The 70,187-nt window shown below is 41.4% G+C and overlaps 7 protein-coding genes and 1 pseudogene across 7 annotated transcripts; all 8 read right to left on the bottom strand.

Moving 5' to 3' along the window:
* Positions 1–4,468: 4,468 nt before the first annotated feature.
* LOC128607054 (extracellular calcium-sensing receptor-like) lies at positions 4,469–8,567 on the bottom strand. Its single transcript, XM_053623673.1, has 6 exons — positions 8,043–8,567; positions 7,427–7,727; positions 6,366–7,196; positions 5,911–6,138; positions 5,553–5,676; positions 4,469–5,447 (listed from the first exon to the last, which is right to left on the bottom strand). The coding sequence occupies exons 1-6, from the start codon at positions 8,288–8,290 to the stop codon at positions 4,534–4,536; spliced, it is 2,646 nt and encodes an 881-aa protein (XP_053479648.1). The 5' UTR covers positions 8,291–8,567; the 3' UTR covers positions 4,469–4,533.
* A 1,207-nt stretch (positions 8,568–9,774) lies between these two features.
* Positions 9,775–13,554, bottom strand: LOC128606332 (extracellular calcium-sensing receptor-like). Its single transcript, XM_053622368.1, has 6 exons — positions 13,310–13,554; positions 12,870–13,161; positions 11,808–12,638; positions 11,353–11,580; positions 10,995–11,118; positions 9,775–10,891 (listed from the first exon to the last, which is right to left on the bottom strand). Exons 1-6 carry the CDS (start codon positions 13,552–13,554, stop codon positions 9,978–9,980), a joined length of 2,634 nt encoding a protein of 877 aa, XP_053478343.1. The 3' UTR covers positions 9,775–9,977.
* A 5,791-nt stretch (positions 13,555–19,345) lies between these two features.
* LOC128607053 (extracellular calcium-sensing receptor-like) lies at positions 19,346–24,921 on the bottom strand. Its single transcript, XM_053623671.1, has 6 exons — positions 24,797–24,921; positions 24,364–24,658; positions 23,483–24,259; positions 22,782–23,006; positions 22,501–22,624; positions 19,346–21,723 (listed from the first exon to the last, which is right to left on the bottom strand). Exons 1-6 carry the CDS (start codon positions 24,901–24,903, stop codon positions 20,810–20,812), a joined length of 2,442 nt encoding a protein of 813 aa, XP_053479646.1. The 5' UTR covers positions 24,904–24,921; the 3' UTR covers positions 19,346–20,809.
* A 933-nt stretch (positions 24,922–25,854) lies between these two features.
* Positions 25,855–30,249, bottom strand: LOC128606331 (extracellular calcium-sensing receptor-like). Its single transcript, XM_053622367.1, has 6 exons — positions 30,128–30,249; positions 29,585–29,885; positions 28,602–29,387; positions 28,169–28,393; positions 27,798–27,921; positions 25,855–26,961 (listed from the first exon to the last, which is right to left on the bottom strand). Exons 1-6 carry the CDS (start codon positions 30,232–30,234, stop codon positions 26,048–26,050), a joined length of 2,457 nt encoding a protein of 818 aa, XP_053478342.1. The 5' UTR covers positions 30,235–30,249; the 3' UTR covers positions 25,855–26,047.
* A 5,546-nt stretch (positions 30,250–35,795) lies between these two features.
* On the bottom strand, positions 35,796–38,659 carry LOC128606286 (extracellular calcium-sensing receptor-like; annotated as a pseudogene).
* Positions 38,660–38,800: 141 nt separating this feature from the next.
* Positions 38,801–45,610, bottom strand: LOC128606285 (extracellular calcium-sensing receptor-like). The gene is made up of 6 exons (XM_053622323.1): positions 45,596–45,610; positions 44,543–44,596; positions 42,908–43,693; positions 42,475–42,699; positions 42,104–42,227; positions 38,801–41,267 (listed from the first exon to the last, which is right to left on the bottom strand). The coding sequence occupies exons 1-6, from the start codon at positions 45,608–45,610 to the stop codon at positions 40,354–40,356; spliced, it is 2,118 nt and encodes a 705-aa protein (XP_053478298.1). The 3' UTR covers positions 38,801–40,353.
* Positions 45,611–46,894: 1,284 nt separating this feature from the next.
* Positions 46,895–52,902, bottom strand: LOC128606284 (extracellular calcium-sensing receptor-like). The gene is made up of 5 exons (XM_053622321.1): positions 52,372–52,902; positions 51,386–52,171; positions 49,740–49,964; positions 48,107–48,230; positions 46,895–47,808 (listed from the first exon to the last, which is right to left on the bottom strand). The coding sequence occupies exons 1-5, from the start codon at positions 52,669–52,671 to the stop codon at positions 46,895–46,897; spliced, it is 2,349 nt and encodes a 782-aa protein (XP_053478296.1). The 5' UTR covers positions 52,672–52,902.
* A 3,468-nt stretch (positions 52,903–56,370) lies between these two features.
* Positions 56,371–66,269, bottom strand: LOC128607052 (extracellular calcium-sensing receptor-like). Its single transcript, XM_053623670.1, has 7 exons — positions 65,948–66,269; positions 60,068–60,167; positions 59,595–59,898; positions 58,547–59,332; positions 58,057–58,281; positions 57,713–57,836; positions 56,371–57,284 (listed from the first exon to the last, which is right to left on the bottom strand). Exons 1-7 carry the CDS (start codon positions 66,165–66,167, stop codon positions 56,371–56,373), a joined length of 2,673 nt encoding a protein of 890 aa, XP_053479645.1. The 5' UTR covers positions 66,168–66,269.
* Positions 66,270–70,187: the final 3,918 nt, after the last annotated feature.

The raw sequence follows: 70,187 nt of genomic DNA, 5'->3' as shown, positions 1-70,187 counted from the left end.
TTCACAAACGGTGGTTTATTGGTGCAAGGGTGAAGTGTGTGGGTTGTGAGGGGATGAGTGCGGGGCTTGTGGAGGCGTGACTGCCGGTGTAGCCTACTCGTGGCGGGGGCGGGATTCCCGAGACGGGGGCGAGGGTTTTCCTGGGCCGGCGTCCTCCGTAGGTGGGACTCTCACCACCCGGCGATCTCGTCCGCGCTTGCACCTTTTGTGGGGAGAGAGAGAGAGAGAGAGAGATTAGCATGGGGCGTGAGGTTACCGTCGTGCTCGGTGATTGCGAGTCGCTATGTCGCTGGAAAACACGCACAGAGTCCGTCTTGTCGCTACGGTCTTCTCTTCTCTCGTACGGCCGGAAGCGCGCCCTTTTATCCTCCTCCGCCGTCGCCTGAGTGGTGGAATTTCTCCGTTGGGTCCGCCAATCGCTGGCCGGCGTCGCCTCAGTCCCACCCCGCCGCGGCGGTCCTTCCGGCTGGCGGAATGTTCGGCACGAAGCTGCCCACGTCGTGCCGGTGCGGCAGTTGGAGAAGGAGCGATTTCCTTCTTGTGTGCGCCGGCTCTCTGCCCGTCGCGACAGTACTCCCCCCTCAGCTCCGAGCCTACTGCCGCTCGGTGGTGGGCCCAGAGGGTGTCTCGTCGTGAGAGCCCATCCGCGTTACCATGCTGGGCCCCCCGCCCGGTGCTTAACCTGAAAGGAGAAGTCTTGTAAGGCGAGGAACCAGCGGGTTACCCGGGCGTTGGTGTCCTTCGCCTTGGCCATCCACTGCAGGGGGGCGTGGTCCGTTATGAGGACGAAGTGCCTGCCTGCCAGGTAGTATCTCAGCTCCTCGATGGCCCATTTTATCGCCAGTGCCTCCCGCTCGACCGCCGCATACTTCCTCTCGGCCGGGGACAGCTTCCGGCTGATGTAGAGGACCGGGTGTTCTTCCCCGTCGAAGGTCTGGGAGAGGACGGCGCCCAGCCCGGTCTCGGATGCATCAGTATGCACGGTGAACGGGAGGTCAAAGTCCGGGTTGCGGAGTACCGGCGCGCTGGTGAGGGCCCCTTTTAGGGCCTGGAAGGCCCTTTCTGCGTCGGCTGTCCACCTGACCTGGTCTGGCTGGCCCTTCTTTGTAAGGTCTGAGAGGGGAGAGGTTACAGCAGAAAAATTAGGCACGAACCTGCGGTAGTAGCCCGCCAATCCCAAGAAGGCACGTACCTGCTTTTTCGATGTCGGATGCGGGTAGCCCTTCACAGCCTCGATCTTCTTTAGTTGGGGCTTCAGCATTCCCCGTCCGATGCGGTATCCCAGGTACTGGGCTTCCGTCAGCCCTAGGTGGCACTTCTTTGGGTTGGCGGTCAGGCCGGCCGCCCGGAGTGCTTTCAGGACCTCCCTGAGGTGGAACAGGTGGTCGGCCCAGGTGGAGGAGTGGATGACCACGTCGTCCAGGTAGGCCGCTGCAAACTGCCGGTGGGGCCGCAGGAGGATGTCCATTAGCCGCAGGAATGTGGCGGGCGCCCCGTGCAGCCCAAAGGGGAGAACCCGATACTGCCAGTGGCCGGTGGCCGTGCTAAAGGCCGTCTTGGGCCTTGCCTCCGGTGCGAGCGCCACTTGCCAGTAGCCTTTGGTGAGGTCCAGGGTCGATATGAATCGGGCTCTCCCCAGCCTCTCGACCAGGTCGTCCACTCTGGGGAGGGGGTAGCTGTCGAACTCTGACACCTGGTTCAGCCTCCGGAAGTCGTTGCATAGCCTCATGCTCCCATCCGGCTTCGGCACGACGACGATGGGGCTGGACCAGGGGCTGCTGGACTCCTCGATGACGTGGTCCCCCAGCATGCGACTGACTTCCTCCAGAGACTGGCCAGGACTCCTGGTGGTACCGAGAGCCGAGCCCCGGAGATTGCGGCGACGTACAAAGGGGACCCCGGCCCGGCCGGCCTACCTGGCCCAGGATGACGGAGAGGCCACCACGGAAGGTAAGACCCCCCAAGCTACTAACCCTCTGTCGTCTGTCTTTCCCCAGGTGAACCGAGAGGGGAAGTTCGGCCGGGAGCAGAAGGAGGACGACCGGCTGAAGCACTGCTGGGCTCAGGTACGGGTGATAGAGGGGGTCGACCAGAGTCCAGACCTGAGGCTCCCCACATCGTACTTCCTCGTCCGAGGGGGGCTCCTCTACCAACGGGCCTGCCGCTGCGGGGAGCAGGTGGACCTACTGGTGGTGCCCCGACCCAAGACGGCCGTCTTATTGCACCTAACCCACACCCATCCACTCGGCGGCCACCTGGGGGCCTGAAATACCCTGGAGAAGCTGCGGGACTGCTTCGTGTGGCCCGGGATGGATGCGGAGGTCCGGGCCTTTTGCCAACAGTGCCCGCAGTGCCAGCGCACGGCCCCGCGGAGGTCCCCGCCGGCGCCCCTGATCCCCCTGCCCATTATCGGCGTCCCGTTTGAGCGAGTGGGCATGGATCTCGTGGGGCCCCTACCCAAGTCTGCCCGGGGCCATGAATACATCCTGGTCCTCGTCGACTACGCCACGCGGTACCCCGAGGCGGTGCCGCTCCGCAAGGCCACCTCGCAAAACATCGCCAGGGAGCTGGTACTCCTCTTCAGTCGAGTGGGGATCCCCAAGGACGTTCTGACCGACCAAGGTACACCTTTTGTCTCGAAGCTAATGGCGGATTTGTGTCGTCTGTTGCAGGTGAAGCACCTCCGGACGTCGGTGTACCACCCCCAAACCGACGGGCTGGTCGAGAGGCTCAATCAGACCCTCAAGCGGATGCTGCGCCGGGTGGTGGACGAGGAGGGAAGGAACTGGGACCTCCTCCTCCCCTACGTACTTTTCGCCGTTCGGGAGTGCCCCCAGGCGTCCACGGGCTTCACGCCCTTCGAGCTCCTGTTCGGGCGGCGCCCGCGGGGATTGTTGGACGTGGCCCGCGAAGCCTGGGAGGAGCAACCATCCCCCTTCCGCTCCGTCGTCGAGTACGTGCAGGACATGCAAGCAAGGATTGACAGGGTGGGCCCCATCGTCCGGGAGCACATGCACGCGGCGCAGGAGGAGCAGAAGAAGGTATACAACCGCCCCGCACAGCCCCGGGAAGTCCAGCCGGGGGACCGGGTCCTCCTGTTAGTGCCCAGCAGCGCCTGCAAGTTCCTCGCCCGGTGGCAAGGTCCATATACCGTCCTCGAGCGCCGGGGCCCGGTCAACTACCGCCTGCAGCAGCCTGGTAAGCGGACGGACGAGAAGCTATACCATGTAAACCTGCTGAAAAAATGGGTGGAACCAGCCCCGGTGGTGTCGGCGTTCTGGCGATAAAATGGGCCATCGAGGAGCTGAGATACTACTTGGCAGGCAGGCACTTCGTCCTCATAACGGACCACGCCCCCCTGCAGTGGATGGCCAAGGCGAAGGACACCAACGCCCGGGTAACCCGCTGGTTCCTCGCCTTACAAGACTTCTCCTTTCAGGTTAAGCACCGGGTGGGGGGCCCAGCATGGTAACGCGGATGGGCTCTCACGACGAGACACCCTCTGGGCCCACCACCGAGCGGCAGTAGGCTCGGAGCTGAGGGGGGGGTACTGTCGCGACGGGCAGAGAGCCGGCGCACACAAGAAGGAAATCGCTCCTTCTCCAACTGCCGCACCGGCACGACGTGGGCAGCTTCGTGCTGAACATTCCGCCAGCCGGAAGGACCGCCGCGGCGGGGTGGGACTGAGGCGACGCCGGCCAGCGATTGGCGGACCCAACGGAGAAATTCCACCACTCAGGCGATGGCGGAGGAGGATAAAAGGGCGCTCTTCCGGCCGTACGAGAGAAGAGAAGACCGTAGCGACAAGACGGACTCCGTGCGTGTTTTCCAGCGACATAGCGACTCGCAATCACCGAGCACGACGGTAACCTCACGCCCCACGCTAATCTCTCTCTCTCACTCTCTCTCGTTTTTTTTTTTTTACGTTTGTGGTAGGCGAGTCTGTACTATGCCCGCATCCTCCACCAGTGTGAGGAATTAGCCCGGGGAAGGGCGGCGTACAGACCCACAGGAGGCAGAAGAACGTTCACAAACGGTGGTTTATTGGTGCAAGGGTGAAGTGAGTGGGTTGTGAGGGGATGAGTGCGGGGCTTGTGGAGGCGTGACTGCCGGTGTAGCCTACTCGTACAACCTACAGCTTTATATATTTTTTTTTTTATCTTTGCTATGTCTGAATGTGAAAAACATCCTATGCTCCCCTTTTTGTTTGAATTATATTTTCTAAGAGAATAACCACAAGATGTTAGGTATGAACTATACTATTTAATTGTCCAAAATTAAGGTCTCACTAAAGTAGGAAATCAAGGGACAAAATAAAACAATCGTTTTCTGATTTATGTATTTATTATTTTATTCTTCTTTTTGGCAGATCTGGGTCTCCAGAGACCATCAAGATCATGGATGAAAAACCATTATCCAGAATAAATCTTACACAATATGCAACATATAATGATTCATGAATCTTTACATAAGACATATTATTATGCAGGCAATTGAATAATGTACAGTTATTCTACAATTAATATTTTGTAGCTATTTATTTTGTGGTGCACGACCCATGATGACCTTTTTGGTATTCCGCTCAGGGTGCAACAGTATAATGTAGCACTTTGGAGTAAATATGGCTACCAGCAGCCCAAAACTAGATGCCAAAATAGCAAAGACCTCGACAGCCACAGAATACTTCCCTGGAGAGCTGACGTATGCAGGCACAAAGGTGATCCACACAGCACAGAATATCAGCATGCTGAAGGTGATGAATTTGGCCTCATTAAAGTTATCTGGAAGGTTCCTTGCTAAGAAGGCCAGAAGAAAGCTTACAGCAGCCAGCAGGCCAATGTAGCCTAATAGAGTTGCAAACCCCATCACAGAACCCACAGCACATTCATAAACTATTTTTGAGCTGATGTAGCGAGTGTTTTTGTGGGGTGTGGGAGATGCTGTAGCCAGCCAGACTGTACATATAACCACTTGGAGGCCTGTGAGGACCAGCACTGTACCTCGCTGTTGGGCCACCCCAAACCACTTCATAGCATTTTGGCCTTCTGGCTGAGAGGCCTTAAACACAGCCACAACCACCATGGTTTTGACCAGGATGCTGGAGACGCTCAATACGAAGCTAATCCCAAATGCCACATGCCTCAGTTGGCATGTCCACAGCCGAGGCTGGCCAATGAACAGCAACACACACAGGAAACACAGTTTGAGTGACAGGAGCAGCAGGAAACTCAGCTCAGAGTTGTTGGCCCGGACCACAGGGGTGTGTCGGTGAAGCACAAACACAATCAGAACCCCAGTGCAGAAGCATGTGCCGAACAGGGAAGCTGTTGTTAAGGAGATGCCCAGTGGCTCTTCATAGGACAGGAACTCCACCTCCTTTGGGACACAGTGGTCCTTCTCTGGGCTGGACCAGTACTCGTCAGGGCACGCAGTGCATTCATTAGAATCTGTGTGAGTGAAAAAGAGGGAAAATAAAAAAAACAAAAACAAAATGACAGCACACATTTTAATGGTATGCTCTACCATTTATAAAACATAAAGGTCATGTTCACCTGTTGTGTTGCTGATCTCTCCATCAGCACAGGGCAGACAGTCAAAGCAGCAGATGGGCATGCCTTTCTTTCTGGCTCTTCTGGTGCCCAGGGGGCAGCTTTCACTGCACACCGACCTTGGTGGCTAAGGGATGGATAGTCCAGATTTAGTTCAGCAATGCAATAATTCTGCTGTATGTTTATTGTACATTTTCTATTGGTGAAATTACCATGCATGACATGAGTTCAGAATGCACTGACTAGAAAGAATAAATGAATAAAGATACATAAAAATTGATAGTATTGCAAATGTAATTTAAAATATAACCCTTTTTTTTCACATTATATGCTCCCTGTTATTTATGAGTATGTGATTTACTTTCTTTGTCTCAAAGTTCCAGAACAGAGCATTTTCATTCAGTGTAAGGACATGGTCTGTCTGTGCAGCTTCATCCACCACACCAACTGTGTGGAGCCTGATCGACCCATCCGGGTTTGGCTGCCAGTTTATAATATCATAGATCGCCAAAGGATTGCCATTCATATCAAAGGATACACGGTCCCCAAAGCCAGTGGTGAAATTCACTCTCTGTAGATAATGGACAACCTGTACCAGTGATTAGAAGAGACATGACAGGCAGATAGAACAGGTGTTAATCATGATTTTGACTGACAAGAACATTATATTTACTATATAAACTTCTGAATATAATACTATTCCTGATTTTGGCTTGTAAAATCATTAAACTAAATATGTTTGTATTTGTTCTCACTGCAATGCATGTGGCATTTGTGCAATGCTTCATTAAGCATGTATGTATTTCTCAGTTTCACCTGCCAAGGCTGCAGGGTAGATATTCTGGCACAGCTGTGACCATTAAAGGGCCCTTTGCCATCCTGACACTGTGTCAGGTCATGCAGGGCATGAGCTAATGCATAAACTGCTTTATATACATTATAAGAAGCCCTTAGTTCAGATGTATCACTGTATGCTGTATTTGTGCTGCTCAGATCTTCATCCCCTGTGCACAACATTATTTTATCTTTCCCAGCAGTCTGCATGCCAGCTGAGTCAAACCTGCATCCGAACATCTCCTCCCAGAAGATCCGCACCATGTTGTTTGCGGGTTGCATGTCAGGGCGTAAGTTTAGCAGGAAGTCCCGAAGCCCTGCAATCTCTCCACGACGGATGGCAAGGCCTAGAGTTCCTCCAAGGAATGGTAGCAGGCGTGATGTGAAAAAGACAGTCAAAGTAGCCCAGGCCTCACTAGCAATCCATTGCTTTTCAGTGACATTTTTCAAAACCACTTCATCCATTAGTGGAAACAAGTAGGCCCCAGTAGAAATTACCACCACCACCTTGGCTGTGGACGTTTTGATAACTCTGACAATACGCTCCACATCTCTGCGGTTGTTGTCCCTTGGCAGCATCTCAGAGTAAGCCACACAGCCACCCAGCTGTTCCTGAACATCCTGGTGGAAGGAGTGGGCAGCATAGATACCATAGTCATCATTGCTGTACACCAGTCCCACCCAGGTCCAACCGAAGTGTTTCAGGATTTGGATGATGGCACGCACCTGGAAGGCGTCACTGGGGATCGTCCTGAAAAAGGAGGGGAACTGATGCCGGTCAGTGAGACAGGAACAAGTGGCATAGTAGCTTACCTGATGGAAAGTGAGAGAAAAGAGATAGAGTAAGAGAAAAAGAATATGCAAAATAAAGGAGGACATAAAATGACAGAACATGTGAGATATGGCATTCAGAAATTAATCTATTGCCACATAAATAGTACAAATATAATAATATCATAGATGCTACAGATTTACAGATATAAACTCAAGCTACATTTCTCCTCAGTTGTTAGAAACAAACTGAACTTTCCCTGAATCTTTACCATGGGCACTTTAAACAACCCCAGCACACTAGAGATAGCAATAGAGTGAGTGGAACCCGGGTCCCCCACTATCCCAATCACCGGGGGAGAACCAGTGCAGTTGGAGGCAACCAAGCTGGAGGCAACTTCATCAGTTCCACTGATCAGGGCTGTGGCTGCCCGAAATGCCACAGCAAGCTTCACACAATTGTCATACAGATGGTAGCCCAGTGTGATGTTAGGAAGCAGGTTGGGATTTCTATTAATCTCATCAATAGCAAAAACCATAGTCATTGCCTGCTGGAAGCTTGCCATGCCAAACCTGTGGTGATATCATAGACAAAGAGATAGATCATATTATTGAAGATATAATAATGCGTTTATTGAATCAATTGTGTAATCATGCTGTACTATGTTTTTGTGTACAAACAAAGTATGCTTTTTATAAATATACACATTAAGTTCATGCACGTGCACACCAGTTCATGCAATAATTTTTGGCAACAGATCAGTAATTTCAAACATATTATCATCTCAATGAATTAATTCACTTAATAAATTAAATCTTCTGTTAACCATGGTGTCTGTTCCCTGTTTCTGCTTTTTCTCATTATTACACATTGCTGAACCCACTCACTTTTCACAATAGGGCTGTTCTGGCTCACTTGTGAAGCTCAACTCTGGAAACACAGTAAGAAAGTGGACCTCAAATAGGCCTCCCAGAATAAGGTCTCCATCTCGGTGCATCCCATTTAGCCTGAAGTGACCCCGGAGCTGACAGTATCCTGAGTCTAAGTCCAATCCAGTAGCTAAAGATGTGTGGTAGAAGAGGGCCAATGCTGAGCTCCAGGCTATACACATATACAGATATTTACCAGGCCACATCTTTCTCTCCCTGTGCTTCTCTCTCTTCTTCTTTTTCTGTGGTAAATATGTGGTTGAGTTTTTTTCATAGCTGGTGAGGTCACATGGGCCTCTGTGGACAAAATGACAACATGTTTATATGGTTATATGTAAGTGATGTAATGGTTGATTCTTATAATTCTTTTATGGTATTTACTTTTCCTAGCATATGAAGATACATATACTGTATGTTAGTGTATTTTATTGTCCTTTAGCAATCTCAGGAGTTTATCAACATGGATTGCGTTTGGTTAATTGTCCTTTTGCTACAAGTGATTTTGGCAGTTGTTATTGGTAAGGTATTTGAATATTCCATTATTATTTTTGTATATATATATATATATATATATATATATATATATATATATATATAGATAGATAGATAGATAGATAGATAGACAGATAGAGAGATAGATATAGCTCGTTAGACTGGAGTCTGGCTCTCCTCCAACCCAGCTCATATTTCTGCTTTTCTGTTTTCTCAGTTTGGATGAATCAAAATGGCCCACTGATATGAAATCCAAAGCATCACGATACTGATGCTTATCACTCAGACATGACCAGGTCACATAGTGACTCACCTGAAATTCAAACAGTGAAAAAACATTACTTAAATAGTATATTTTATTATTTAATTTTACTAATGCAAAACTTAGAGTGGTTGTAAAATTATGTATGCTTTATGCATGCTTCCAGCTCGCAATTTCCACTCTCTGAAATGTCATTAAGAAATGGCAGTTAAGGGGATTTGTGGAAGTCAAGACAAGATCTGTAAGACCAAAAAAACCTCTCAGATAAAACTGCCTGTATGCTGGGCCCCAAATGGCAGCAAGGAGGTCAGTTTATCAAGTTTGTCTTGCCTATACTAATCCATTTCTGGATTGCCTGAACCATTGCCAGTTTATGACTTTAAATCTCTCATTGGCCTTTGGATTTGTCTGTTTTGTCATTTGTATTAATAAAAGTATACTTGAATAATCCAAGCCTTGCTGTGACTGACACAGAATAGAAGCCATATTTTCTGTGCATGTGTGAATATCACTCAACAATCAACATTGCATTGGCTTTGCTTTGACTTAAACAAGGTGATCTATCTTTCTTGACCCAAATTCTGATTACTTACTGACTATTTTAACAAAAATAATTATACATTAAATCTTGTATTTATATTTTGCATAAAAGTTACATTTTAGTGAATATTTTACAGTTAAATATTCAGCTGCTCCACTGGACAACCAGTACAGTCCAATAAAGGGGTTGCAATATACAGCTTTATAATTTTTTTTTTTTTTTTATCTTTGCTATGTCTGAATGTGAAAAACATCCTATGCTCCCCTTTTTGTTTGAATTATATTTTCTAAGAGAATAACCACAAGATGTTAGGTATGAACTATACTATTTAATTGTCCAAAATTAAGGTCTCACTAAAGTAGGAAATCAAGGGACAAAATAAAACAATCATTTTCTGATTTATGTATTTATTATTTTATTCTTCTTTTTGGCAGATCTGGGTCTCCAGAGACCATCAAGATCATGGATGAAAAACCATTATCCAGTATAAATCTTACACAATATGCAACATATAATGATTCATGAATCTTTACATAAGACATATTATTATGCAGGCAATTGAATAATGTACAGTTATTCTACAATTAATATTTTGTAGCTATTTATTTTGTGGTGCACGACCCATGATGACCTTTTTGGTATTCCGCTCAGGGTGCAAGAGTATAATGTAGCACTTTGGAGTAAATATGGCTACCAGCAGCCCAAAACTAGATGCCAAAATAGCAAAGACCTCGACAGCCACAGAATACTTCCCTGGAGAGCTGACGTATGCAGGCACAAAGGTGATCCACACAGCACAGAATATCAGCATGCTGAAGGTGATGAATTTGGCCTCATTAAAGTTATCTGGAAGGTTCCTTGCTAAGAAGGCCAGAAGAAAGCTTACAGCAGCCAGCAGGCCAATGTAGCCTAATAGAGTTGCAAACCCTATCACAGAACCCACAGCACATTCATAAACTATTTTTGAGCTGATGTAGCGAGTGTTTTTGTGGGGTGTGGGAGATGCTGTCGCCAGCCAGACAGTACATATAACCACTTGGAGGCCTGTGAGGACCAGCACTGTACCTCGTTGTTGGGCCACCCCAAACCACTTCATAGCATTTAGGCCTTCTGGCCGAGAGGCCTTAAACACAGCCACAACTACCATGGTTTTGACCAGGATGCTGGAGACGCTCAATACGAAGCTAATCCCAAATGCCACATGCCTCAGTTGGCATGTCCACAGCCGAGGCTGGCCAATGAACAGCAACACACACAGGAAACACAGTTTGAGTGACAGGAGCAGCAGGAAACTCAGCTCAGAGTTGTTGGCCCGGACCACAGGGGTGTGTCGGTGATGCACAAACACAATCAGAACCCCAGTGCAGAAGCATGTGCCGAACAGGGAAGCTGTTGTTAAGGAGATGCCCAGTGGCTCTTCATAGGACAGGAACTCCACCTCCTTTGGGACACAGTGGTCCTTCTCTGGGCTAGACCAGAACTCATCAGGGCACGCAGTGCATTCATTAGAATCTGTGTGAGTGAAAAAAAGGGAAAATAAAAAACAAAAACAAAATAACAGCACACATTTTAATGGTATGCTCTACCATTTATAAAACATAAAGGTCATGTTCACCTGTTGTGTTGCTGATCTCTCCATCAGCACAGGGCAGACAGTCAAAGCAGCAGATGGGCATGCCTTTCTTTCTGGCTCTTCTGGTGCCCAGGGGGCAGCTTTCACTGCACACCGACCTTGGTGGCTAAGGGATGGACAGTCCAGATTCAGTTCAGCAATGCAATAATTCTGCTGTATGTTTATTGTACATTTACTATTGGTGAAATTACCATGCATGACACGAGTTCAGAATGCACTGACTAGAAAGAATAAATGAATAAAGATAAATAAAAATTGATAGTATTGCAAATGTAATTTAAAATATAACCCTTTTTTTTCACATTACATGCTCCCTGTTATTTATGAGTATGTGATTTACTTTCTTTGTCTCAAAGTTCCAGAACAGAGCATTTTCATTCAGTGTAAGGACGTGGTCTGTCTGTGCAGCTTCATCCACCACACCAACTGTGTGGAGCCTGATCGACCCATCCGGGTATGGCTGCCAGTTTATAATATCATAGATCGCCAAAGGATTGCCATTCATATCAAAGGATACACGGTCCCCAAAGCCAGTGATGAAATTCACTCTCTGTAGATAATGGACAACCTGTACCAGTGGTTAGAAGAGACATGACAAGCAGATAGAACAGGTGTTAATCATGATTTTGACTGACAAGGACATTATATTTACTACATAAACTGCTCAATATAATACAATTCCTGATTTTGGCTTGTAAAATCATTAAACTAAATATGTTTGTATTTGTTCTCACTGCAATGCATGTGGCATTTGTGCAATGCTTCATTAAGCATGTATGTATTTCTCAGTTTCACCTGCCAAGGCTGCAGGGTAGATATTCTGGCACAGCTGTGACCATTAAAGGGCCCTTTGCCATCCTGACACTGTGTCAGGTCATGCAGGGCATGAGCTAGTGCATAAACTGCTTTATATACATTATAAGAAGCCCTTAGTTCAGATGTATCATTGTATGCTGTATTTCTGCTGCTGAGATCTTCATCCCCTGTGCACAACATTCTCTCATTTTCCAAAGCAGTCTGCATGCCATCTGAATCAAACCTGCATCTGAACATCTCCTCCCAGAAGGCCTGGACCATGTTGTTTGTGGGTTGCATGTCAGGGCGCAAATGTAGCAGGAAGTCCTGAAGCCCTGCAATCTCTCCACGACGGATGGCAAGGCCTAGAGTTCCTCCAAGGAATGGTAGCAGGCGTGATGTGAGAAAGACAGTCGAAGTAGCCCAGGCCTCGCTAGCAATCCACTGTTTTTCAGTGACATTTTTCAGAAACACTTCATGCATTAATGGCATCAAGTAGGCATCAGTAGAAATTACCACCACCACCTTGGCCATTGACGTTTTGATCACTCTGACAATACGCTCCACATCTATACGGTTGTTGTCCCTTGGCAGCATCTCAGAGTAAGCCACACAGCCACCCAGCTGTTCCTGAACATCCTGGTGGAAGGAGTGGGCAGCATAGATACCATAGTCATCATTGCTGTACACCAGGCCCACCCATGTCCAACCGAAGTGTTTCAGGATTTGGATGATGGCACGCACCTGGAAGGCGTCACTGGGGATCGTCCTGAAAAAGGAGGGGAACTGATGCCGGTCAGTGAGACAGGAACAAGTGGCATAGTAGCTTACCTGATGGAAAGTGATACAGAAAAGGAGAATTAGTAAGGGATAGGGAATGCACAAAAGAAAGGCAGATATAAAATGACAGACCATGGAAAATATGTCATTCTGAATGTAGAAGGACTTATAGTAATCATTCGAATAAATCCATTGACACATTTTAGTACAAAGTTAATTAAATAGATATAAACTCAAGCTACATTTTTTTCTCAATTTCTTTGAAGACATCTTAACTTTTACCATGGGCACTCGAAACAACCCCAGGACACTAGAGATAGCAATAGAGTGAGTGGAACCCGGGTCCCCCACTATCCCAATCACCGGGGGAGAACCAGTGCAGTTCAGGCCTGAGGCAATTTCATCAGTTCCACTGATCAGGGCTGTGGCTGCCCGAAATGCCACAGCAAGCTTCACACAATTGTCATACAGATGGTAGCCCAATGTGATGTTAGGAAGCAGGTTCGGATTTCTATTGATCTCATCAATAGCAAAAACCATAGTCATTGCCTGCTGGAAGTTTGCCATGTCAAACCTGTGTCAATATCATAAACAAAGAGATAGAAAATGTGAGTGAAGAAGTAAAAATGGTTGTATTAAATAAATTGTGTAATTCTGCTGTGCTTTTTTTTTCTCTGAGTGCAAGAGGGTGCACTGACAATTGCTTTGTCAAACCCACTCACTGTTCACAATAGGGTTGCTCCGGCTCACTTGTGAAGCTCAATTCTGGAAACACTGTAACAAAGTGGACTGCAAATAGGCCTCCCAAAATAAGGTCTCCATCTCGGTGCATCCCATTTAGCTTGAAGTTGCCCCGGAGGTGACAGTATCCTGAGTCTAGGTCCAAGCCAGTGGCTGAAGATGTGAAGGAGACAGCCAATGATGAGCTCCAGGCTATGCACAGATACAGATGTGACACAGAGCACATCTTTCTTTCACCCTGCTTCTCTCTCTCCTCCTCTTTCTGTGGCAAATATGTGGTAGAGTTTTATATAGCTGGTAAGGTCACGTGGGCCTCTGTGGAAATTATGGATATATGCTTATATGTAATATATGTATTGGTTGATTATTATAATTTTTATACTATTCACTATTCCTACTTAAGATACTTTATGCTAGTGACCTTAAGTGTAACCTCAGGAAAGCCACATCCATTGCTCATTGGGTTGCTCTTTGTTATTTGTCCACTTGCTAACAGGAATTTTGATCATTGTTATTGGTAACATATTTATTACACTATTTTTGATTACTACTTTTTTAAATATTTGAGTTGTTTTATAAGTACTATGCTGTTTCTATAGTGTACTTTATGTAACACCTTCAGAAGAATTATAATAGAGTCATATTGTATTATAACTTTTGTTTGTTTAATTATTTTTGCCAGGGCAGTGTTAATATTCTTCTATGTTGGAATGTTCCAGAATTTGTCAGAAGATGAATTCTTCTAAATTACTGTTTTTTCACTATCCATTATTCTGTGTGAACATATTTACATTCTCTATGTTAATTACCCATAAAAATCAAGCAGGGTCTATCACTTTACAGATACAAGATAAGATAACACACACCAGATTTACTATATTATGTTGCAAATCACCATCCACCACAAAACATTGTTAATATGAGTTATCTAGACCATCATTTCCCAACCTTTTTTCAGTCATGGCACTCTTTGAAATTTGAAAAAAAAATTGTGGCACTCTACACAAACACTAATGCTAGACAGCGTTAAGCCTGGTTTATACTCAACGCATCTGAAATAGCGCGAAGAAGAGTGCGGCAAAAATGACGTCATCGCAGAGTGGGCGGTCGAGCACGTTGAGTGTGCGAGGCCTTATTTCTCGTAGCTGTTTGCACAGCATTTTTTGTAACTTGCTGCACGGTGCCGCATGCGGAAATGAATGACTTCGAGGCGACTCTTGCTGAAAGGTACGATTGTACAGGCATTTATATGATCCACCCATGCGGGACCAAAATGGCACAAAATTCTTGGAAAGGTTTTTAAAAATAGTGGTTTAGATTTGCTTTGTACATACTGTTGAAAGAATAATGGCATAGTCACCTGTGAGCCTCATCCAAGACCATAAAATAGCAACTGTTTACAGGCTAGAGAGGTCGAATGGGGCAGATGAGGCCAAAGATAGAGACTGGTGACGTCATTTTTATATATTATATATATATATATATATATATATATATATATATATATATATATATATATATATATATATATATATATATATATATATATATTAATATATATATATATATATATATATATATATATGTATATTAATATTAATATTAATATATATGTATATATTAATATTAATATATATATATATATATATATATATATATATATATATATATATATATATAAAAATCAATAAACCCTTAAATTTAGTTATATATTTGACGAGTAAACAGTGCAGGGGGACCAGCACATGGTCCCCTTTTCTACCTGTCATGTGCCTTGTGACATAGAATGTGTATGTATATCACGTCGAAACTGTGATAATGTTGTGCCACACATCTTTTTGCCTCCTGCAGATGGCAATATTGAACCTGTCTTTATTAATATTGTGGATTCCAACACTTCAATTCAGTTCAATTTCAATTCAATTCAATTTTATTTGTATAGTGCTTTTTACAATAGACATTGTCTCAAAGCAGCTTTACAGAAATATCAACACGGTATACAGATATTAAAAGTGCGAATTTATCCCAACTGAGCTGTCACGTATCGTGACGGAGCGGAGATAGGACGGATGCAAGTGCGGTATGAACAGTTGTTTATTTTAAAAGAGAGACAGGCAGACAAATCCAAAACAGGCGAAGGTCAGGCGATCAGCAAACAGGCATACACAGGGTTAAACATGAATAAAGGTCGTGGTCACGGAAAACAGGGTCGATAAACAAAACGAGAAACATGAACTATGACGAGAAACTGGGAGCGGATAACCCAGCGTGAACTAACTCTAAACATGGACCAGGACCATGACCATGACCATGACCATGACTACTATACGAACTAAGCTAACTCTACGATAATCTTCCGCGTTGTGTACTGGGAGGCGCGCGGTATATATGTGGACATGATCAGCGTCTAAACTGCTAGCAGCTGAGGGCAATACAGACACACGTGAAATCCCAGCCAATGACAGAACAGGGAGGAGACATGACAGAAACATAAACAAAACACACGTGTCCAGATGTCACTACTGTCAACAATGGAAAAGCAGGTGCTCGCGCATTCGCGCTTAGAGCACGCTGCTTCAAGGGGAAATCATGACATGAGCAAGCCGGTGGCGACGGTGGCAAGGAAAGACTCTCTAAGATGTTAAGAGGAAGAAACCTTGAGAGGGACCAGACTCAGAAGGGAACCCATCCTCATCTGGGTAACAACAGATAGTGTGAAAATTTTCATTATGGATTCATATGAAGTCTGTTTGTCCTTAGAAGTAGCCGTAGTCCCAGCAATCTGGAATTGGAGTAGATGAGAACTCCATCCAGAGGTAGGAGATCCGAAACGGATCTGGTATGTCCGGAGAGCAGAAAGGATCAGGATCTCTAGTATCTCCATAAAATTGTGTGTGGCTTGACAGAAGGAGAGAGGGAGAGAAAAGATTATTAGGACTGTGCTTAGCATAACAGAAAATCTAGTCAGGGTAGGCTTGAGTAAACAAATATGTTTTAAGCCTAGACTTAAACACTGAGACTGTGTCTGAGTCCCGAACACTAATTGGAAGACTGTTCCATAACTGTGGGGCTCTATAAGAGAAAGCTCTTCCCCCTTCTGTAGCCTTCGCTATTCGAGGTACCGTCAAATAGCCTGCATCTTTTGATCTAAGTAGGCATGATGGATCATAGAAAACCAAAAAGTCGCTTAGATACTGTGGTGCGAGACCATTTAGTGCTTTATAGGTTAATAATAGTATTTGATAATCAATGCGAGATTTCACTGGGAGGCAATGCAGTGTTGATAAGATCGGGGTGATGTGGTCATATTTTCTGGTTCTAGTTAGGACTCTAGCAGCTGCATTCTGGACTAACTGGAGCTTGTTCCTACTGGAACATCCAGACAGTAAGGCATTACAGTAATCTAGTCTAGAGGTGATGAAAGCATGAACTAATATTTCTGCATCATGTAGTGACAATATATTTCTTATCTTAGAAATATTCCTGAGATGAAGAAGGCTCTCCTAGTAAGACTGGAGTCAATAATCACACTAAGGTCTTTTACTGCTGCACATGATGAAACAGAAAGACCATCCAGAGTAACTATGTGATCAGAAAGCTTACTTCTAGCTACACGTGGTCCTAGTACAAGTACTTCTGTCTTATCAGAATTAAGTAAAAGGAAGTTAGTTAGCATCCAACGACTAATGTCCTTTACACATTCCTCAACTTTATTAAGCTGCTGTCTGTCCTCTGGCTTCACTGAAACATACAACTGTGTATCATCAACATAACAGTGGAAGCTAATTCCATGTTTACGAATAATTTGACTAAAGGTAGCATATATAAAGTAAAAAAGGTATTATATATATATAGTAAAAAGCAGTGGGCCTAAAACAGAACCTTGTGGAACACCAAATTTAACCTCGGTATGCGTGGAGAAGTCTCCATTTACATCTACGAACTGATAATGATCGGTCAAATAAGACCTGAGCCAGGAGAGGACTGTTCCCTTAATGCCAACAACATTTTCTAATCTATCTATCATTTTCTAATCTATCTAATCTATCTAAGTATGATCTATAATATCAAAAGCTGCACTAAGGTCAAGTAACACAAGCAGCGAGACACAACCCTGATCAGAGGCCAGTAGTAGGTCGTTTACTACTTTAACTAACGCTGTCTCTGTGCTATGATGAGGTTTAAATCCTGACTGATACTTTTCATGAATGTTGTTCCTATGTAACTATGAGCATAGCTGCTGTGCTACAACATTTTCTAAGATCTTGGAGATGAATGGGAGATTTGATATAGGTCTATAGCTGGACAGTTGAGAGGGGTCAAGGTCAGGTTTTTAATCAGGGGTTTAATAACTGCTAATTTAAGTGATTTAGGTACATAGCCAGTGCTAAGGGAAGAATTAATTATATTTAAAAGCGGTTCAATTACCCCAGGACAAATCTGTTTAAAGAAATATGTAGGTACAGGATCTAGTATGCAAGTTGATGAATTTGCTGAAGACATTAATGAAGCTAGTTCGGTCTCTCTAAGAAGAGTAAAACATTCTAAACATTGATCTGATATTGCTATATTATCGTCTATAGGGTTAGTTATAATACTGTCTGGTTTTAGTTTAATAGCCTGAAGTTGGTGAGCCAGTTCCTGAATATGACATCATAAACTGGCAGAAAGATGGTCGAGGTGGACTCAGGTTTCAGAGCGCGGGCAGCTATGATGGTTCAGTTCCCTGTTGGCAGCTGCTGAAGATGGACATGGACTTGATAGAGTGGAAAGGAGAGTAGAGCCAGGTGTTAACTCTGAAAAATTAATCACCTAGTTAGTTTACTATTAGTTAACCATGCTTTTACTCATTGTGTTTCCTACAGTCTGACCTTGAATAATTCATAATAGAACATCTTAAAATCTTCTAGCTATTTCTTAAATTTTCTAGGTATTTTGCTAGGTTTTATTTCACAATGTGTGCTTTTGCTATTTGGTCATTTTACTTCCTTGTGAATTTGTACAAATCACATTTGGTGCCATTACAAATCAGTCTGTGGAGGGCGTGCGCTATGGCATATGTTGCTTTGTACACCATGTTAGTGATGCGCAACTGAGATGTGTCTAAATATGGGTTCTGGAGAGTGTGAATGTCCTCACTGCCATCACATTCCTGCATGCCTTCTGAGACACCTGTTCGACCTTTAAGGTAACAGTTGAATGAGCTCTCCCAAAGTTCTGTTAACAGGGGTGATTCTAATGCTTTGCTTGGAGTGAGGTCTAGAAGAAATTCACGAAGACCTGGAATAACTGACTGGGGAACACCAAACCCTATTGCACCAGCACACATGTTATATCGTAAAATATCAGGATCTGTGATCCACGTTTCACTTCCAATCCACTGAAGTGGAGGTGGTGGCTGTCGTGATAGCTCCGCTAAAAGAATCTTCATGTCACCTGATGCCATAAATGCTATTATAACCCGGGCTGTGGATCTGCGAATGACATTTGCCACTCGCTCCAGTTTACTCTGTGGTTGTGTCCTGTAGTAAGCCTCAGAGTATTCCACACAGATCCCCTCCACTTGCGCAGCTTTTAGGAATGATGCCATTCCGTAATTTCCATAATCTGAGTCACTACGAACTGCTCCTATCCATGTCCAGCCAAAATGCTTGACCATTCTTGCCACTGCAGCTGCTTGGTGAGGGTCACTAGGTATGGTCCTAAAAAAGGTAGGATAGATGATGCTTATCACTCAGACACGCACAGGTTGCGTAGTGACTCACCTGAAATTGCAACAAAGCCAGTGCAAGAAATGAGAATCATTGGGTGAATAGACTGTACTAGTGCAAATTTATGGACATTATTACTTTAGACAACTAAAACATTAGACAACATATCTGAATTTACATGGCACCACATTTAATAAATCTTTACATAATTCCTCTGATACCATCTCACCAAAAGCTTTCTGTACCAAGACATTTACTGTTTTATTTACTGACGTAGACTCCAGTCTCAGCAAACAGTCAGAGGTATAACTGTTCTTAAGTTTCCCACAATGGGTAAGTCTGACAGAGGATGTTGCGTTTCTTATGCATTTAAAAATGCAGCTGCAGCAAAAGGAATTTTTCATCCTATTTACCTCAAGAGAAAGTGAGGAAACAACTGTTTATAGTTGCTATAACATAAGTGATTTTAAGAGCTAACTTGCAAAAATGCAATTGTTGACAAATTGCTTTGGCATAAGATGAATATAACACTTCATGATGTGCAGATATACAGTAGGAGCCATCACGTTGTATACCTTCCATAAATATGTGTGTGTGTTTCTTGCAGGTGCCACACAATGTGTCCAGTGTCCTCTCTACTACTGGTCCAATGCTGAATGTGTGGCATACCGCTTATCCTTTCTTCAGGGTCAGGGGGAACCTGGAGCCTATCCCAGGGAGCATCGGGCACAAGGCGGGGTACACCCTGGACAGGGTGCCAATCCAACGCAGGGCACAATCACATACACACTCATTCATACACTACAGACACTTTGGACATGCCAAACAGCCTACCATGCATGTCTTTGGACTGGGGGAGGAAACCAGAGTACCCGGAGGAAACCCCCGCAGCACAGGGAGAACATGCAAACTCCGCACACACAGGGCCTCGGTGGGAATCGAACCCCCGACCCTGGAGGTGAGAGCAAACGTCCTAACCACTAAGCCACCATGCGCTAGTTTGATGTTCATGTCCAGTAAATGCAAACGGATGTGCAGTAAAGTTTATTTTGTGAAATTTAATGACAAACTCATGGACAAACAGGCTATTGATCTATTTAAATTTGGCAATAGCTTGATTAAAAATAATAATCAGAGTCAGTAAGAGGCATAACGACTCAGAGTCAGAGATCAGAGAATCACAATTTTTATTTACTATATTACAATATATCTGCATATAGCCATATATGTTCCATGCGTTTCATTAATGACCCGGTATATACACATGCAGCTTATAAGCTTTCACATATTGATCACTCGAACTCAGTTACTGTTTATAAAGAGTGATGTACACATCAATATCTAATTGGAAATGGAAAGAGGGCATACAGTTCAGTAAATGTTCATTAGAACCAGCGTTTAAGAATGGTTTTCATTTTTGGTTTAAAAAAATATTATAAAAAAACTAACATGTAGTGTGTGGATATTAAAATTCCATTTTAATTCAGCAGGAATTCTTGTAGTAATGATGTGCATGTAAAAACGTTAATAAAGATGACCCTATACATGTTAAAACAACCTTATACTAGTGGTGTATTGCAGAGGCTGCTGCAAGCATAATCATATTTATTATTTGACTGTACACTTTAGATTTTCACAAATTAAACATTAAAAAAAAATGATTATCCTAAAAGAATATTGGTGAGGTTTGGAAACTATGTACACATAAGCATCATACATTGTGACAAACTGCTGGACCTTCATGTTAAGTTTGCTTTTTATTTGAGACTCTCAAAGTGCCTTAGAGGGCACTTTACCCATAAGGCACTTCTTGGTATTCTGTTCTGGCCTAAAAACAATAATAAAACATTTGGGAGCAAAAATGCAAATAATCAAACCAAAGCTTGAAGCCAAAATTGCAAATATTTCCACAGCTACAGTGAATTTTCCAGGAGAGCTGACATAAGCAGGAATAAAGGTGATCCAAACTGCACAGAATATGAGCATGCTGAATGTGATGAATTTAGCTTCATTAAAGTTATCCGGCAACTTCCGAGCCAGAAAAGCCAAAATAAAACATAAAAGAGCCAAGAGTCCAATATATCCTAGTACAGCCCAGAAACCTATGGTAGAACCTAAGCCACATTCCAAGATAATTCTTTCCTTGTACTGTTTTATGTTTTTGAAGGGGAAAGGAGGGGATATTGTTAACCAAAGCACACAAATAAGGACCTGTATTAGAGTGAAGGCAAATACACTGAGTCTTTGTTGTGGAGGTCCAAACCATTTCATTACATTACTACCTGGAAGTGTAGCCCTAAAGGCCATTAGCACAACTAATGTTTTCCCCAGAACACAGGAAATGCAGAGGACGAAGGTGATCCCAAATGCTGTGTGGCGCAGCATACAGGACCAGTCAGAGGGCTGACCAATGAAAGTAAGTGAACAAAGAAAACACAAAGTCAAAGAAAAAAGCAACAGGAAGCTCAACTCAGAATTGTTGGCCCGAACAATAGGAGAGGTCCTGTACTTGTAAAAGACAGCAGCCACACACACAGCCATGAAAGCCCCAGCGATGGAAAATACTGTTAGGATGATGCCCAGAGTGTCGTCCCACGACAGGAACTCAACAGGCTTTGGGAGGCAGCTATCTTGCTTGGTGTTGGGCCAAAACTCAGGAGAGCAGCGCAAACAATCCAGTGAATCTAGGAGCAAAATCACAGTGGTTTAATATATCAGGTCTTATAGGCCACACATGATAGTTTACATTACAGTAGCACAAGGTAATAATGAAGTTAGGCTATGATTGCTGTCAGCAAGTTCTCTCGTATCTGTTGTCTCCATGATGATCAAACTCTTCAGCAGAAATATACAATATTTGAAGCTCAGGTCTATGTCCATGCATTTGTTCTGCCATGTAAGCAATGCCAAAATGCCCTTATTTGATAGACTGAGAATGATGTATGTGGACACCTGACCAGTCACAGCCATATGTGCTTGTAACATCCCATTATAGACTTAATCCCCTTTTGGTGTAATTATAAAATCCACTCTTCTAGGTAGGCTTTCCACTAGATTTTGGAGTGTGTCTGTGGCGATTTGTGCCCATTTAGCCACACGAGTATGTTTGAGATCAGGCACTGATATTGGGTGAGGAGGCCTGGTGTGCAGTCAGTGTTCCAATGTGTCCCAGAATTGTTCAGTGTGGTTGAGGTCAAGACTCTTTGCAGGCCACTCCAGGTCTTCCACATCAACCTTTATGCTTTGAGCACTGGGGCATTTTAATGCTTGAACATGTTAGGTCCTCTTAGTGGCAGTGGAGAGAATTTTTTTTAATGCTATAGCATACAAGGGCATTCTAGATTTTTGTGTGCTTCAAACTTTGTGCTAACAGTTTGGGGAAGAACCACACATGGGTGTGATGTTCAGGTGTCTCCATACTTTTGGCCATACAGTGTTCACATTCATATTGTATTTACAACCTGTCTTGTTACTGATCTCTCCTTCAGCACATGGAATACAATCATAGCAGCAGGCAGGCCTTCCCTTCTGCACAGCTTTCCTAGTGCCTGGAGGACAGCTCTCACTGCACACAGACACTGGTACCTATTTAAAAATATGTAATAAATGTATAGAGCACATTAGACAATTAATAGTACTGCATAAGCAAAATGGGAGTAAAACAAACAAACAAACAAACAATAAACAATCCAGTTTTGTTATCCTGTTGTTTTGTAATGTATTAAATACATTTAGACTGCACCTCTGTCTGTTTGCCAACCCAACTGATATTTCTGCTCATGCTGAACTCCTGTCCTCGTGGTTTGGATGAATCATAATGGCCCACTGTTATGAAATCCAAAGTGCCATCCTTGTCAATCTGCCAGTTTATGAGTTCATAGGCAGCTTGAGGATCTCCATTAGAATCAAAGGAGACCTGAAAGCCATTTCTTGTAGTGAAGTTCAGTCTCTTGAGCTGATTACGTATCTGCAATGGTAGATGTAATTTCATGAATGGTTCTGTAGTTTAAAGCAGGAGTTCTCAATTTTTTTCATTAAATAATAATAATAATAATAATAATAATAATAATAATAATAATAATAATAAAACACATTATGTGGACAGCATAGATTTGTTTCATGAACATTATTTAAATTATTTATTACAAACATTCTATTCCTGAACTTTCCACCAACAGATTAAGTCCAGGTTGGCATAAATTTTCTTTTGTAGTGTTGATTTTTGGAAGGAATTCATTTAATTCAGGGAATTTATGCACACACACACACACACACACACACACACACACACACAGACTAATAACTAGCCTATAAGAACTCAGCAATAATGTTGTGAATAAATAAAAAATACATATATAACTTGGATATATTTCATGGATCCTGGGGTTGCGAGCAACCGGTTTAAATTATAATAAATATATTTAATATATGTGTTATAGCTACCTGCCATGGTGTAAATTTAATATTCTTGTCGCATTGGGTGTCATTACATATTAATCCGTGGATGGCGTGCGCAATGGCATATGTTGCTTTGTATACCATATTAGTGACTCGCAACTGAGACGTGTCTGTATACGCGTTATGAAGCGCATGAATGTCCTCACTGCCGTCACACTGCCGTGCGCCCTCAGTTCGCCCTCTAAGGTTACAAGTAAATGAGCTTTCCCAAAATTCTGCTAACAGAGGCGATTTCAATGCTTCAGCTGGAGTCAGGTCAAGCAGAAACTCACGAAACCCTGGGATAACTGACCGGGGAATCCCGAACCCTATTGCACCGGCGCACATATTGAAGCGCAACAATTCGGGCTCTATAATCCACGTTTCGCTTCCAATCCACTGAAGTGGAGGCGGTGGTTGTCGTGCCAGTTCCTCTAAGAGAAACCTCATGTCTCCAGATGCAACAAATGCCACTATAACCCGGGCTGTTGATCTGCGGATCACATTTGCTACTCGCTCCAGTTTACTTTGCGGCTGTGTCCTGTAGTAGGCCTCGGAGTACTCCACACATATCCCCTCCGTTTGCGCAGCCTTTAGGAACGATGCCATTCCATAATTTCCATAATCTGAGTCGCTGCGCACTGCTCCAATCCATGTCCAGCCAAAATGCTTGACCATTCTTGCTAGTGCAGCTGCTTGGTGTTGGTCACTAGGTATGGTCCTAAAGAACGCAGGGTACTGATTCTTATCACTCAGACATGAGCAGGTCGCATAGTGACTCACCTGGAATTCAAACAATGCAAAAACGAGTAGTTGCACCAATAATCTATTTTTAAGCTTATTTTTAAGTACACATTGCAGAAAATAGAGTAGCATGTAACTTGTACCTGTGGAATTCCAAAAAGCCCAAGCGTTCTAGCCATGCTTATTGACGGGGTGGATGCAGATTCTCCTATGATAGCAGGTACAGCTGCAGATTTTGCACAGACATCTGTATCATTGAACACTGACTCCACACCATTTGCAAACTGAAATGCAACTTTTATTGACATCGGCACAGAAGAGCATGAATCATGTATCTGGTATCCTAACGTGATGCCTGGTAGGAGATCAGTTCTGTTGTTGATCTCGTGAATGCTGAACTGCATGGCACGGGCGAAGCGCAGTTCTCTGAAATCCATGCTGTTAGGACACAGTAAGATATCAAAATTGCCTTAAACAAATTAATAGACTATGTGGATTTACATAATGTTTATGGGTGTCTTCTGAAATATATACAAATAATAATTTCATAATTTTCTGTTCAGTCCACACACAGACCTTCCAGAGCACTGCAGCTGTGATGGCTGCCAGGTGTAAGTGTTCTGCTCTGATCTGGTGTAGTAATGAATTGAGAAAATCCCTCCTATCATGAAGTCTCCATTCATAAAAATTCCAGGTAACTGAGGATCAGTCCACAGTCTGCAGCTAACCCAGTTAGCTTTACACACTGCACAGTTGGGCACAGTTATCCAAAGAATTGGCACAAAAGGCATCAAACTAAAAATGAGCTGCATGGCAGAATCAGTGGTACACAACACTCTGAAGTATAAGATGGCTAGTCACGTTTCTTTATATGGTCCTTTTGTTGTGATGCTACAGGTTTTTTTTGGCTGTGTGGGTGTGATTGGGCACAAAGAGGCGTGCTTATTCAGGATTCAGCAGTAATTATGGACTTTTATTTCTGTCTTTCTTTCTGTACATACATGCATACACACAGTACTATGGAAAAGTCTCAGGCACACCCCCTATGTTATCCCCATATCTTATCCACATGGTCTCGCGACACAGTACCTGAGCAACATTTTGGTCTTTTATGATCCACCACGACGAGCCTTTTTTATGCATCTGCTGTACTGGAATAGCCAGACATTAAGGCATTACAATAATCCAACCCAAAGGTAAAAAAAAAAAAAACAAACAAAAAAAAAACGATGAACTAATTTTTCTACATTGTGTAGTGACATTGTATTTTAATACAATAGCAATATTTCTGAGATGAAAGAAGGCTAATCTATTAATATTATCTACATGAGCTTCAAATGAAAAACTGGATTCAAAAATCACACCAAGGTCTAGGCTTATACACACTGCAATGTGTTTGTTTTATCCTTGGCTTTTGGGGCTGGATAACTATTTAACAACAGAATCAAAAATCAGAGAAAAAAGGTTTTATTTACCATATTAACACAATTGTTACAGAAATATATCACTGTAAACATTTAATTAACTGGTAAATTCATATGCAGTTTCCATGCATTCAGATACTGGACAGTCAAAAACAATCAATGTCATCAAAGAGAGAGTTACCATGGAAACCAGAAAAGATGGTAATCAAAAAGCTTATTATATATGTGTGGTTTAAATTAGTCTTAAAGTGTTTAGCTATATTAGAAATATTTTCATTACTGGGATTCATGTAATAAATATGATCTACTCCCTTATACTTTACATATTTACACAATAGATAATCTAAAAGTTATAGTTAAGGTCCAGGACTATAATGTTTCCTTGGCTATTTGAGTGAGGCTCTCAAAGAGCCTTAGAGGGCACTTTACCCATAAGGTGCTTCTTTGTATTCTCCTCAGGCCTAAAAATGATTATGAAACATTTGGGAGCAAAAATACAAATAATCAAACCAAAACTTGAAGCCAGAATAGCAAATATTTCAACAGCTACAGTGAACTTTCCAGGAGAGCTGACATAAGCAGGAATAAAGGTGATCCAAACTGCACAGAATATGAGCATGCTGAATGTGATGAATTTAGCTTCATTAAAGTTATCCGGCAACTTCCGTGCCAGAAAAGCCAAAATAAAGCATAAAAGTGCCAAGACTCCTATATATCCCAGCACAGCCCAGAATCCTATAGCTGAACCTAAGCCACATTCCAAAATAATTCTTTCCTTGTAATGTTTAAGATTTTTAAAGGGGAAAGGAGGTGATATTTTCAACCAAAGCACACAAATAAGAACCTGAATAAGAGTGAAGACAAGAACACTGATTCTCTGCTGTGGAGGTCCAAACCATTTCATGACATTACTTCCTGGAAGTGTAGCCCTAAAGGCCATTAACACAACTAATGTTTTCCCCAGAACACAGGAAATGCAGAGGACAAAGGTGACTCCAAACGCTGTGTGGCGCAGCATACAGGACCACTCAGAGGGCTGTCCAATGAAAGTAAGTGAACAGAGGAAACACAGAGTCAGAGAGAAGAGCAACAGAAAACTCAGTTCAGAATTGTTGGCCCGGACAATCGGAGAAGTCCTGTGCTTGTAAAAGACAGCAGCCACACACACAGCCATGAAGGCTCCAGCGATGGAGAATACCGTAAGGATGATGCTGAGAGTGTCATCCCAGGACAGGAACTCAACAGGCTTGGGGAGGCAGCTCTCTCGCTTGGGGTTGGGCCAAAACTCAGGAGGGCAGCGCAAACAATCTAAAGAGTCTAAAATAAATAGAATCATATGATAAAGACTTCATGATAGATATTTTAGTAGTAAAAGGTAAAGCTGGAAACATGACTCTCTCCAACAAAACCATACACAAGCATTGTATTTCTAACTGCAACTTTACTTTCGGACCTCTATAGGTCTTTTAAAGTCTACTTTTCATTTTCTTAAGTTCCTCATATTATATAAATAACTTTTAATTTGTATTATTACCCCAGGCTTGCTCACCATAAACTGTACTTTTAAATAAATCTTTGTTTTTTTGCTGGGCCGCCTAGAGGGCCAGCCTACAAGAGCCATTTTTACAATTGTACACACATGCAAGAGGAGTCTAGCTAACAGAATTTCAATCTTGCTACCCTTAGCTAGCAAGCACTATGTAATACTAGGAACACTCAGTGATACACAGTAGATTCATCTGTTGAGCCTTGTGTGACCATGCAGACAATGGTGGTCCTGCAAAACTAGTCTTGCCTAGTTTCGTTGTTTTATTGTTTCCTTATTTCTACTGCTAAACCAATACAAATAAAATATCATGGATTGATTTATGGCCCATTGAGAATCATAACTATTTTCTTAGTGACTTTATTACACTATTAACATTTGAGGTGTATACAGGACTTTCCTTGGATGGAACGCTGTGGGATTAGTACATGGATTACATGGATTAGTACAGTACACCCCTGCTGTGACTATGTGAAGCAGCAATGAAGACAGAATGGAGCAAAGCATATATTCAGCCATGAACTGACAAAAACTAGATATCTTATGCAGAATGAGAACTAAGGCAAAAATAAATGAGTCTACAACGTTATGTACAATGATACATAACCTGTCTTGTTGCTGATCTCTCCTTCAGCACATGGTATACAGTCAAAACAGCAAACAGGCCTTCGCTTCTGTACAGCTTTTCTGGTGCCTGGGAGACAGCTCTCACTGCACACAGATACTGGTACCTAGCAAGACACAAAGGCACAAATGTAAATCCCATATTATATTTAAAAATTCCCAGCATTGTAAACCCCACAATACTGCAGTGTACCGTTTAATTAATTGAACAATCGAATAAATTATATAAAATTTAACAGTTCTATGAGAACTGGAGAACTGCTTTGTAGTCATGGTAGTTATATGGTAGTCCCTACTTTCTCCATCTGGGGATTAATAAAGTATTATCTTATCTTATCTTATCTTATAATGTACCTCTGTCTGTCCTCCAACCCAGCTGATATTTCTGCTCATTCTGAACTCCTGTCCTCTTGGTCTAGATGAATCATACTGTCCCACTGTGACAAAATCCAAATTGCCATCTTCCTTAAACTGCCAGTTTATGAGCTCATAGACAGCAGGAGGATCTCCATTAGAATCAAATGAGACCTGAAATCCATTTCTTGTAGTGAAGTTTACTTTTTTGAGCTGGTCAAATATCTGCAGAAAGAATTTCATGAAATGTCACTGCACAGTGTGACTTTGTCTAAATATAGATAATATGTTTTACTTGGAAACCACAACTAGTGTTGAATACATGACTGAATATAAACATGAGTAAATACTAATATCAAGATAAATATATTAATATATTCAGATATTTATGCATCCTCATGACTTAAAGCTTTTCAATTAAGCAATTTTATACCTGCCATGGTGTAAATGTAATAGTCTTGTCACATTGTGTGTCATTGCAGATTAGTTCATGGATGGCGTGCGCTATGGCATATGTTGCTTTGTATACCATGTTAGTGACGCGTAACTGAGACGTGTCTGAATATGGGTTCTGGAGTGTGTGAATATCCTCACTGCCATCACATTCTCGCACACCTTCTATGATGTCTGTCTGCTCTTTAAGATGACAGCTGAATGAGCTTTCCCAAAATTCTCTTAACAGGGGTGATTTCAGTGCTTGGGCTGGAGTTAGGTCTAAAAGAAACTCACGAAGTCCAGGAATAACTGACCGGGGAACGCCAAACCCTATTGCGCCGGCGCACATGTTATACCGCAGAAAATCAGGATCAGTGATCCATGTTTCACTCCCAATCCACTGAAGTGGAGGTAGTGGCTGCCGTGCCAGTTCTTCCAAGAGAAATCTCATTTCCCCAGTGTGCATAAACGCAACTAGAACGCGGGCTGTTGATCTGCGGATCACGTTTGCTACTCTCTGCAATTTATTGAGTGACTGTGTTCGGTAATAGACCTCAGAATACTCCACACATATCCCCTCCTCTTGTGCAGCCTTTAGGAATGATGCCATTCCATTATTTCCATAGTCTGTGTCGCTGCGCACTGCTCCAATCCATGTCCAACCAAAATGCTTGACCATTTTTGCTAGTGCACCTGCTTGGTGGTGGTCACTAGGTATGGTCCTAAAGAAGGTAGGATACTGATGCTTATCACTTAGACAAGCACAGGTCGCATAGTGACTCACCTAAAATTTAGACAGTATAAGAAAAAAACAAGAGAAAATAGAAAGTGATGTAAGTAACCTTATTCAATCCTTTTTTTTTCTTACTAGTCATAATAGTATGCACTTCTATGTTTTATTACCTGCATACATAACACTGTATACACTACAGAGAGATACAATAGAGACGAAATATAGTAAATATGAGTCATTATTTTAACCTGTGGGATTCTAAAAAGACCGAGCACTCTGGCTATACTGATTGATGGCGTTGAAGGAGAATCTCCTATGACAGCTGTTACAGCAGCAACTGCAGATTGTGTACAGGAATTGGTGTTGTTGAAAACTGACTCAAAACCATTCGCAAGCTGAAATGCAACTTTTATTGCCATAGGCACAGTGGAGCACGAATCATGTATCTGGTATCCTAATGTGATGCCTGGTAGGAGATCTGTTCTGTTGTTAATCTCATGGATGGTAAACTCCATAGCACGGGCAAAGCGCAGTTCCCTGTAATCCATGCTGTTAAAACAGAGTAAGATATAAAAACAGTATGATATAAAAGCGACATAATAATATCTGCTATTTGTACATTTTCAGGTTAATCACAAAATTAATTAACTCATGACAGAATAATTAGGAACATAACAAACAAAATGTTTTAAATATTAATTTGTTAAATAATCTTTTTTTAAATTTTTTTTTTATTTTATTTTATGTATTTCTAACAAAATCCCTTGTTGTTGTTCAATCAACACACCAACCTTCCAGAGCACTGTAGCTGTGATGGCAGCCTGGTGTAGGTAATTTGTTCTGATTTTGTGTAGTAATGAATAGTGAAAATCCCTCCAATTACAAAGTCTCCATTCATAAATATACCAGGTTGCTGAGGAACAGTCCATAGCCGGCAGCTGAGTGTGTTAGCTTGACATGCTGCAGGGTTGAGCACAGTTATCCACAGAGCTGGTACAAATAGCACCAGGCTGGAAAAGAACTGCATGGCTGAATCTGTTGCTCTCACTTCTCTGATGGCCAGAAACCTGCTTCACAGTGCTTTAAATAGTCATCTTGCTATGATGCACTGGGAGTGAGAGGAGTGGTTATGTATTTATCAATCATAATAACAGAGATTTTTGTTATATTTTTCTGGGATATAGTATAATATCACTAAAGAAAATACACCAATATGCTATACTGTCAAAGCTTATGAGTAAGTGGAGGGATGCCATATTCTGGTTAGTTTAGTGCAGCAGAAAAAGCAAAGACATGGTTAATGTTCCTGAATGTTCCTTGGCTCTGGACCAGGATCTGAAGGACACCATGGGTGAAGTGCCTTTTTAGCCTTTGGGCAGAATTTGACTGTAAGGTATTTAAAGGTGTATTTTGCTAAAGCTATTCCCTTTGGTCCATTGGCTTTAGACCAGGGCATCAAGCTCAGTTTCTGCCTGACCCACCTCACCATTTTTGAGCTCTTTAAGCTTAGGCTATTGTGCTTTTTAAATATAATTGTAACAAAATTGTATTAATTCACACCATAGCTTCTTTACAGTAGTAGAAGTAAGGAAGAAATCAAACAAACATGTTGTGAGTCTCTCACCTTTCTTGTCTTTGCTCCCTATCAAATTCTGTTTAAAATGTAAGTAACTATACTGGATGATTTGGGCATTTGGCAAATCATTATATCAAAGGTCATTATATCAACGGACATTTAACAACAGCGGCGTTTCTAAAGTGCAATCAGACCAAGTGCAAACATGCATAGATTATAACTGTTTCATTAAATATCATTTACCACTTGTCTGAAGCCACACAGACATCAGTCTGAGGCAGCACCTTCAGCCCACAGCTCTGCCGTGGCTCCAGACCCTACACCTGCTAATGGGACCAGCATGGCCTCCAGGTCCTGGAAATAGCCACCACATTGATGTGGACATCATCATACCTCCTGCCAGTAGATGTCACCACACCTCCAGTGCAAAACATGCCATTCTACCATGGAGGCTTCCTTCCTTTTCATGCCACAGGAGCAGTTCATTATGAATGAGATTCTGTGACAATGTACCCTCCATGTATAGATTTACATTAAACCTAGTGAAATTTTAAGCCAAGGGTGTCAAATATATGACCCACAGACCTGAAGGCCAGACAAATGAATTTAGAATCCATGTTCTGAATTAAAATTGTCTTGTGGATCATAATTTAATCGAAAGATTTGGGGAAAATAAGTTTTTTTTTTTTTTTTAAATTCAGTTGTCACTAGGTGAAAGTCATCAAGTGGTGGACCGAGTCCAGAAGTGACTCTTTCAGTGACTATTTCAGAGGACTGAACTAAGTTTTTTTTTTATTTTTTTAAATAAAATAACAAAACCAATAAACATACGACTGTATTTCAGCAAACTGTAGTTTTTCACTGATGCAGATTTGGTAACAGAATGTATGAGTGAGATAAGAGAGGTTGTTGATACTTTGCTCAATGGGAAACAAAAAGATGAAGTCAAAGACAAAATAAAGTCGATCATACTGTCAGCTACCACAGTTTCTATTATTATCTTCAAATTGTTTAATATTATATTATTGCTTAAATATTTTTTTAAATTCTAAAAAGACTTCCCTTTACTATTATTTTATCATGAGAAGTCTTACTGTACCATCCATGTTGTATGAAAATTTCACCATCTGTCACGAATCGTGACGGAGGAGAGATAGGACGGATGCAAGTGCAGGATGAACAGTTGTTTATTTGAAAGAGAGACAGGCAGACAAATCCAAACGTGATCCAAAACGTAATCCACAAACATGCAAGAGGTCAGGCGATTGGCAAACAGGCATACACGGGGCAAGGCAGGAATGTAGGACGTGGTCTCGGAAAACAGGGTCGGTAAACAAAACGAGAAACGAACTATGACGAGGGACTGGAATCGGATAATCCAGCGCGAACTAACTTTAAACGTGGACTGTGACTATGACTACAATACGAACTAAGCTAACTCTAAACATGGACCGTGACTATGACTACGATACGAACTAATCTAACTCTATGGTATTAATCTTCCGCGTTGTGTGCTGGGAGGCGCGCGGTATATATGCGGACATGATCAGCATCTAAACTGCTAGCAGCTGAGAGCAATACAGACCCACGTGAAATCCCAGCCAATGACGGAACAGGGAGGAGACATGACAGAAACATAAACAAAACACACGTGTCCAGATGTCACTACGGTCAACAACGGAAAAGCAGGTGCTCGCGCATTCGCGCTTAGAGCACACTGCTTCAAGGGGGAATCGTGACAGAACCCCCCCCCAAAGGCACTGCTCCCGGAGTGCCATGAGTCATCCCATTTCATTGGAAGCCCCGGCCCCCTGGGCTGAATGTCCCAAGCTGAGCCAGGAAACTGCACGGTGCTCTTGGCGGCGCAGGGAAGCAGAGCGACATTCACAGCAGGGCAGGCAGACTGAGTGAAGTCCTCGGCGGAGCATGAAGGCAGAGCGACGACCACAGCAGGGCAGGCAGACTGAGCGAAGTCCTCGGCGGAGCATGAAGGCAAAGCGACATCCACAGCCAGGCAGGCAGGCTGAGCGAAGTACTCGGCAGAGAATGAAGGCAGAGCGACGACCACAGCAGGGCATGCAGACTGAGTGAAGTCCTCGGCGGAGCATGAAGGCAGAGCGACATCCACAGCCGGGCAGGCAGGCTGAGTGAAGTCCTCGGCGGAGCATGAAGGCAGAGCGACATCCACAGCCGGGCAGGCAGGCTGAGCGAAGTCCTCGGCGGAGCATGAAAGCGGAGCGACAACCCCAGCTGAACTGGAAGGCAGAGCGAAGTCCCCTGTAAGGCCAGGGAGAGGAGCGTGGGTCTCCGTGCGGCCAGGGAGAGGAGTGTGGGTCTCCGTGCGGCCAGGGAGAGGAGCGTGGGTCTCCTAGAAGCAAAAGGGGGGAACGATGTTTGCCATGGAGCAGGAAGGCTGAGCGACGACCTCAGCTGAACAGGGAGGCTGAGCGACGACCTTAGCTGAACAGGGAGGCTGAGCGACGTCCACAGCTGAACAGGGAGGCTGAGCGACGTCCACAGCTGAACAGGAAGGCTGAGGCTCTGAGGTCACCAGGTGAACCTTGGGCATGGGCGGAGCTTGGCTGGCCATGTCAGCAGACTCGGGCGCGGGCGGAGCTTGGCTGGCCGTGTCAGCAGACTCGGGCGCGGGCGGAGCTTGGCTGGCCGTGTCAGCAGACTCGGGCGCGGGCAGAGCTTGGCTGGCCATGTCAGACTCGGGCGCGGGCGGAGCTTGGCTGGCCGTGTCAGCAGACTGTGGCGCAGGCGGAGCTTGGCTGGCCGTGTCAGCAGACTGTGGCACGGGCGGAGCTTGGCTATGCGTGTCAGCAGACTGTGGCGCGAGCAGAACTTGGCTGTGTGTGTCAGCAGACTGTGGCGTGAACAGAACTTGGCTGTGCGTGTCAGCAGACTGTGGCGCGAGCAGAACTTGGCTGTGCTTGTCAGCAGACTGTAGCGTGAGCAGAACTTGGCTGTTAGGCTTAGATATTAGCGGAGCTTGGTCAACTGGATCAGCAGGCTTGGACGTGACCTCAGGAACGTGAGACTTGACTTGGACCTCAGGGACGTGAGACTTGACTTGGACCTCAGGGACTGGAGGCTTGGCCTGGACGTCAGGGACTGGAGGCTTGACCTGGACGTCAGGGACTGGAGGCTTGACCTGGACGTCAGGGACTGGAGGCTTGACTTGGATTTCAGGGACTTGAGACTTGACTTGGATTTCAGAGTTGAGCTCTGCATGAGTTTGCCTGTAGTAGTGGGTAAACGGCACGGCAGGTTTGCCTGCCAGACTTACCCCCCTGAGAAGTTGTTCTAGCTCGTCCTTCGCCTCCGGACTCCCGAATCGCATCATGAATTCCCCCACAAAGTGTTCTACACTGTCCAGGTTCCTACAGTGCTTATCCAGTTTGAGCTGCACCCATTGACAGGCCGGTCCAAAGAACCGGGAGCACATGAATCGGAGCCATTGCTTCTCCTCTGGCTTAGGGTCTGACAGGCTGGAGAAATAGAATTGACAGTCTACCAGGAAATATTCTGGGGCACCAAAAAATCCGTCAAATGGATCAGGAAGCTCCATAAATGTACATTGTGGGAAGTGGACTGAGTCCATAGCGGGGACGGTTGGCGTCGACTTCCGGGTTCTGCGTCTCCTCCGTTCTCCTGCTGCATCCATGTTTTGGCGGAAGATTCTGTCACGAATCGTGACGGAGCAGAGATAGGACGGATGCAAGTGCAGGATGAACAGTTGTTTATTTGAAAGAGAGACAGGCAGACAAATCCAAACGTGATCCAAAACGTAATCCACAAACATGCAAGAGGTCAGGCGATTGGCAAACAGGCATACACGGGGCAAGGCAGGAATCTAGGTCGTGGTCTCGGAAAACAGGGTCGGTAAACAAAACGAGAAACGAACTATGACGAGGGACTGGAAGCAGATAATCCAGCGCGAACTAACTTTAAACATGGACTGTGACTATGACTACGATACGAACTAAACTAACTCTAAACATGGACCGTGACTATGACTACGATACGAACTAATCTAACTCTATGGTATTAATCTTCCGCGTTGTGTGCTGGGAGGCGCGCGGTATATATGCGGACATGATCAGCGTCTAAACTGCTAGCAGCTGAGAGCAATACAGACCCACGTGAAATCCCAGCCAATGACGGAACAGGGAGGAGACATGACAGAAACATAAACAAAACACACGTGTCCAGATGTCACTACGGTCAACAACGGAAAAGCAGGTGCTCGCGCATTCACGCTTAGAGCACGCTGCTTCAAGGGGGAATCGTGACACCATCCAAGATTTCACCATTCATTTCCATTTCCAGTGAAAAAAATAAGCTATCATCACTCTTCAACTTTAGAAAGAATTAAGTAAAAACTACCTTGCCTATGTTTGTTAAATGACAGCCCAGTAAACAACGTTTCATTCATTCGCTGATTCAGTTTTAGTAAGCTTTATCCTGGTCAGTGTCTGGTTGGGGAATGTTCCACACTGTGTTTTAGCAATACCACAAGTATTGTGTAAATTTACATTGCATACATGATCCACAGATCAGTAGCACAAGTTATAATAGCATTTATGGCATCAGGTGACATGAAGCTTTCTTCAGAGGAGATATCATGACAGCCGAGTGGTCAGAGATCAGAGTGATGCAACTTTCTCATGTTTAGCAAAGAATTTATCTAGAATATCTTAGCTTGTAATTTAGACAGAGTGCACACAATTGTGATAATTAAAGTTTATTTGATATTTTCATTTTCAACATGGTGAAAATTCTTACATACATTGTTGTGGTTAAGTATGTTTTATTTCAGCAAAAATTCTATAGGATTTCCATGTGTTTCCATCATAATTAAATGTTATGTAAGGGCTTCAAAGAGCCTTAGAAGGCACTTTACCCATAAGGTGCTTCTTGGTATTCTGATCTGGCTTGAAAACAATTATAAAACATTTTGGAGCAAAAATACAAATAATCAGACCAAAGCTTGAAGCCAAAATAGCAAATATTTCAACAGCTACAGTGAACTTTCCAGGAGAGCTGACATAAGCAGGAATAAAGGTGATCCACACAGCACAGAATATGAGCATGCTGAATGTAATGAATTTGGCTTCATTAAAGTTATAAGGCAGCTTCCGAGCTAGAAATGCTAAAATAAAACACAAAAGTGCTAGGACTACTATATATCCCAGTACAGCCCAGAATCCTATAGCTGAACCTAAGCCACATTCCAAGATAATTCTTTCCTTGTAGTGTTTTAGATTTTTGAAAGGGAAAGGAGGTGATATTTTTAACCAAACCACACAAATAAGGACTTGTATGAGAGTAAAAGAAATCACACTGAATCTTTGTTGTGGAGGTCCAAACCATTTCATTACATTACTACCTGGAAGTGTAGCCCTGAATGCCATTAACACAACTAATGTTTTTCCCAGTACACAGGAGATGCAGAGGACAAAGGTGACTCCAAACGCTGTGTGGCGCAGCATACAGGACCACTCAGAGGGTCGACCAATGAAAGTAAGTGAACAAAGAAAACACAAAGTCAGAGAAAAGAGCAGCAGAAAGCTCAGTTCAGAATTGTTGGCCCTTACAATAGGAGAGGCCCTGTACTTGTAAAAGACAGCAGCCACACACACGGCCATGAAGGCCCCGGCGATGGAGAACACGGTCAGGATGATGCCCAGAGTTTCATCCCAAGACAAGAACTCAACAGGCTTTGGGAGGCAGCTGTCTTGCTTGGCATTGGGCCAAAACTCAGAAAGACAATGCAAACAATCCAAAGAGTCTACAAGGTTTAAAAAGAGAGAACCATTAAAATTCACTTCTAGTGATTCTAGTGCACATAACAGGAAATCAATAAACTAGATTATGACTGACATAAAAACAAAATAGAGCCATACTTAAAGGAAATAACTTTTTTATAGAGCTTAATAATCAAAGGAAAAATTAGGTTGATTAGTAGACTAGTTAAATTCTCTCTCTTCTCTCTCTTTCCCCACTTGTCACAATGCATCCGCATGAACTACCTTCCCGTCTCTTCCCCACTATTCATAGGTTCATATAATTTAGTTGTGATACACAACCTGTCTTGTTACTGATCTCTCCTTCAGCGCATGGTATGCAGTCAAAACAGCAAACAGGCCTTTGTTTCTGTACAGCTTTCCTGGTTCCTGGAGGACAGCTCTCACTGCACACAGACACTGGTACCTAAAATACATGAGTTAATAAAAAAATTTCATCCATAACACACGCTAATACAGCAATTTAGTGTATTCTATACTTTAACACATTTTACACAGAAAGGATAAAAAGCCTTCATGGACAGAATCAGATGTGTGGAAAACAATAATTGGCCCGGCTCTCCATTCATACACACAGAATTTGAGAACTCCTGCTTTATAGACATCTGTGTTGTTATACAATACCTCAGTCTGTCCTTCAAACCATCTGATACTTTTGCTCATTCTGAACTCTTCTCCTCTTGGTCTGGATGAGTCATACTGGCCCACTGTGACGAAATCCAAAGCACCATTTTTTTTAAACTGCCAGTTTATGAGTTCATAGACAGCTGGAGGGTCTCCATTAGTATCAAATGAGACCTGAAACCCATTATTTGTAGTGAAGTTCACTAGTTTGAGCTGATTGAATATCTGCAGGCATAAATTAATGAAAATAAGTTGAAAATACAGCCTTAAATTTTCAGGATAGACAATGCAATTCACATGTAGCTCACAGCTACTGTTAAATATATTACTAAGAATATCACTTTATTGTCATGATGCATTTAATATTAGTATAAATTTTAACATTTGCAAGTTAGACACTAAAAATATTAGCTTACTTCATTAAGCAGGTAAGCTGGGGATCATGACTGATACATTAAAAACAAATATTTTTAATAAATCTGCTTTATACCTGCCATGGTGAAAATTGAATGGTCTTATCACATTTGGTGCCATTACAAATCAGTCTGTGGATGGCGTGCGCTATGGCATATGTTGCTTTGTACACCATGTTAGTGATGCGCAACTGAGATGTGTCTAAATATGGGTTCTGGAGAGTGTGAATGTCCTCACTGCCATCACATTCCTGCATGCCTTCTGAGACACCTGTTCGACCTTTAAGGTAACAGTTGAATGAGCTCTCCCAAAGTTCTGTTAACAGGGTTGATTCTAATGCTTTGCTTGGAGTGAGGTCTAGAAAAAATTCACGAAGACCTGGAATAACTGACCGGGGAACACCAAACCCTATTGCACCAGCACACGTTATATCGTAAAATATCAGGATCTGTGATCCACGTTTCACTTCCAATCCACTGAAGTGGAGGTGGTGGCTGTCGTGATAGCTCCGCTAAAAGAATCTTCATGTCACCTGATGCCATAAATGCTATTATAACCCGGGCTGTGGATCTGCGAATGACATTTGCCACTCGCTCCAGTTTACTCTGTGGTTGTGTCCTGTAGTAAGCCTCAGAGTATTCCACACAGATCCCCTCCACTTGCGCAGCTTTTAGGAATGATGCCATTCCGTAATTTCCATAATCTGAGTCACTACGAACTGCTCCTATCCATGTCCAGCCAAAATGCTTGACCATTCTTGCCAGTGCAGCTGCTTGGTGAGGGTCACTAGGTATGGTCCTAAAAAAGGTAGGATAGTGATGCTTATCACTCAGACACGCACAGGTTGCGTAGTGACTCACCTGAAATTGCAACAAAGCCAGTGCAAGAAATGAGAATCATTGGGTGAATAGACTGTACTAGTGCAAATTTATGGACATTATTACTTTAGACAACTAAAACATTAGACAACATATCTGAATTTACATGGCACCACATTTAATAAATCTTTACATAATTCCTCTGATACCATCTCACCAAAAGCTTTCTGTACCAAGACATTTACTGTTTTATTTATTGACGTAGACTCCAGTCTCAGCAAACAGTCAGAGGTATAACTGTTCTTAAGTTTCCCACAATGGGTAAGTCTGACAGAGGATGTTGCGTTTCTTATGCATTTAAAAATGCAGCTGCAGCAAAAGGAATTTTTCATCCTATTTACCTCAAGAGAAAGTGAGGAAACAACTGTTTATAGTTGCTATAACATAAGTGATTTTAAGAGCTAACTTGCAAAAATGCAATTGTTGACAAATTGCTTTGGCATAAGATGAATATAACACTTCATGATGTGCAGATATACAGTAGGAGCCATCACGTTGTATACCTTCCATAAATATGTGTGTGTGTTTCTTGCAGGTGCCACACAATGTGTCCAGTGTCCTCTCTACTACTGGTCCAATGCTGAATGTGTGGCATACCGCTTATCCTTTCTTCAGGGTCAGGGGGAACCTGGAGCCTATCCCAGGGAGCATCGGGCACAAGGCGGGGTACACCCTGGACAGGGTGCCAATCCAATGCAGGGCACAATCACATACACACTCATTCATACACTACAGACACTTTGGACATGCCAAACAGCCTACCATGCATGTCTTTGGACTGGGGGAGGAAACCAGAGTACCCGGAGGAAACCCCCGCAGCACAGGGAGAACATGCAAACTCCGCACACACAGGGCCTCGGTGGGAATCGAACCCCCGACCCTGGAGGTGAGAGCAAACGTCCTAACCACTAAGCCACCATGCGCTAGTTTGATGTTCATGTCCAGTAAATGCAAACGGATGTGCAGTAAAGTTTATTTTGTGAAATTTAATGACAAACTCATGGACAAACAGGCTATTGATCTATTTAAATTTGGCAATAGCTTGATTAAAAATAATAATCAGAGTCAGTAAGAGGCATAACGACTCAGAGTCAGAGATCAGAGAATCACAATTTTTATTTACTATATTACAATATATCTGCATATAGCCATATATGTTCCATGCGTTTCATTAATGACCCGGTATATACACATGCAGCTTATAAGCTTTCACATATTGATCACTCGAACTCAGTTACTGTTTATAAAGAGTGATGTACACATCAATATCTAATTGGAAATGGAAAGAGGGCATACAGTTCAGTAAATGTTCATTAGAACCAGCGTTTAAGAATGGTTTTCATTTTTGGTTTAAAAAAATATTATAAAAAAACTAACATGTAGTGTGTGGATATTAAAATTCCATTTTAATTCAGCAGGAATTCTTGTAGTAATGATGTGCATGTAAAAACGTTAATAAAGATGACCCTATACATGTTAAAACAACCTTATACTAGTGGTGTATTGCAGAGGCTGCTGCAAGCATAATCATATTTATTATTTGACTGTACACTTCAGATTTTCACAAATTAAACATAAAAAAAATAAAAAAAATAAAAAAAGATTATCCTAAAAGAATATTGGTGAGGTTTGGAAACTATGTACACATAAGCATCATACATTGTGACAAACTGCTGGACCTTCATGTTAAGTTTGCTTTTTATTTGAGACTCTCAAAGTGCCTTAGAGGGCACTTTACCCATAAGGTGCTTCTTGGTATTCTCCTCAGGCCTAAAAATGATTATGAAACATTTGGGAGCAAAAATACAAATAATCAAACCAAAACTTGAAGCCAGAATAGCAAATATTTCAACAGCTACAGTGAACTTTCCAGGAGAGCTGACATAAGCAGGAATAAAGGTGATCCAAACTGCACAGAATATGAGCATGCTGAATGTGATGAATTTAGCTTCATTAAAGTTATCCGGCAACTTCCGTGCCAGAAAAGCCAAAATAAAGCATAAAAGTGCCAAGACTCCTATATATCCCAGCACAGCCCAGAATCCTATAGGTGAACCCAAGCCACATTCCAAAATAATTCTTTCCTTGTAATGTTTAAGATTTTTGAAAGGGAAAGGAGGTGATATTTCCAACCAAAGCACACAAATAAGAACCTGAATAAGAGTGAAGACAAGAACACTGATTCTCTGCTGTGGAGGTCCAAACCATTTCATGACATTACTTCCTGGAAGTGTAGCCCTAAAGGCCATTAACACAACTAATGTTTTCCCCAGAACACAGGAAATGCAGAGGACAAAGGTGACTCCAAACGCTGTGTGGCGCAGCATACAGGACCACTCAGAGGGCTGTCCAATGAAAGTAAGTGAACAGAGGAAACACAGAGTCAGAGAGAAGAGCAACAGAAAACTCAGTTCAGAATTGTTGGCCCGGACAATCGGAGAAGTCCTGTGCTTGTAAAAGACAGCAGCCACACACACAGCCATGAAGGCTCCAGCGATGGAGAATACTGTAAGGATGATGCTGAGAGTGTCATCCCAGGACAGGAACTCAACAGACTTGGGGAGGCAGCTCTCTCGCTTGGGGTTGGGCCAAAACTCAGGAGGGCAGCGCAAACAATCTAAAGAGTCTAAAATAAATAGAATCATATGATAAAGACTTCATGATAGATATTTTAGTAGTAAAAGGTGAAGCTGGAAACATGACTCTCTCCAACAAAACCATACACAAGCATTGTATTTCTAACTGCAACTTTACTTTCGGACCTCTATAGGTCTTTTAACGTCTACTTTCCATTTTCTTAAGTTCCTCATATTATATAAATAACTTTTAATTTGTATTATTACCCCTGGCTTGCTCACCATAAACTGTACTTTTAAATAAATCTTTGTTTTTTTGCTGGGCCGCCTAGAGGGCCAGCCTACAAGAGCCATTTTTACAATTGTACACACATGCAAGAGGAGTCTAGCTAACAGAATTTCAATCTTGCTACCCTTAGCTAGCAAGCACTATGTAATACTAGGAACACTCAGTGATACACAGTAGATTCATCTGTTGAGCCTTGTGTGACCATGCAGACAATGGTGGTCCTGCAAAACTAGTCTTGCCTAGTTTCGTTGTTTTATTGTTTCCTTATTTCTACTGCTAAACCAATACAAATAAAATATCATGGATTGATTTATGGCCCATTGAGAATCATAACTATTTTCTTAGTGACTTTATTACACTATTAACATTTGAGGTGTATACAGGACTTTCCTTGGATGGAACGCTGTGGGATTAGTACATGGATTACATGGATTAGTACAGTACACCCCTGCTGTGACTATGTGAAGCAGCAATGAAGACAGAATGGAGCAAAGCATATATTCAGCCATGAACTGACAAAAACTAGATATCTTATGCAGAATGAGAACTGAGGCAAAAATAAATGAGTCTACAACGTTATGTACAATGATACATAACCTGTCTTGTTGCTGATCTCTCCTTCAGCACATGGTATACAGTCAAAACAGCAAACAGGCCTTCGCTTCTGTACAGCTTTTCTGGTGCCTGGGAGACAGCTCTCACTGCACACAGATACTGGTACCTAGCAAGACACAAAGGCACAAATGCAAATCCCGTATTATATTTAAAAAATCCCAGCATTGTAAACCCCACAATACTGCAGTGTACCATTTAATTAATTGAACAATCGAATAAATTATATAAAATTTAACAGTTCTGTGAGAACTGGAGAACTGCTTTGTAGTCATGGTAGTTATATGGTAGTCCCTAATTTCTCCATCTGGGGATTAATAAAGTATTATCTTATCTTATCTTATCTTATAATGTACCTCTGTCTGTCCTCCAACCCAGCTGATATTTCTGCTCATTCTGAACTCCTGTCCTCTTGGTCTAGATGAATCATACTGTCCCACTGTGACAAAATCCAAATTGCCATCCTCCTTAAACTGCCAGTTTATGAGCTCATAGACAGCAGGAGGATCTCCATTAGAATCAAATGAGACCTGAAATCCATTTCTTGTAGTGAAGTTTACTTTTTTGAGCTGGTCAAATATCTGCAGAAAGAATTTCATGAAATGTCACTGCACAGTGTGACTTTGTCTAAATATAGATAATATGTTTTACTTGGAAACCGCAACTAGTGTTGAATACATGACTGAATATAAACATGAATAAATACTAATATCAAGATAAATATATTAATATATTCAGATATTTATGCATCCTCATGACTTAAAGCTTTTCAATTAAGCAATTTTATACCTGCCATGGTGTAAATGTAATAGTCTTGTCACATTGTGTGTCATTGCAGATTAGTTCATGGATGGCGTGCGCTATGGCATATGTTGCTTTGTATACCATGTTAGTGACGCGTAACTGAGACGTGTCTGAATATGGGTTCTGGAGTGTGTGAATTTCCTCACTGCCATCACATTCTCGCACACCTTCTGTGATGTCTGTCTGCTCTTTAAGATGACAGCTGAATGAGCTTTCCCAAAATTCTCTTAACAGGGGTGATTTCAGTGCTTGGGCTGGAGTTAGGTCTAAAAGAAACTCACGAAGTCCAGGAATAACTGACCGGGGAACACCAAACCCTATTGCGCCGGCGCACATGTTATACCGCAGAAAATCAGGATCAGTGATCCATGATTCACTCCCAATCCACTGAAGTGGAGGTAGTGGCTGCCGTGCCAGTTCTTCCAAAAGAAATCTCATATCCCCTGTGTGCATAAACGCAACTAGAACGCGGGCTGTTGATCTGCGGATCACGTTTGCTACTCTCTGCAATTTATTGAGTGACTGTGTCCGGTAATAGACCTCAGAATACTCCACACATATCCCCTCCTCTTGTGCAGCCTTTAGGAATGATGCCATTCCATTATTTCCATAGTCTGTGTCGCTGCGCACTGCTCCAATCCATGTCCAACCAAAATGCTTGACCATTTTTGCTAGCGCACCTGCTTGGTGGTGGTCACTAGGTATGGTCCTAAAGAAGGTAGGATACTGATGCTTATCACTTAGACAAGCACAGGTCGCATAGTGACTCACCTAAAATTTAGACAGTATAAGAAAAAAACAAGAGAAAATATAAAGTGATGTAAGTAACCTTATTCAATCCTTTTTTTCCTTACTAGTCATAATAGTATGCACTTCTATGTTTTATTACCTGCATACATAACACTGTATACACTACAGAGAGATATAATAGAGACGAAATATAGTAAATATGAGTCATTATTTTAACCTGTGGAATTCCAAAAAGACCGAGCACTCTGGCTATGCTGATTGACTGTGTGGAAGCAGAATCTCCTATGACAGCTGTTACAGCGGCATCTGCAGATTTTGAGCAGAGATCAGTGTAGTTGAAAACCGGCTCCAAACCATTTGCAAGCTGAAATGCAACTTTTATTGCCATAGGCACAGTGGAGCACGAATCATGTATCTGGTATCCTAATGTGATGCCTGGTAGGAGATCTGTTCTGTTGTTAATCTCATGGATGGTAAACTCCATTGCACGGGCAAAACGCAGTTCCCTGTAATCCATGCTGTTAAAACAGAGTAAGATATAAAAACAGTATGATATAAAAGCGACATAATAATATCTGCTATTTGTACATTTTCAGGTTAATCACAAAATTAATTAACTCATGACAGAATAATTAAGAACATAACAAACAAAATGTTTTAAATATTAATTTGTTAAATTATCCTTTTTTTATTCCTTTTTTTTTTTAATGTATTTCTAACAAAATCCCTTGTTGTTGTTCAATCAACACACCAACCTTCCAGAGCACTGTAGCTGTGATGGCAGCCTGGTGTAGGTAATTTGTTCTGATTTTGTGTAGTAATGAATAGTGAAAATCCCTCCAATTACAAAGTCTCCATTCATAAATATACCAGGTTGCTGAGGAACAGTCCATAGCCGGCAGCTGAGTGTGTTAGCTTGACATGCTGCAGGGTTGAGCACAGTTATCCACAGAGCTGGTACAAACAGCACCAGGCTGGAAAAGAACTGCATGGCTGAATCTGTGGCTCTCACTTCTCTGATGGCCAGAAATAGTGGTTTAAATTCACAGTGCTTTAAATAGTCATCTTGCTATGATGCACTGGGAGTGAGAGGAGTGGTTATGTATTTATCAATCATAATAACAGAGATTTTTGTTATATTTTTCTGGGATATAGTATAATATCACTAAAGAAAATACACCAATATGCTATACTGTCAAAGCTTATGAGTAAGTGGAGGGATGCCATATTCTGGTTAGTTTAGTGCAGCAGAAAAAGCAAAGACATGGTTAATGTTCCTGAATGTTCCTTGGCTCTGGACCAGGATCTGAAGGATACCATGGGTGAAGTGCCTTTTTAGCCTTTGGGCAGAATTTGACTGTAAGGTATTTAAAGATGTATTTTGCTAAAGCTATTCCCTTTGGTCCATTGGCTTTAGACCAGGGCATCAAGCTCAGTTTCTGCCTGACCCACCTCACCATTTTGAGCTCTTTAAGCTTAGGCTATTGTGCTTTTTAAATATAAGTTTAACAAAATTGTATTAATTCACACCATAGCTTCTTTACAGTAGTAGAAGTAAGGAAGAAATCAAACAAACATGTTGTGAGTCTCTCACCTTTCTTGTCTTTGCTCCCTATCAAATTCTGTTTAAAATGTAAGTAACTATACTGGATGATTTGGGCATTTGGCAAATCATTATATCAAAGGTCATTATATCAACGGACATTTAACAACAGCAATCAGACCAAGTGCAAAAGTGCATAGATTATAACTGTTTCATTAAATATCATTTACCGCTGGTCTGAAGTCACACAGACATCAGTCTGAGGCAGCACCTTCAGCCCACAGCTCTGCCGTGGCTCCAGACCCTACACCTGCTAATGGGACCAGCATGGCCTCCAGGTCCTGGAAATAGCCACCACATTGATGTGGACATCATCATACCTCCTGCCAGTACATGTCACCACACCTCCAGTGCAAAACATGCCATTCTACCATGGAGGCTTCCTTCCTTTTCATGCCACAGGAGCAGTTCATTATGAATGAGATTATGTGACAATGTACCCTCCATGTATAGATTTACATTAAACCTAGTGAAATTTTAAACCAAGGGTGTCAAATATATGACCCACAGACCTGAAGGCCAGACAAATGAATTTAGAATCCATGTTCTGAATTAAAATTGTCTTGTGGATCATAATTTAATCGAAAGATTTGGGGAAAATAAGTTTTTTTTTAAAAAATTCAGTTGTCACTAGGTGAAAGTCATCAAGTGTTGGACCGAGTCCAGAAGTGACTCTTTCAGTGACTATTTCAGAGGACTGAACTAAGTACTTTAAAAAATAAATAAATAACAAAACCAATAAACATACGACTGTATTTCAGCAAATTGTAGTTTTTCACTGATGCAGATTTGGTAACAGAATGTATGAGAGAGATAAGAGAGGTTGTTGATACTTTGCTCAATGGGAAACAAAAAGATGAAGTCAAAGACAAAATAAAATCGATCATACTGTCAGCTACCACAGTTTCTATTATTATCTTCAAATTGTTTATTATATTATTGCTTAAATATTTTTTAAATTCTAAAAAGACTTCCCTTTACTATTATTTTATCATGAGACGTCTTACTGTACCATGCATGTTGAATGCAAATTTCACCATCCAAGAATTCACCATTCATTTCCATTTCCAGTGAAAAAAATAAGCTATCATTACTCTTCAACTTTAGAAAGAATTAAGTAAAAACTACCTTCCCTATGTTTGTTAAATGACAGCCCAGTAAACAACTTTTCATTCATTCGCTGATTCAATTTTAGTAAGCTTTATCCTGGTCAGTGTCTGGTTGGGGAATGTTCCACACTGTGTTTTAGCAATACCACAAGTATTGTGTAAATTTACATTGCATACATGATCCACAGATCAGTAGCACAAGTTATAATAGCATTTATGGCATCAGGTGACACGAAGCTTTCTTCAGAGGAGATATCATGACAGCCGAGTGGTCAGAGATCAGAGTGATGCAACTTTCTCATGTTTAGCAAAGAATTTATCTAGAATATCTTAGCTTGTAATTTAGACAGAGTGCACACAATTGTGATAATTAAAGTTTATTTGATATTTTCATTTTCAACATGGTGAAAATTCTTACATACATTGCTGTGGTTAAGTATGTTTTATTTCAGCAAAAATTCTATAGGATTTCCATGTGTTTCCATCATAATTAAATATTATGTAAAGGCTTCAAAGAGCCTTAGAAGGCACTTTACCCATAAGGTGCTTCTTGGTATTCTGATCTGGCTTGAAAACAATTATAAAACATTTTGGAGCAAAAATACAAATAATCAGACCAAAGCTTGAAGCCAAAATAGCAAATATTTCAACAGCTACAGTGAACTTTCCAGGAGAGCTGACATAAGCAGGAATAAAGGTGATCCACACAGCACAGAATATGAGCATGCTGAATGTAATGAATTTGGCTTCATTAAAGTTATCAGGCAGCTTCCGAGCTAGAAATGCTAAAATAAAACACAAAAGTGCTAGGACTCCTATATATCCCAGTACAGCCCAGAATCCTATAGCTGAACCTAAGCCACATTCCAAGATAATTCTTTCCTTGTAGTGTTTTAGATTTTTGAAAGGGAAAGGAGGTGATATTTTTAACCAAACCACACAAATAAGGACTTGTATGAGAGTAAAAGAAATCACACTGAATCTTTGTTGTGGAGGTCCAAACCATTTCATGACATTACTGCCTGGAAGTGTAGCCCTGAATGCCATTAACACAACTAATGTTTTTCCCAGTACACAGGAGATGCAGAGGACAAAGGTGACTCCAAACGCTGTGTGGCGCAGCATACAGGACCACTCAGAGGGTCGACCAATGAAAGTAAGTGAACAAAGAAAACACAAAGTCAGAGAAAAGAGCAGCAGAAAGCTCAGTTCAGAATTGTTGGCCCTTACAATAGGAGAGGCCCTGTGCTTGTAAAAGACAGCAGCCACACACACGGCCATGAAGGCTCCAACGATGGAGAACACGGTCAGGATGATGCCCAGAGTTTCATCCCAAGACAAGAACTCAACAGGCTTTGGGAGGCAGCTGTCTTGCTTGGCATTGGGCCAAAACTCAGGAAGACAATGCAAACAATCCAAAGAGTCTACAAGGTTTAAAAAGAGAGAACCATTAAAATTCACTTCTAGTGATTCTAGTGCACATAACAGGAAATCAATAAACTAGATTATGACTGACATAAAAACAAAATAGAGCCATACTTAAAGAAAATTACTTTTTTATAGAGCTTAACAATCAAAGGAAAAATTAGGTTGATTAGTAAACTAGTTAAATTCTCTCTCTTCTCTCTCTTTCCCCACTTGTCAGAATGCTTCCGCATGAACTACCTTCCCGTCTCTTCCCCACTACTCATAGGTTCATATAATTTAGTTGTGATACACAACCTGTCTTGTTACTGATCTCTCCTTCAGCGCATGGTATGCAGTCAAAACAGCAAACGGGCCTTTGTTTCTGTACAGCTTTCCTGGTTCCTGGAGGACAGCTCTCACTGCACACAGACACTGGCACCTACGAAAGCAGCAGAGGAAGCCTCACGTGCAAATGCTTCATAGGATTATTTTTTATTTTTATGATTAAAACCTTAGTTGTGTATGTATGTGTATTTTTATTTACAAAAAAACAAAAACAAACCAAAAAAAAACAACATTTTTAAGTGGATCACTTGGAGCAAAATATTCAGAAAAGCAGCCAATAAGAGTCCAGCGTAGGTGGGAACTCCTTTAATACTGTTTAAAAAGCATCTCAGGGGAATTCCTCAAGAAATTTGTTGAGAAAATGCCAAGAATACATTTCTGGAAATTCTAGGCAAAAAGGGTGTCTACTTTGAAGATGCTAAAATACAAAATTATTTTGGATAATTTTTTATCACCACATAATTCCCATAGTTCCATTCGTGTTATTCCAGAATTTTCGATGACTTTATTATTATTTTAAAATAGAAAAAATATAAAGAAAGAATGAGTATGTCTAAACGTTTGACCAGTATTGTATATAATATATATATATATATATATATATATATATATATATATATATATATATATATATATATATATATATATATATATAGATAGATAGATAGATAGATAGATATATTTAGATAGATAGATAGATAGATATATTACAGGATTTTGCAGAGGGTTTTTTTGTGATTGTTGCGGCCAAAAATGCTTAATTTTGCTGTGGATATTTAAAAATTTGCAATGCAATTTGCAGAGATTTTTGTGCTTTTTTTGCAGAAAATTACTTGAACTGGCGAAATTGCACTGGTATAAAATTGTTTTGTCTTTCACGGTGATGTGAATCATAAAGGATTTTGACTGAATCCACATTGTGATGACGTCACATGATGCATCTTAGCCCAAATCTGCAGAAAGTCTGTGGAAAATCCACTGTAATTAAAAAAAATATATATAAGTTCTTTCCAATATTGTGGAGTTTGCTTGATTTTTGCATTCATTTCTTTAAATCACTAAATCAAGTACAGACGAGACATATATCTATTTCTATACTATGATGTTTATGCTGTAAACGAGGCAGCAGTAGTATATCTAAAGTATTTGACATATACACATATTATACACATATACACACACATACACACATACATATATACATATACATTTTATATATATATAAATGTACATGTGTATATGTATATATGTATGTGCGTGAAAATATATATATATATATATATATATATATATATATATATATAAATGTTGACCAATTTGCCAGTGTCCTATTACAAAAAAGAGGGTTTAGTGTCACAATTGTTTGGATTTCATCGAAATATGATCCTGACAAAAGAAATTATGAAAAAAAAAAGTTGGTAGCCAGATCAATAAGTATCAATATTTCAAATTACAGATTACAATAATGCAAAATTGAGTGTTTTTAGTGCACTTGCATATGTGACATTGACACAAGGAAAAAAAACATGAGATGTTTGGGCACAAGGAAAACTTGAGGAGTTTGAAAACCTCTGCTTTAGTCAGCGTACTTGTTATACTGTACCTCATTCTGTCCTCCAACCCAGCTGATATTTCTGCTCATTCTGAACTCCTGTCCTCTTGGTCTGAATGAGTCATACTGGCCTACTGTGATAAAATTCAAAGCACCATCCTCCTTAAACTGCCAGTTTATGAGCTCATAGACAGCTGGAGGATCTCCATTAGAATCAAATGAGACCTGAAATCCATTTCTTGTAGTGAAGTTTACTTTTCTGAGCTGGTCAAATATCTGCAGGCAAAATTTCATTAAAATGCACACCTTGGTTAAATCATTTAGAGCTGCAACAGCAAATCGATTATGAAAATCGTTGTCAAAGAATGTCATTATCGATTAGTTGATCTGCGCACGGCATAGGGCACATTTACTCATCGTGTTACTTCGTTTACAAAAACACGCATCGGAGAGTACAGACCAAGTTGTGTCCCAAATGACGTACAGTATTATACACTTACACTATGCACTATATACTCTACCGTCCCATGTATGAATTTTAGAAGGGTAGTATGGTAGTGTAGTGTCAATTCTGTCGTTTATAATAATGGGACCTATCTATTACTAACGACGCTACGTTGCGCCCCACTTGCAATGTAGATGCGGTGATAGACAGTGGGAGTGCAAGTAAGACTGGTCTAATTAAAACTCTACGATCAAAATAAACATAAGCAAAACAATATGCCTTGTTGTTGTCAGCACGTTTACATGGACAACAATAATCCAATATTAAGACAACACTCTGATTAAGAAACTATTATATAAACAGCGATTTTTGATTACCTTAATCTGACTAGTCATACTCTAAATAAACACAAATCGAATTAAGATATACTGTATTGAGTATTCCTTTTTAACTTACATTATGGAAGTGCATTATAGACATATACACAGTTAATCACACTATTAACGTTGTGTTGGAGTTTTCACCACATTATGCGATAGGACACACACACACTGACAGTGCTCAACCATTTGACGGTAAACAAGAGAGTCGTCTATTTGCACATGTGGCATGACAAATAATTAACCGCACTTGAAGCTTTCGTAAAATTAAAAATGAAAACACCCAAAACTGTATACGGTCCCATAACGAAGACGAAGTGTACGTCGATACGAGAAATTCTGGAGGGAATGTCGGACGACGTGACGTGGGGACATAATGACATGTGCCATTAATCGATCTATGTTCTATAACATGTAATACCGGAACATGAAAGGAATATTCTAAAAGTGACTCATGTAAACACCTTAATCAGAATATTGTCTTATTCAGAATAAGGTCAATAATTAGATTACTGCTATCCATGTAAATGTAGTCAGTGAGTACCAGAAACTATACGGTGCAGTGAAGGGGAGATTTTATTATTAGTTTAGAAGTGTAGGTTAATTATCAGTGCAATAATGCATAAATACACACACACACACACACACACACACACACACACACAATATATATATATATATATATATATATATATATATATATATATATGAGAGAGAAATAAGCATATTTGCTCAAAGGTTTATATAAATAATATAGTAGCTTTATAGACCTCTGAGAAAATATCAATTCCGCTTATCTCACTAGTTTGTTGTTGTTGTTGTTTTTTTAAATAAAATAAACTGGAACTTTATAATGAAGCTTTTCTTTGTACCTGCCATGGTGAAAATTTTATATTCTTGTTGCACAGTGTGTCATTACAAATAAGTCCGTGGATGGCGTGCGCTATGGCATATGTTGCTTTGTACACCATGTTAGTGATGCGCAACTGAGACGTGTCTGAATATGGGTTTTGCAGCGTGTGGATGTCCTCACTGCCATCACATTTTCGTGCGCCCTCTGTGTTGTCTATTGTTCCTTTAAGGTAACAGCTGAACGAGCTTTCCCAAAATTCTGTTAATAGGGCCGATTCCGATGCTTTAGCTGGAGTTAGAGCTAAAAGAAACTCACGAAGGCCAGGAATATCCGACCGGGGAACGCCAAATCCTATTGCGCCGGCGCACATGTTATACCGCAAAAAATCAGGATCAGTGATCCACGTTTCACTTCCAATCCACTGAAGTGGAGGTGGTGGCTGTCGTGATAGCTCTTCTAAAAGAAGCCTCATGTCGCCTGATTGCATAAACGCTACTATAACCCGGGCTGTTGATCTGCGGATCACGTTTGCCACTCGCTCCAGTTTACTTTGCGGCTGTGTCCTGTAGTAGGCCTCGGAGTACTCCACACAGATCCCCTCAGCTTGCGCAGCCTTTAGGAATGATGCCATTCCGTAATTTCCATAATCTGTGTCGCTGCGCACTGCTCCAATCCATGTCCAGCCAAAATGCTTGACCATTCTTGCCAGTGCAGCTGCTTGGTGTTGGTCACTAGGTATGGTCCTGAAGAACGCAGGGTACTGATTCTTATCACTCAGACATGAGCAGGTCGCATAGTGACTCACCTGGAATTCAAACAATGCAAGAAAGAAGAAACATTAGCTAAAAAGCCTGATTTAATACTTATTTTTTTTTTTTTTACTAGTGCTGATATATTGTCATATTTTGGCTAAACTATTAGATCATAATTTCAATGCGGGCAACAAATATAAACAATTTCATTGCGCCATGCTGGAGAGAGACAGCAGGTTATTATCATTTTCACCTGTGGAATTCCAAAAAGACCGAGCACTCTGGCTATGCTGATTGACTGTGTGGAAGCAGAATCTCCTATGACAGCTGTTACAGCGGCATCTGCAGATTTTGAGCAGAGATCAGTGTAGTTGAAAACCGGCTCCAAACCATTTGCAAGCTGAAATGCAACTTTTATTGCCATAGGCACAGTGGAGCACGAATCATGTATCTGGTATCCTAATGTGATGCCCGGAAGAAGGTCTGTTCTGTTGTTGATCTCGTGGATGGTGAACTCCATTGCACGGGCGAAGCGCAGTTCCCTAAAATCCATGCTGTTAGGAAACAGTTAGGCAGGTAAAAAAAAAAAAATAACTGAAGACAAGATTATATATTATGTTTATTTATTTATGTTAAGATATTTTAATAAAAATAAATAAACAAATAACTATGTTTTATGTAAAAAAACAAAAAACAAAAAAACAATAAAAAAGAAAGTACTTTAAATTAAAATAATATGGAATATAAATGTCTGGTAAACATTAATAATAATAATAATAATAATAATAATAATAATAATAATAATAATAATTATTATTATTATTATTATTATTATTATTATTATTAGAAGAAGAAGAAGAAGAAAAAGAAGAAGAAGAAGAAAAATAACTTTTAAACCCTTGCTTTCTTTGCTATGCATTCCACACATACCCAGAGCACTGTAGCTGTGATGGGAACCTGGTGTAGGAAATTTGCTCTAATCTTATGGAGTCATGGATGGCAAAAATCCCTCCAAGCACAAAGTCCCCATTCATAAATATATCAGGTAACTTAGGATCAGTCCTCAACCTGCAGAAAATCGGGTTAGCTTCACATGCTATAGGGTTGAGCACAGTTACCCACATAGTTGACATAAATAACATCAGACTGGAAATGAGCTGCATGATAGTATCTGTGGTTCTCGGCACTCTGTAGGCCAGGACAGCTTCCTCACGGTGCTTTAAATAGCTGTCTTGCTTCAGTGCACTGTAACAGTGGGTGTTAACCTGTCACAAGGGGTGTGGGTGTATTCAATGTTTATAACAATATTGACAATAACTTTTTTTATGCCACAGAAACATTGCTCAGTAAAAGTATTCTACATCTGACCTGTGGCATCACTATGACACATTATGAAAGCATAAATGTAATGAAACTCGTCACTGTAAACCTCAACGGAAGAAGCAAATTGAAAATTAAAGATTGATTATTTATAGTCATATAATATAATTCAAATTAATTAAACTCTTCTTCATTTCCGATTCTTACCATGTGTTCAAATGAAACTTAAATATATCAGAATCAGTATATATATATATATATATATATATATATATATATATATATATATATATATATATATATATATATATATATATACACACACACACACACACACAGTTAAAAATGTGGCTTTTAGATCATTTGGAATTATTTCCTGTTTTTCTATGATTAGTTCTGGTTTTGTAAAATATTCTGATTTTATGGTTAATGGACCCATACATTTAAGATCAATTTAATTGATCTTAATTTAATTTAATTAAGTCTTTGTTCACTTCTGATGCACACAGGTCTGTTCCTAGGATCATACACTAAAAAACACTGGGTTAAAAACAACCCAAATTATTATTTTTATAGTAACCCATCAAGTTGTGTTGTTAATTTTAACCCAGCAAATGGGTTGTTTTTCAACCCAAAGGGTTGTGTGCAGTGGTGAGTGGTCCACTTGGGTCCTCCTGAAGTCGACAATCATCTCTTTAATCTTATCAACATTAAGAGATAGATAATTGTCTCTACACCATTGTGCGAGCTGGTTCACCTCCTTACTCATCATTGTCCCTGAGCAAGTCCTTTAACCCTCAATGGCTCAGATGTATGAAAGAGATAAACGTAAGTCATTCTTGATAAGGGCATCTTTGACATGAATGTGTAGCAGCCCAAGGTCGCGTAGCTCTTCCTGAGCTTTGTTCTCCAATATCCAGCAAAAGTTGGTGATGATAAACATGTTCACCAGTGCTTCCAATGTACATCTCTTTCAAAATTATCCCAATTGGTGTAGGCTACACATAACATGCACAATATTTATCCTTTTAGTATCTGATTCAGCAGTGTTGTGTCAGGGACATATGAATTGCATACATGCCTCACCCTGTAAAGTGGTGCTACCACCTAAATAGGGACAGGCTGAGTGGCTCTTAGAGGACCAATACTGATATTCTCAATCCATCCAGACTTCTGTGGGGTGTTGAAAATCTTCCAAGCAGATCACCATCTTTAAGTGAAATTTTTAAGTCATTATGTAGCTTCACCATAGAACTTAACAAATACCATTTGAAAAGTATTTCTCATTTCTGTCAAACCCAGACGATGTTCACAGCCCACTAAATAGCTGATTGTATCTCAGAACCCGGTCCCTGGATAAACTGGCTATTAATTAATTAATTTTGTCATGTTTTGGCTCCTTCCGGTACTTATTGGGTGTGCGGAAGCACCGCTTATAGTGAATTACCTGCTTGTTAAGTTAAATGGTCGATGTTCATTGATTTATCTATTTCCTACCATGAGACTGATGTCTTGCCTTAAGTAACAGGGAAACCTGTTGCCATCTTTCATATAATTTTGGTCTATCGGCCCTCTAATGATAGGTTAAGCATCTTCTGGCATGTGACATGATTATAATCATCTAACATTAGTCATGCTTAATCATTCTATGCTTGTTAATCAGGTAGAAGAGTAAGACATACCCTTATTTTTGGGACATGTTGATAGGTAATCAACTGGCCAGTGGTTATGGTATGTAGGACAGAACAGGAAGTTTAAGCTTGCTTTAAAAGAATGCCTTTAGAGTTGTTGAAAGGGGGGGAATTGTGGGATTATTTCTGGTTTTGTAATATATTCTGATTTTATGGTTAATGGATAAAACATCCAATAAACCATTTATTTTTATTATATCCTGTCTCTTGGTCTCCTGATTTTCAGTCATTTTACTTCTGATGAAATGGCAGTGTTTTGATGGTCATTGTCAGAGATCAGTTGAGGTACTCAGTGGTTTTATTTAAGGAGGTGAACAGGACAAAGACACAATCCAAAGATGTGGTCAAAAAACATGCAAAAGTCAGGCGATGAGCAACAACATAAACAAGGGCAGGCAAGAGCAAAAACATGAACAGCAAAACTAGGTCAAAACCAGAGCAACAGTCAATGAATCAAAATGGCTTGGTATAGACTGGTACAAGAAACATAGACTGTATATTTCGCAATGAGTATGAAAACTGAAAGTCTGTTTATACTTTGAGAGTGGTGGTGATTGAATCCAGGTGTATGTTATCAGTAATCTGGTGTATGTGACCATGAGAGTCTGGGGCTGCGTTCGAAATCGTGTACAGTGACAGTACTTACTGCATTCGATTCAGTACCTACTGCTTGGCCGCTGATACAGTAAGTACTGATCAGTATAAGTGTGCAGCATGAATACAATCATGCTACACCTGGCCGTTACCTACAATACAGTGACCTGTTGCCTTCTGCCATTTTTGATTGACAGCTCTTTTTCCATGCTAGTCCCATTGCCTTATGGGATAGCACAATGTCCCACAATTATTATTATAATAATAGTATTATACAGTAACTATTGTTTCTGTCACTGACACAATAGTATTATTACTGCTGTCTAACAACTTAAGCTCTATAGCATACCTGCTACTGCCACAGTGGCACTATTAGCCCACTGTCATGTTGCTACCTAACATGCTGACCTTATTGTGGGACTACATGATCCCTCTGAAAGTCATTTGAGTTGTGTCTCTGTTAGGTGACAGAAAACTGGCACTATGTAAAGCAACCCTCAAGTTCTTTATCTATAAAGCAAAATGAGAGCTGACTGAGACCACTTTGTTTTCACAATGCACAAATCAAGTGGACCAAAAATGAACCACAAATTAACCATAATCAGACCAGTATGGTTCATTTGCGGTTTGCTATTCATGTGACGGTCTCAGTGATCTTTTGATTGTGCTTTACCCATAAGGTGTTTTTTGGTATTCTGATCTGGCCTAAAAATAATTATGAAACATTTGGGAGCAAAAATGCAAATAATCAAACCAAAACTTGAAGCCAGAATAGCAAATATTTCAACAGCTACAGTGAACTTTCCAGGAGAGCTGACATAAGCAGGAATAAAGGTGATCCAAACTGCAGAAAATATTAGCATGCTGAATGTGATGAATTTGGCTTCATTAAAATGATCAGGCAACTTCCGTGCTAGAAAAGCCAAAATAAAGCATAAAAGTGCAAGGAATCCTATATATCCCAGCACAGCCCAGAATCCTATAGCTGAACCTAAGCCACATTCCAGGATAATTCTTTCCTTGTAGTGCTTTAGATTTTTGAAGGGGAAAGGGGGTGATATTTTCAACCAAAGCACACAAATAAGGACTTGTATGAGAGTAAAAGAAATCACACTGAGTCTTTGTTGTGGAGGCCCAAACCATTTCATTACATTACTACCTGGAAGTGTAGCCCTGAATGCCATTAACACCACTATTGTTTTTCCCAGAACACAGGAGATGCAAAGGACAAAGGTGATCCCAAATGCTGTGTGGCGCAGTACACAGGACCACTCAGAGGGCCGACCAATGAAAGTAAGTGAACAGAGGAAACACAGAGTCAGAGAGAAGAGCAACAGAAAGCTCAGTTCAGAGTTGTTGGCCCTAACAATAGGAGAGGCCCTGTGCTTGTAAAAAACAGCACCCACACACACAGCCATGAAGGCCCCAGTGATGGAGAACAGTGTTAGGATGATGCCCAGAGTTTCATCCCAGGAGAGGAACTCAACAGGCTTGGGGAGGCAGCTGTCTTGCTTGGCATTGGGCCAAAACTCAGGAGGGCAGCGCAAACAATCCAAAGAGTCTAAGAGGTTAAAAAGTGGAAAGTTAGAAGCACATAATAGAAAAACCATAATGGAGCTTAACTTTATGAAACACTTTTCAGGGAATTAAGACTCGTCTCCAACAAAATCATTCAAAAATACTGTATTTCTGATTTAACTTCACTTTCTTGCAGTAGGACAAAATTACATTTTGAGTATTTTCACTGTTTCTCTCACAAAACAACACCACATAATTATTTGATAAAACATTTGTATTATTTAAATTAAAATGATTTTTAGCTCAATAAGGATTACAGAACTAAGAAGAGCACACTGTAGTGGGCTTGAATGGATTGCTAAAGTACACATTTCTGTTACTACGCATTTTTTGTGCATTATTCACTTTTGTAAAGGTAGATAACCAAAGAAATAACTGAGGGTGATTTAGTACTATGTACAGATACAGAACCCGTTATGTTACTGATCTCCCCTTCAGCACATGGTATGCAGTCAAAACAGCAGACAGGCCTTCTTTTCTGAACAGCTTTCCTGGTGCCTGGAGGACAGCTCTCACTACACACAGACACTGGTACCTAAAATACATGAGTTAATAAAAAAATTTCATCCATAACACACGCTAATACAGCAATTTAGTGTATTCTATACTTTAACACATTTTACACAGAAAGGGAAAAAAAAGCCTTCATGGACAGAATCAGATGTGTGGAAAACAATAACTGGCCCGGCTCTCCGTTCATACACACAGAATTTGAGAACTCCTGCTTTATAGACATCTGTGTTGTTATACAATACCTCAGTCTGTCCTTCAAACCAGCTGATACTTTTGCTCATTCTGAACTCTTCTCCTCTTGGTCTGGATGAGTCATACTGGCCCACTGTGACAAAATCCAAAGCACCATTTTTTTTAAACTGCCAGTTTATGAGTTCATAGACAGCTGGAGGGTCTCCATTAGTATCAAATGAGACCTGAAACCCATTATTTGTAGTGAAGTTCACTAGTTTGAGCTGATTGAATATCTGCAGGCATAAATTAATGAAAATAAGTTGAAAATACAGCCTTAAATTTTCAGGATAGACAATGCAATTCACATATAGCTCACAGCTACTGTTAAATATATTACTAAGAATATCACTTTATTGTCATGATGCATTTAATATTAGTATAAATTTTAACATTTGCAAGTAAGACACTAAAAATATTAGCTTACTTCATTAAGCAGGTAAGCTGGGGATCATGACTGATACATTAAAAACAAATATTTTTAATAAATCTGCTTTATACCTGCCATGGTGAAAATTGAATGGTCTTATCACATTTGGTGCCATTACAAATCAGTCTGTGGATGGCGTGCGCTATGGCATATGTTGCTTTGTACACCATGTTAGTGATACGCAACTGAGATGTGTCTAAATATGGGTTCTGGAGAGTGTGAATGTCCTCACTGCCATCACATTCCTGCATGCCTTCTGAGACACCTGTTCGACCTTTAAGGTAACAGTTGAATGAGCTCTCCCAAAGTTCTGTTAACAGGGGTGATTCTAATGCTTTGCTTGGAGTGAGGTCTAGAAGAAATTCACGAAGACCTGGAATAACTGACTGGGGAACACCAAACCCTATTGCACCAGCACACATGTTATATCGTAAAATATCAGGATCTGTGATCCACGTTTCACTTCCAATCCACTGAAGTGGAGGTGGTGGCTGTCGTGATAGCTCCGCTAAAAGAATCTTCATGTCACCTGATGCCATAAATGCTATTATAACCCGGGCTGTGGATCTGCGAATGACATTTGCCACTCGCTCCAGTTTACTCTGTGGTTGTGTCCTGTAGTAAGCCTCAGAGTATTCCACACAGATCCCCTCCACTTGCGCAGCTTTTAGGAATGATGCCATTCCAAAATTTCCATAATCTGAGTCACTACGAACTGCTCCTATCCATGTCCAGCCAAAATGCTTGACCATTCTTGCCAGTGCAGCTGCTTGGTGTTGGTCACTAGGTATGGTCCTAAAAAAGGTAGGATAGTGATGCTTATCACTCAGACACGCACAGGTTGCGTAGTGACTCACCTGAAATTGCAACAAAGCCAGTGCAAGAAATGAGAATCATTGGGTGAATAGACTGTACTAGTGCAAATTTATGGACATTATTACTTTAGACAACTAAAACATTAGACAACATATCTGAATTTACATGGCACCACATTTAATACATCTTTACATAATTCCTCTGATACCATCTCACCAAAAGCAATACCATGTATATACTGATATATATATATATATATATATATATATATATATACATATATATAAATATAATATTTTTGACCTGTGGAATTCCAAAAAGACCAAGCATTCTAGCTATGCTGATTGATTGTGTGGAAGCAGAATCTCCTATGATAGCAGGCACATTGGCTGATGCATATTCAGAACATTGAAACATAGTTTCATTGAAAACTGACTCAAAGCCATTTGCAAGCTGAAATGCAACTCTAATTGCCATTGGCACAGTAGAGCATGAGTCATGTATCTGATAGCCTAAAGTAATGCCTGGGAGGAGATCTGTTCTGCTGTTGATCTCATGGATGGTGAACTCCATGGCACGGGCAAAGCGCACTTCCCTGAAGTCAATGCTGTTAGGAAAGAGTAAAAGAAGACAAAGCAACCTTTGATACAATGATGAGGTTCTGTTGATCTACTGAACATTTCAGGTGTCACAAAAAAATTAAATAAATTCAAGTCTAATGTCAAGTTATTTCAAACAGAATCCCCTGCTTTCTGTGCTATTCACTCCACACATACCCATAGCATTGTGTTCGGGATGGCAACCTGGTGTAAGTAATTTGCTCTGTTCTTGTGTAATGATGAAAAGTAAAAATCCCTCCAATAACAAAGTCTCCATTCATAAAAATCCCAGGCAACTGAGGGTCAGTCCATAGCCTGCAGCTGATTGGATTAGTTTTACTTGTTGCACAGATGACCCCAGTTATCCACAGAGCTGATAGAAAAGGCATCATACTAAAAAAGAGCTGCATGGTAAGATCAGTGGCTCCCAGCACTCTAAAGACCAAGGCAGATGCCTAACAGTGCTTTAAATATGCATCTTGCCTTGATGCCTTCATAAGAAACTGAGTATAAAGGGGTGTGGTTATGTTTTCATTGTTAATTTGAATGATGGCCATGAACTTTGTGGTGTGTCTTATTACATCCAGTATAAGCAGACCCAAGTTGCTGAAAATGTGAGTCTTTTATGCCCAATACACATGTATTATGGAACCACAAACCATATTTAGACTCCATTTAAGTTAGGAATAATCAAATAATTATGATTCTAAATATCTTCCTGGTGTTATTTGGTGTGATGGTGTGACATGACTGACTGGAACTTTTTAATGTATATATGTTTTTGGTAGTTTTGAGATTTCGTTTACACCTATTCAAAACTAAACACTAAAATATGATCCCCATTATGGCAGAAACATGAGATAACAGCTCTACAATTTTCTGTAAACTGTTAACACTACATAAAGGTTAGTTTGACTCCCTCATTACATATTTTTCCATTGTGAAGAGAGAAGTGTAAGCACTACGGCAAACCTTTTTTGTGAATTAGCTAACTGGCTTAGGCTTGTCATTTAAATAGAGCTGCACTGTGAGTTAATTTATCACACTGTCATGCAATTTTGTCTGTGAAGTGTGGTGCTTGAACATATGACTCTGGCCATAACTTATCGTACTACTAAAGGCCCACTCATACTTTCATCCGCACAGACACTTTGCATGGAGCAGAGTATGGAAGTTCATAAAAGTAATTCTCCAAAACCGGTGTCAAAATGGCCCCCCCTCTTCCAGTGCGACTGGCCAGTAAATGAATAGGGACTGGAAAAAAAGGGGAGTAGCAATAATGTCTGACACCCTCTACTAAAATGCAGTTATAACAGTGCAGTGTTGGTTGCTGTTACGATCTCTCCTTTAGATGGCGCTGCCGCAAGCGACGCGCATGTGCACGAGCCAGAGTGTGTGAGCGCTCAGCGAGCGCATGCTCTTCGATTGTGAATGATGGTGACTTTGTTTACATCGGACACGTGCGTTTCTTGTGATTCTGTTCTGTCTCCTTCTTGTTTAGTCATTGGTTGTTTTCCGAAGGTGTGTCTACATTGGTTCCAGCTGTCTGTAACTACCTATGATTATGTTTATGATTTAAACCCCTCGTGTCTCTGTGCAAGGCGTGCAGTATTGTCAGTTCACCTTTAGACGAAGTGGTCGTGTTCTCGTTTCATACCATGTCATGTTTTATACCTCGATGCTCTTTTCATGTTTAGACCGCGTTTCTCGTTTCATGTTTATGACCTGGCTTTCTAGTTAATAAAGTCTTGATCTGCACTTGCTTCTGCCTCCCAGTACCGTTTCATAACAGTTGCACTTTAGACCTACTTTATATGGTTCTGAAATTCAGAATTGATCTCTGCTACTCATTCAGTAAAATAGCTTACATTTAACCATTCCTACACTGACAGGGGCAGTATTTAACAACTTGACATCCTCTAGTCAGCATGTCCACCATGCTGAGACCTCTCACAAAGTAAGAAATATAATGGCACAGTACTTAATATCCAGTCAATGTCTAGTGCAGTTTCCCTCAGCAGTCTTAAGTTTGTCACATTGCCCAATGTGAAGATCAGTTCCAGATCCCCTCCAGTCACCAGACTAGTGTCACATAATTAGGGTTAGGACAGAAGCAAGTGCAGGTATGGCAGTTTAATAAAACAAGTCACAACAAGTCCAAGGGATCAGGCAGAAATCAATAAACAAAGATAGGCGGAGGTCTGGCGATCAGGCAAACAGTCCAAACAAGGCAAGGCAAAAAGATGAGGTCAAAAACAAGGACAGAGTCAAAACCAGAATAAATAAACAAGGTATCAAGGCTTCGTAACGGGAGAGACAAAATGTAACTGAGTGTATATTTTGCAATTGCTGTGTGTGTTAGAGTCTCTAAAGTAGTGTGGTGTCATTGATATTGTAATTGGGAACAGGTGTGTCTGATTAGGTTTCAAGAGAAGGTGACATAACACTGTAGCTTTGGGAGTTGTAGTCGTTGGCCATGTTTGTAGTTTGTGATTCATTCTGGGAAATTCATCCATTCTGAGTGACTGGTTTGCCGTGACATGACAGAGCAAACCCCCCCAGGGCACTTCTTCCAAAGCACCAAAAAAACACTCCCTCCCTGGCCTTCTGGGCTAAATGTCTTCACAGCCCCTCAGGTCCTGAGACAGGTATTGTCCCACAGATAGCAGGCTCCTCAAGGTGCCATGGAGAAGGCATGAGGCTGGGGCAGGTTTGCTGGGGTCCCTAGGCAGCAACCAGGCGTGGGAAGCTGGATTGTCAGCTTCGGTGGAACAGGATGGCAGGAGTGAGGTCCTCAGAGGAACAGGATAGCAGGAGTGACATCCTCAGCAGCATGGGAAAGCGGAGCAATGTCCATAGAGAGGCTGTCTGCTCTAGTGATGTCCGAGGCAACGTAGGAAAGCAAAGTGGTACTCTTGGCTGCAATGGGAGGTGGAGAAATGACCTCAGCTGGATAGGGATGCTGAGCGGCGTCCTCAACTGAATAGGGATGCTGAACGGCGTCCTCAGCTGGATAGGGATGCTGAGTGGCATGCTCAGCTGGATAGGGATGCTGAGCAGCATCCTCAGCTGGACAGGAACATTGCTTGAGAGGCCGTCTCGTTGCCCTCGGATAGGTACATGGCTTGAGAGGCTGTCTCGTGAGGCCGTCTCGTCGCCCTCGGACAGGAACATGACTTGGGAGGCTGTCTCGTCGCCCTCGGACAGGAACAAGACTTGGGAGGCAGTCTCGTCACCCTCTGACAGGAACATGGCTTGGGAGGCCGTCTCGTCGCCCTCAGACAGGACCTTGGTTGGGAGCCCTTCTCATCGCCCTCGGACAGGAACTTGGCTTGGGAGGCCGCCTCGTCACCCTCGGACAGGAACATGCCCCAGACAGGAACATGGCTTGGGAGGCCATCTCTTCGGCCTCAGGTTGCAATCATGAGACTGGCCCTCCCCAAAAACTCATACAGGTTGGTGTGTACTCTGAACTCACAAATTCCTTCATCAGTAGTCCCACAAACTGGGTTATATTGTGAAGATTCTGTATTGGTCAGACGCTCCACCCACTGGCGGGCTTGGCCAATGAGCCGGGACAGTATGAGCCCCAGCCACTGTCACTGGTCAGGCTTGGGGCGCACCAGGCTCAAAAATTGTAATTGGCAGTTGAACAGAAAATATTCAGGGTAGCTGAAAAATCCACCATAAGGCTCTGGGGGATCCATGGCAACCCATTGAGGAAGCTTGATAGAATTGAGTCTCGGCAGGGTGATCGTTATTACTTGGCATGATGTGTATTTCGCTTTCCTGCTGCTTCCAGGTTATCAGCGAAGTATTCTGTCACATAATGAGGGTTATGATGGAAGCATGTGCAGGTATGGCAGTTTAATAAAATAACAAGTCCAAGGGCTCAGGCAGAAATAAATAAACAAAGAGAGGCAATCAGGCAAACAGTCCAAACAAGGCAATGCAAAAAGGCGAGGTCAAAAACAAGAACAAAGTCAAAATCAGAATAAACAAACAAGCTATCAAGCCTTGGTAACGGCAGAGACAAAATGTAACTGAGCGTATACTTCGCAATGGCTGTGTGTGTGTTAGAGTCTCTAAAGTAGTGTGGTGTCATTGATATTGTAATTGGGAACATGTGTGTCTGATTAGTTGTCAAGCGAACACAGTGACGTAACACTGTGTAGCTTAGGAAATTGTAGTTGTCTGCCATGTTTGTAGTTTGTGGTGCATTCTGGGAAATGGAGTCACTGGTTTGCCATGACATGACTACTAGCTAAGTCCTGTTAGCATGCTTGAGTGGTTTTTCCTTGCCATATCATGCTCTACACCATTTAGCTTGCAAAAAAGCTAAATTGTTCTAATGTACATACAAGGGCTGGAGTAGATCTCATTCAATTGAGATCAGACTCAAAAAGAAAATCATCCTCATCTGGTGATAATATATAGTGTGGTTATAAACCATTTCACTTCTATAACTGTTTATATAAGCAAGCAGTGTTATGTGTGTTAAAAGGAACTTGTGTATGAGCATTAGTAGATTTTTACCTTCAAGTTTATTATATCAAATTGAAGTTATCAACTGTTTAATGATGGAAACTGTTCTTAGCAATTGCTGTCTTTAGGCTATCCAAGAAAAAACATCCATAGCCATCTTTAGGGAGTCTGTGTGGTATCCACAGTAAACCCATGGTGATCTGTACGCTATTCATATGCGGCCATCTTCAGCATCAGCGAGTGATATTCAGGTGCTTTTTTGTTTTTTATTTTTAATAAATTTGCAAAGATTTCAAACAAACTTGTTTCATGTTCTCATTACGGGGTATTGATTGTAGAATTTTGAGGAAAATTATGAATTTAATCCATTTTGGAATAAGGCTGTAACATAACAAAATGTGGAAAAAGGGAAGCACTGTGAATAGTTTCCGGATGCACTGTAGGTATATAGACATGTGCTAAGAGAAGAATTTTTTTTTTAAAAAAAGGTTCAATTACTTCTGGTAGAATCTGCTTGAAGAAATGTGTAGGTAAAGGTTATTGTACACAGTTGATTATTTTGATGAGAAAATTATTGAAATTAATTCAGTCTCTTGAAGGGGAGCAAATTATTCTAATTGCTGATCTCATACGGTTATATTGTCACCTACATGGTCAGTTATCAAATTGTCTAGCTTTAAATTAATAGTATTAATTTTTTGCCTAATATTTTACATTTTGTCACTGAAAAAAATCATAAAGTCATCACTACTACATACTGATTGTGTGTATGTGTTTGTGGTGGTCTTATTCCTAGTTAATTTTGCTACGTTATTAAATAAGAATCTAGGATTATTTTTGTTATCTTCCATTAGGGTGGAGAGGTATGTGGGTCTAGCAGTGCTAAGAGCTTTCTATAGCTCTGTCCATGCTGTTTGGATTACTCAGTGTATCCAGTCACCAGATTTCTGAGTGTTCTGTGGGTTCATACAGTGATCCAATAAAGTTGATTTGACTGGGATCAAAGCATGGCAAAGTGTACAGTGAGGGAAAAAAGTATTTGATCCCCTGCTGATTTTGTATGTTTACCCACTGACAAAGAAATGATCAGTCTATAACTTTAATGGTAGATTTATTTGAACAGTGAGAGACAGAATAACAACAAAAAAAATCCAGAAAAACGCACATCAAAAATGTTATAAATTGATTTGCATTTTAATGAGGGAAATAAGTATTTGACCCCTCTGCAAAACATGACTTAGTACTTGGTTTAAAAACCCTTGTTGGCAATCACAGAGGTCAGACGTTTCTTGTAGTTGGCCACCAGGTTTGCACACATCTCAGGAGGGATTTTGTCCCACTCCTCTTTGCAGATCTTCTCCAAATCATTAAGGTTTCGAGGCTGACGTTTGGCAACTCGAACCTTCAGCTCTCTCCACAGATTTTCTATGGGATTAAGGTCTGGAGACTGCCTAGGTCACTCCAGGACCTTAATGTGCTTCTTCTTGAGCCACTCCTTTGTTGCCTTGGCCATGTGTTTTGGGTCATTGTCATGCTGGAATATCCATCCACGACCCATTTTCAATGCCCTGTCTGAGGGAAGGAGGTTTTCACCCAAGATTTGACGGTACATGGCCCCGTCCATCGTCCCTTTGATGCGGTGAAGTTGTCCTGTCCCCTTAGCAGAAAAAAAACCCCAAAGCATAATGTTTCCACCTCCATGTTTGACGGTGGGGATGGTGTTCCAGGGGTCATAGGCGGCATTCCTCCTCCTCCAAACACGGCGAGTTGAGTTGATGCCAAAGAGCTCCATTTTGGTCTCATCTGACCTCAACGCTTTCACCCAGTTGTCCTCAGAATCATTCAGATGTTCATTGGCAAACTTCAGACGGGCATGTATATGTGTTTTCTTGAGCAGCGGACCTTGCGCGCGCTGCAGGATTTCAGTCCTTCACGGCGTAGTGTGTTACCAATTGTTTTCTTGGTGACTATGGTCCCAGCTGCCTTGAGATCATTGACAAGATCCTCCCGTGTAGTTCTGGGCTGATTCCTCACTGTTCTCATGATCAATGCAACTCCACGAGGTGAGATCTTGCATGGAGCCCCAGGCCGAGGGAGATTGACAGTTCTTTTGTGCTTCTTCCATTTGCGAATAATCGCACCAGCTGTTGTCCCCTTCTCACCAAGCTGCTTGGCAATGGTCTTGTAGCCCATTCCAGACTTGTGTAGGTCTACAGTCTTGTCCCTGACATCCTTGGAGAGCTCTTTGGTCTTGGCCATGGTGGAGAGTTTGGAATATGACTGATTGATTGCTTCTGTGGACAGGTGTCTTTTATACAGGTAACAAACTGATATTAGGAGCACTCCCTTTAAGAGTGTGCTCCTAATCTCAGCTCGTTACCTGTATAAAAGACACCTGGGAGCCAGAAATCTTTCTGATTGAGAGGGGGTCAAATACTTTTTTCCCTTATTAAAATGCAAATTAATTTATAAAATTTTTGACATGCGTTTTTCTGGATTTTTTTGTTGTTATTCTGTCTCTCACTGTTCAAATACAACTACCATTAAAATTATAGACTGATCATTTCTTTGTCAGTGGGCAAACGTACAAAATCAGCAGGGGATCAAATACTTTTTTCCCTCACTGTATTATGACTAAGACACATTTTAAACGAGGTGAGCTAATGACCTGAGATATTTTCAGATTGGGGTAATGTGACTGTATTTTTTTTAGTTAATCCTGATGTCAGTATTAAATCAAGAGTGTGTCCACCATTATAAGTGGGTCCTATTATGTTCTGATTAACCCCTACTGAGTCTAGAATCTACACAAGCACTGTTCTCTGATGGTTTTGCAGATTATCAAAATGAATATTAAAGTCTCCAATAATTAATGCTTTGTCTACAGAAACAACCAGGTTTGAGATGAAATCCGCAAATTCACTTTAGAATATGGCCATGGGCATCTGTAATTAATAATTAGTCGAAACAACTGGGTAGACTTATTTTTGTGGCTAAATATGTTATACTAGTATAAAGAACTTCAAATGCATTGATTTAATTTAAAAGTTTAGCTTCAGATCAAAGGTATTGGCTGTGTATTCAGTTTTATTTAATTTTATGTTAATTACTAAACAAAACTTCAGAGTTTTTCTACATTGTTGTTTAGCTTGGGGAACAGATACAGTTTCAATATGGTGGCACCTGAGTGACGACTCATGGTAGCTAGCAGAGTGTCGGTTTAGGCTGATTGATTAGCCTGTCTCTCTTCACTGGCCCTGGCACTGGATTGTTACTAATGAACTAGACCTGTTCTGAGACTATGCTGCAAGAAATGAGAGCAGAACCTTCTCCCACCCTAAAATGCCAGCTTTGCCCTCAAAACTACTCCAATTATCAATAAAGCCCACATTACTTTCAGAGCACCATCTTTACATTCAGCAATTCAGTGAACATAACATGAACTACATCATCATCCTGCATTGGGATGGGGCAAGAGCATGTTACTGCATCTGCGATCACCTTTGCTAATTTACACACCTCTACAATGTTACACTTAGTAACCTCTGACTAACAAAGGCATACAGTGAAGGAAAGAAGTATTTGATCCGCTGCTGATTTTGTATGTTTGCCCACTGACAAAGAAATGATCAGTCTATAATTTTAATGGTAGGTTTATTTGAACAGTGAGAGACAGAATAACAACACGAAAATCCAGAAAAACGCATGCCAAAAATGTTATAAATTGATTTGCATTTTAATGAGGGAAATATGTATTTGACCCCCTCTCAGAAAGATTTCTGGCTCCCAGGTGTCTTTTATACAGGTAACGAGCTGAGATTAGGAGCACACTCTTAAAGGGAGTGCTCCTAATCTCAGCTTGTTACCTGTATAAAAGACACCTGTCCACAGAAGCAATCAATCAATCAGATTCCAAACTCTCCACCATGGCCAAGACCAAAGAGCTCTCCAAGGATGTCAGGGACAAGATTGTAGACCTACACAAGTCTGGAATGGGCTACAAGACCATTGCCAAGCAGCTTGGTGAGAAGGTGACAACAGTTGGTGCAATTATTCTCAAATGGAAGAAACACAAAAGAACTGTCAATCTCCCTCAGCCTGGGGCTCCATGCAAGATCTCACCTCGTGGAGTTGCAATGATCATGAGAACAGTGAGGAATCAGCCCAGAACTACACGGGAGGATCTTGTCAATGATCTCAAGGCAGCTGGGACCATAGTCACCAAGAAAACAATTGGTAACACACTACGCCGTGAAGGACTGAAATCCTGCAGCGCCCACAAGGTCCCCGTCTGAAGTTTGCCAATGAACATCTGAATGATTCAGAGGACAACTGGGTGAAAGTGTTGTGGTCAGATGAGACCAAAATGGAGCTCTTTGGCATCAACTCAACTCGCCGTGTTTGGAGGAGGAGGAATGCTGCCTAGAACACCATCCCCACCGTCAAACATGGAGGTGGAAACATTATGCTTTGGGGGTGTTTTTCTGCTAAGGGGACAGGACAACTTCACTGCATCAAAGGGACGATGGACGGGGCCATGTACCGTCAAATCTTGGGTGAGAACCTCCTTCCCTCAGCCAGGGCATTGAAAATGGGTCGTGGATGGGTATTCCAGCATGACAGTGACCCAAAACACACGGCCAAGGTAACAAAGGAGTGACTCAAGAAGAAGCACATTAAGGTCCTGGAGTGGCCTAGCCAGTCTCCAGACCTTAATCCCATAGAAAATCTGTGGAGGGAGCTGAAGCTTCGAGTTGCCAAACGTCAGCCTCGAAACCTTAATGACTTGGAGAAGATCTGCAAAGAGGAGTGGGACAAAATCCCTCCTGAGATGTGTGCAAACCTGGTGGCCCACTACAAGAAGCGTCTGACTTCTGTGATTGCCAACAAGGGTTTTGCCACTAAGTACTAAGTCATATTTTGCAGAGGGGTCAAATACATATTTCCCTCATTAAAATGCAAATCAATTTATAACATTTTTGACATGCGTTTTTCTGGATTTTTTTGCTGTTATTCTGACTCTCACTGTTCAAATAAATCTACCATTAAAATTATAGACTGATCTTTTCTTTGTCAGTGGGCAAACGTACAAAATCAGCAGGGGATCAAATACTTTTTTCCCTCACTGTATATCATTAGCTCCTAAGTGAATAACTATCTTTGAAAACCTACGCTTGCCTAAAATCCTAAAGTTACTTGCTATGTCACCGTGGCTCCTGGTATACACCTAATCAGTGCTGCTGGTGCCCAAGAAAGCCTAGATCTCCTAGCTATCATGCTCCTGAATTCCTAAACCTGCATTGCAAAGGAGCAGTTTGTTATGTGATGAGTTCATTTTCTGTAAAAAGGGCATGTTATTCGGCCACAGCCACTTCTTTGGTTCACATCATTGGTTTCGTTAAATTTTGCCTTTAAACTTTTAACTTTCCTTTGGCACTGCTGCCAGGTTATCCTATGGCCATGTTCAGCCATTACTTTAGAGATAGATCTTTTAGAACATGGAGTGGTTGTGATGTGTACCTTCTAATTTTATTTGTACAGCAACATAACCCTAAACGTTTAAGAGGTCTGTTAACTCACTATCCTGTCACTGAAATCCTCCACTGTAATCCTCCATCTTTCCTTCCCATTAGCACAAAATGATGACGAATGTTAGTCAATGTACAGACAGTCGCATTACTACATATCAGAATCATATCAGCTTTCAGGACCACATATGAAAGTGGCTGAAATCAAAACTGAAAATGTCAGATGCATGTAACAAATCGGTTACATTTGAAGAAAAAATTCGGATGTGGCCTTTTGACTGCTG

Source organism: Ictalurus furcatus, chromosome 4 (assembly GCF_023375685.1).
Source record: "Ictalurus furcatus strain D&B chromosome 4, Billie_1.0, whole genome shotgun sequence".
Classification (NCBI taxonomy): Eukaryota; Metazoa; Chordata; class Actinopteri; order Siluriformes; family Ictaluridae; genus Ictalurus; species Ictalurus furcatus.
This window is presented reverse-complemented; position numbering and strand designations above follow the sequence as displayed.

Coding starts and splice junctions, on each gene's coding strand:
- LOC128607054 (XM_053623673.1), bottom strand. CDS start 8,290: ATGTGGCCTGGTAAATATCTGTATATGTGTATAGCCTGGAGCTCAGCA. Junction 7,728..8,042: donor GAACAGCCCTATTGTGAAAA/GTGAGTGGGTTC, acceptor ATATCACCACAG/GTTTGGCATGGCAAGCTTCC. Junction 5,677..5,910: donor GGAACTTTGAGACAAAGAAA/GTAAATCACATA, acceptor TCCATCCCTTAG/CCACCAAGGTCGGTGTGCAG.
- LOC128606332 (XM_053622368.1), bottom strand. CDS start 13,554: ATGTGCTCTGTGTCACATCTGTATCTGTGCATAGCCTGGAGCTCATCA. Junction 11,581..11,807: donor CTACCCTGCAGCCTTGGCAG/GTGAAACTGAGA, acceptor CCACTGGTACAG/GTTGTCCATTATCTACAGAG. Junction 10,892..10,994: donor AGAGATCAGCAACACAACAG/GTGAACATGACC, acceptor TCACTCACACAG/ATTCTAATGAATGCACTGCG.
- LOC128607053 (XM_053623671.1), bottom strand. CDS start 24,903: ATGAATGGAGACTTCATGATAGGAGGGATTTTCTCAATTCATTACTAC. Junction 24,659..24,796: donor CAGCTGCAGTGCTCTGGAAG/GTCTGTGTGTGG, acceptor GTGTCCTAACAG/CATGGATTTCAGAGAACTGC. Junction 21,724..22,500: donor AGAGATCAGTAACAAGACAG/GTTGTAAATACA, acceptor TTTTGCTCCTAG/ATTCACTGGATTGTTTGCGC.
- LOC128606331 (XM_053622367.1), bottom strand. CDS start 30,234: ATGAATGGAGACTTTGTAATTGGAGGGATTTTCACTATTCATTACTAC. Junction 28,394..28,601: donor TTACATTTACACCATGGCAG/GTATAAAATTGC, acceptor TTCTTTCTGCAG/ATATTTGACCAGCTCAAAAA. Junction 27,922..28,168: donor GGGTTGGAGGACAGACAGAG/GTACATTATAAG, acceptor GTGTCTTGCTAG/GTACCAGTATCTGTGTGCAG.
- LOC128606285 (XM_053622323.1), bottom strand. Junction 43,694..44,542: donor GACTGTTCCTCAGCAACCTG/GTATATTTATGA, acceptor TCTAAATTTTAG/GTGAGTCACTATGCGACCTG. Junction 42,228..42,474: donor GGGTTGGAGGACAGACAGAG/GTACATTATAAG, acceptor GTGTCTTGCTAG/GTACCAGTATCTGTGTGCAG.
- LOC128606284 (XM_053622321.1), bottom strand. CDS start 52,671: ATGGATTTTAGGGAACTGCGCTTCGCCCGTGCAATGGAGTTCACCATC. Junction 52,172..52,371: donor GTCTTTTTGGAATTCCACAG/GTGAAAATGATA, acceptor TTTGAATTCCAG/GTGAGTCACTATGCGACCTG. Junction 48,231..49,739: donor GGGTTGGAGGACAGAATGAG/GTACAGTATAAC, acceptor CTGCTTTCGTAG/GTGCCAGTGTCTGTGTGCAG.
- LOC128607052 (XM_053623670.1), bottom strand. CDS start 66,167: ATGGAGCTCTTTGGCATCAACTCAACTCGCCGTGTTTGGAGGAGGAGG. Junction 59,899..60,067: donor TCCCGAACACAATGCTATGG/GTATGTGTGGAG, acceptor CTTTCCTAACAG/CATTGACTTCAGGGAAGTGC. Junction 59,333..59,594: donor GTCTTTTTGGAATTCCACAG/GTCAAAAATATT, acceptor TTGCAATTTCAG/GTGAGTCACTACGCAACCTG.